The 72,089-nt window shown below is 41.0% G+C and overlaps 2 protein-coding genes and 1 long non-coding RNA gene across 8 annotated transcripts in view; 1 reads left to right on the top strand and 2 right to left on the bottom strand.

Annotated features, from left to right (window-relative positions):
* Window positions 1-16,119, bottom strand: part of erfl3 (Ets2 repressor factor like 3) — a 41,020-nt gene extending 24,901 nt beyond the window's left edge. Inside the window, exon 1 of the mRNA XM_058392533.1 lies at window positions 15,574-16,119. Coding sequence (XP_058248516.1) covers window positions 15,574-15,595 — 22 coding nt within the window. The 5' untranslated portion in view covers window positions 15,596-16,119. The remainder of the gene's footprint in view (window positions 1-15,573) is intronic.
* A 12,657-nt stretch (window positions 16,120-28,776) lies between these two features.
* Window positions 28,777-68,384, bottom strand: pou2f2a (POU class 2 homeobox 2a). Of its 6 annotated transcripts, none has more exons than XM_058401200.1 (17): window positions 67,035-68,384; window positions 38,568-38,636; window positions 38,440-38,474; window positions 38,292-38,351; window positions 36,790-36,900; window positions 35,984-36,343; window positions 35,662-35,767; window positions 35,429-35,520; window positions 35,185-35,325; window positions 34,376-34,517; window positions 33,945-34,093; window positions 33,251-33,442; window positions 32,416-32,464; window positions 32,196-32,331; window positions 31,710-31,772; window positions 31,219-31,292; window positions 28,777-31,030 (listed from the first exon to the last, which is right to left on the bottom strand). In XM_058401200.1, the coding sequence occupies exons 1-17, from the start codon at window positions 67,132-67,134 to the stop codon at window positions 30,729-30,731; spliced, it is 2,181 nt and encodes a 726-aa protein (XP_058257183.1). In that variant the 5' UTR covers window positions 67,135-68,384; the 3' UTR covers window positions 28,777-30,728. The 6 variants fall into 6 exon arrangements, with proteins under 6 accessions (XP_058257183.1, XP_058257200.1, XP_058257191.1 ...); XM_058401217.1 differs by having other exon boundaries at window positions 35,984-36,244; window positions 67,035-68,383; XM_058401208.1 differs by lacking the exon at window positions 67,035-68,384 and adding an exon at window positions 44,118-44,311.
* LOC131360624 (uncharacterized) lies at window positions 33,334-35,989 on the top strand. The gene is made up of 3 exons (XR_009205893.1): window positions 33,334-33,428; window positions 33,955-34,071; window positions 35,222-35,989. It is a non-coding gene; the product is annotated as an uncharacterized LOC131360624 (long non-coding RNA).
* Window positions 68,385-72,089: the final 3,705 nt, after the last annotated feature.

The raw sequence follows: 72,089 nt of genomic DNA, 5'->3' as shown, positions 1-72,089 counted from the left end.
GAGCCCAAATAAATCCCCCACAGAGTTTCGTCTGAAGTTTCGTGGGAGTGTGCGTCCAGGCGAGCTGCTCTCTTTTCAATTAAGGCATTCAGATACCTAGATTCCCCTTCAAAGCAGAGAAATCTGATCAGCTGTTAACTGGAAAACCAATAACCTATGGTATGAACACACACAGACAGTGTGCGTGAGTGAGAGAGAGAGATTGTGAGTATATGTGTGTGTGTGAGAGAGAGAGATTGTGAGTATATGTGTGTGTGAGAGAGAGAGAGATTGTGAGTATGTGTGTGTGTGTGTGAGAGAGAGAGAGAGAGAGAGAGATTGTGTGTGTGTGTGTGTGTGTGTGAGAGAGAGAGAGAGAGAGAGAGAGAGAGAGAGATTGTGTGTGTGTGTGTGTGAGTGAGAGAGATAGAGATTGATCTGAGTGAACTTTCGACACTCTTGCATGCTGCCTGCGAACATGATTACGTAACAGGGTAAAGAGGGAACAGTGCTTAATACACACATGCACGTGCACACACACACACACACACACACACACACACACACAGAGCACAGAGCACAGAGCAGCGAGGAGAGATAATACAAGCTAAACCGCCAACACGCAAGCACATGTCATGCATTCAAACGCAGACAGACAGAGGGCCTAGACACTATGGTATAGAATTGCACAACAGGCCAGGGATTCCCCGCCACTCAGGACCTTTCCATCGTGACCACAGGAACTACTCCTGTCTGTTTCGGACATGCGTACTCATTTCTTCTAACTGAAACTAGAGCTGGTAAAGAAAAACAAAACGTAAAATCAGACAAATCAATGCTGCCTACAACAGAGGCATTTTCTAACATAGCTGTGATAACGAGCAGAAACATGGGTCTGTATTATTATCTCATTAATATTTCTCACTTTATTAGCTATTTTTATGGAGATTCCTATACAGTAATATTAAGAGACTAAAAAGTTCACAATATCAGTTATGTTTTTTTTTTTCTGATGCTATTGTTTGCTTTTAATCCCAGCGCTGCTGAAAGCTCAAAGCTGATTGGTCAGCAGCAGTTGGGCCGTGGTCCGACTCGCAGGTTTCCATCTAATGGACTGGTGCTAATACATTATAGTTTCTATAGTAACAGGGATTTCTACAGCAAATGTGCTGCATAATATCAGACGAATATTTAACATCCTGTTATTCAAAAAACAAAACTTATCACCAATATTTTTCGCAAAGGACACGTTTGTTTGTTTGTTTGTTTGTTAGTTAAGGAGTCTCCAGTGTCAGCCAGGGCCAGAGGACAAGCTGCAAGCGTCTCTCAGTGACATGACGAGCTGCGTTGTTGCTGAATTGATTGTTTATTGCTGCTGTAATGAAACTGCATTTCACTGGCCCTGTGCTTGTACTCTGCACAATGACAATAAAGCTGAATCTAATCTGATCTAATCTAATCTACTGTAAGCGACAACGGGAAGCGGCGTGTTTTATGGACATCCGCAACATTTAAAGAAACCTTAGATAAATTGTTATTGCTGGCAAATAGCTGTGTGTAAGAGGAATAAAACACTTTAAAGCATGCTGATATAGGGAAATGTGCACAGTGACAGTAACACTAAACCGTTGTTGATTATTTTCCTGTAATAGCATCCCGGCCTGATTTAGTCCTTATAGTAGGTCACTTTATTAGGGCTTTATCTCTTACCTGAGACACTTAAAAGCAAGATAGTTTAACAACAATCTCTTAAAACACACACACACAGGCACCCACATAGTCATTTATGAAAGTACTGCTTACACACACACACACACACACACACACACACACACGGCTACAGCCGAGCAGCTAAAATACACCCTGTCAGTCCACAGTGCTGCTCCACTTCCCCACCACTCCTGGCCTCACACACACACACACACACACAACCCTGTAGGTGCTACACAATCCACTCAATCAGCACGGTGCAGATAAGCTGCCTGTATCCACTTAACTTGTTTTGGTCTGTATGATCCACCTGGTAGCCTCGGTTTCACTCCGATATAAGCGGCAGAATTCCGTTTCGGATGAAATAACATCATGATGAGAAAAGAACAGTAAGAGAATGCAGGCAAAAGTACAATCACAATAAACAATGTCACAAAATTGCTTTATGAAGAGATTCACGGATGTTGTAATGAACCTCTTCATCTTCAGGAACAACAAGGGATCGTTCACTCAGTAGCTGCGTTATCCTGGTCAGAGGATTGTCCTGTGCACAAGCCGGGAATACTCCCTGGATGAGACACGAGGACATCTCAGGGCATCATGCAGGCATACACACACACACACACATACACCTGGGGACAATTCAGCATAGTCCATCTAGTCCACCTACCAGCTTGATTTTTGGGGAAACTGGAGAAAAAACCTCCATGTTAAAAATATAACTGCATCAACAATATTCCTGAGATTTCCAAACTGTGGCATGCCTGCTTTAAGATAAATACCCTGAAGATAGACAACCTGAAAGGTTGGTGCAAACTTGTGATGGAGAAGATGTGAAAAGTAAAAAGGAAGCTTAAATAAGAAGCAGAACGACTAGAAACTACCCGTGTGATGCTATTTACCTTCAAAATGGACAAAGGGGGTTTTATTTTAATTCATTAACTGAATAAATTAAAAGAACGTCCTTAAAATCCAGGAGCTATGAGATGGGAATTCCATGATTTGTTGCGAGTGTAAAAGGTAGGACTAGCCTGACTACCTGTGAGAGTTCCTGTAGTTAACACAAGCTCCAACTACAGCGTCAGTCAGGCTAGTGTGGGCCTCCGCTCAGTCTCTACTCGATCATAAGCCTTAATCCCCTTAAACAACAATCACTCTGTTACGTAGGCAAGTCCTGAGCCGCCTCATGCGGCCCATGTGTGTGTCTGTGAGCGAGCAAGAGAGAGAGAGAGAGAGAGAGAGAGAGAGAGAGAGAGAGCGCGTCTGCATGTGTGCTGTGTAAACGGTCTAACCATGTCTGCGGCTATAAATGGCCCGGTTAAACCAATTATGAGCCGAGAGCGCTGGCTGGAGCGCGCATGTGCACACACACGTATGTACAAATCATCCAGAAGTGTGATGCCTCGTTTAGTCCAGATTTACACTGGTACATCCCTGACCCGAGAGAGAGAGAGACAGAGAGAGGGAGAGAGACGAGGTCACTGGGCTATGATAAGACGTTCGCTTCGGAATGATAAAAACGCCCTTGAAGTCTTCGGAGCTCCCAGCAGTGAGTGAACATTAACATTTAATGCCTTTGCTTTTCTCTAAATACAGCTGTTCCTTTTTCCAATCCATTATCTATTATTCACCACCGCGTACATTTGCGCTTCTTTCAGAGTGCCGAGCATCTCAGACGTCTGCTTTTATAAACCCGAGAGGTCAAATACTTGCCAGCGTCAACACGCACAACCTGGGAGAGTGAGACGATGAGTGCTGATTATTCAGCGTGTTTTCAAACACCCGTCGTATTCGATCGTTTTGAACACGTTCTTAAAAAACAGGCGAGCGAGAGAGGGAGGGAGGGAGGGAGGGAGGGAGTGCGTAATGGAAGAGGAGACGTCGCTTGGGTATTTCGGCGTGGACTGGCGACAGATCATGAGATGGTGTGTGCGCAGAAATGGAGGTGGGAGTGTGTGTGCATGCTCAGGGTTAAAGAGACGAGGGCAGAATCGATGTTTAAAAGGATTTGCTCCACAGGGACTCCCATCAGCGCGTGCGTGCACACACACACACACACACACACACTCTTTTGGTCTTTCGCTGCTGTGCTTCTGCAACTTGACACATAAAGGTTCTGTACAATAAGATGGGTCGTGTCCAGCGCAAGGGTCACTGATGTTAGCTGGAGGCTGTTTAGACTCCAACTACGAATGATGATCCTGTTGTAACGGCTAGCATCTTCCACATCTCTCTAGAACTTCTTAAAGTTCAATTTCAAACAGGTTTGCCACTTGGAGACCATGGAGGTGGCTTTGGCTTGCTGTCGCTGTGGTCAGTTTTGCGCTCGGGTCTCCGTCATTGAACATTTGATTGGCTTTGGCAGAAAGGAATTTATGTTAAAAGACAGAGGAATTCAGAAATTGCTCTGATGCTGATGCTTAAAATCTCCTGGTTACACAACTGCACTTGACCATACTGTCAGTAATAAAAGAAAAAATAAAATAAAAATCCCACGGTCCAGTGTCACCCAGATGAGGTTCCCTTTGTCTGGTTCCTCTCGAGGTTTCTTTTTCACATCCTCTCACCTCTGGCTTATAAATAAAAAAAAAATTGTATAAATATAAATTAAAAATTCAATTTTCTAAATTTGTATATTCCCGTAAAGGACACAATGTCCTTCGTAAAATCGCTATACAGGTGACATTGAACTGAATGAATATTTGCTGGAATGACTCTAAGGTCCTGACATCTACTGCTTAACGTAAAGCTGAGAGCTAGGGGATGCCGGAGGAACCGACTGCATTCAACACTGCAATAGAAGTTTTAGCAGAATACGTGATGCATTAAAAACTTCATCCATCTCTAGCATCTGTGTAACGTCTCATTTTACTAGGAAGTATAAACGTGGCCATCCTTTACCTTTCACCAGGTTTGATTTGTGATGTAGAAAGGAGCTGAGAAAGTTGGTAAAAGTCCGCACTCATAACATGTTTAGAGTCTGGACATCAAACCGAGTTGTGATCGACGCAATCGAGCATCCGAGTGTGAGATTTACCAACGGAGCCGCGTCTTCTTTTCCAAAATGTCGTCATTACAGGGAGAAACAACACCCGCGCGAAGCATGAGACGTACAGCAGACTCCAGACACCAACACGTTCTCTACCGTGATGTTCAGAAAGAAAATCAGGGAAATGTTGTAACACTGTGACAGATTACTTTTTACCCTCGGTCTCCTACACTGTCTTTGTGTGGCAATGAAAATTCCACAAAAAAAAGTGTTAGGAACATGGTGGGACATGCGCTCTGAGAAGCCTGGAGATAGGTAAAGAGCAGCAACACTGAAGAACATGAAAGGAAGACATATGAAAGAGTAGCAGTAGCTGATAACCGTCTGCTTATTAAATTAGCGCTGCTGCTTGCTGTCACTTATCACAGTGGACTATAAACACTATATTAACACTATATTAACACACCTCACCTTAACGTTCCTGCACTTCATATAACACAACAGAATATATCACACACGCAACCTGAACACCTTCTAACATCACACACTGACTGACTGAGAGACAGACTGAGAAAGAGAGACAGATTGAGAGACAGAGACAGACTGAGAGAGAGACAGAGACAAACAGAGAGAGACAGATTGAAACAGAGACAAACTGAGACAGAGAGACAGATTGAAAGACAGAGACAAACAGACAGAGACAGATTGGTACTCAGAGAGAAGGACAGACAGAGAGAGAGAGACAGGCTGAGACAGAGACAGGTTGACACTCTGAGACAGACAGAGAGAGAGAAAGACTGAGAAAGAGGCAGACTGAGACAGAGACAGAAAGAAAAAGACATGGACACGGAGACAGCGACAGACTTAGACTGGAAGAGAGAGTCGGAGGACTGAGAGGAACTGAGAAAAAACTGAGAAAGAGAAAGGAAGAGAAAGACTGTCTGACAGACAGAGAGAGAGAGAGAGAGAGAGAGAGAGAGAGAGAGAATGCTTTCAAGTTTTAAACATGAAAGAAGGTCAGAGAGAGCACATAGACAGAAAGATACTGAGACAGACAGCAAGCATGAGAGAGAGACGGACAGACAGCGTGAGAGAGAGAGACAGACAGACAGAGACAGACAGACAGACTGCTCAAGTTGTAAACGTGTTCTCACATTCCTGACTTGAGGAGGGAAAGGGTAAAAAGTAGGATGGGGGAGTGGGGGGGGGGGAGGGAGAGAGAGAGAGAGAGAGAGAGAGAGAGAGAGAGAGAGAGAGAGAGAGAGAGAGAGAGAGAGAGAGAGGAGGGAGGGGGTTAAGATGGCGCCAGACAACATTTGAATTCCCGGCAGTCGACCACACACACACACACACACACACACTTTTTCCTTCGGTGGTATCTGTTACGGCGAGAGAACAGAAGAGTGTATGGTGACTTCCCCTTCAGAGATATTATTAGAATAATGTTCTCATATCCTCACACACACCCTCCACCATCCCAAATGTGCCCTACACACACACACCCCTAACACACACACATTCCCAGATAAAAACAGACTGCAAATATGCCAAGAGTGTCGGCGCATAAAAGCTTGTGGAGAGCGAGTGACAGAGGAACAGCAGTAGAGTGTGTGTGTGTGTGTGTGTGTGTGTGTGAGTGAGAGAGAGAGAGAGAGAGAAAGAAAGAGCGAGAGAGAGTGTGTGTGTTATACTCTTGCAGGAGCAGAATGTCTCTTTAACACACTTAGTACATCTGATCGCGCCGTCTGTGTGTGTGTGTGTGGCACAAGAGGCCTTTCCTGGCCTCACTCTGTCCGCTTGTGAGGAGTGTGGTGCCCTGAGAAACAGCCATGCTTTAACACACTGCAGGTGTTTCACTCGTGAGTAAACCTCATGACAATAAACACACACATACACACACACACCTCTACTGCACACTGAATTTCCTTACACTCACGGTCCCTGAGCCCAGACAAGAGACCCCAAACATGGAAAACACCAGCACACACTGAACAAGCAAAAACTCCAACAAGGTTATGTCTGTGTGTGTGTGTGTGTGTGTGTGTGTGTGTGTGTGTGTGTGTCTGTGTGCCCCCGGAGACGCCAGCTTTTCCATGAGAGAACTGTAATGTGCGAGGCGCTCCATGTGTGTGGAAAAAGTGTGCGAGTTATGTGTGCTTATGTGCACAAAGCTTTTCCTGGAACAAGTAATGCAGCACAGGCTGGAGTGATTTAAGCGCTGAACAGGAATGTGGGAGGGCCACGCTTCGTACCAAAACAGATCACGGTGTGTGTGTGTGTGTGTGTGTGTGTGCGTGTCTGTGAGAGCACACGTGTGCGTTTTCCATGTTTGATGAACCAGAAAATGTCCAATTCATTACTGGATGTCAATACCACCACAACAGCACTTATTCCTGAAGTTCAACATCTTGTATAAATGAAAAGAAAATAAGCAGGAACACACTTCGGGAGGTGCTTTTCACAGGAAAAACCCACAACATCCACTCCAGAGTCGATTATTTTCCTATAAGAACATTGTGTTTTATTCCTCTTACACAACGGCAACGTTTTCACTGATGATTTCTGAAGAAACTCGCACGTTGCACTGTTCTAACCATAACAGTTATGTTTAAGGTTGTGGACTGTGTGAGAAGCCGTTCCTCCACCGGTCTGGGTTTTTTTTTTTTTTTGTCTCTCTTGAAGCGAAAGAGTCGAAACATGCAGCTAGCAAAGAAACTGGAGAGCGTGAACTCATCTGCGCTGAAGACTTTCCTGTGGAGGAAAACCGTCACACAGCGCCGAGACTCCTTCTAGAAATGTTAAATAAACGTCACCATATCGACGTTTGCGTTTTCCTCTGTTAAATAGCTGCAACTTCTTTATCTTTTTATTATCCTTAGCTAACAAATCCATGTGAAGGTGCAGGAATGCTAATATTACAGCAAGCACGTTGATATAAACCTGTTCTTTGAAATACATTTACAATTTCTGGCATTTGGCAGACGCCCTTATCCAGAGAGACTTACAATTTTATCTCATTTTATACAACTGAGAAATTGAGGGTTAATGGCCTTGCTCAGGAGCCCAGCATTGACAGCTTGGGATTCAAGCTCACAACCTTCTGATCAGTAGTCCCGACACCTTAAACACTAAGCTACCACATCCCCAAGACTCTAGTCAGAGCTGCTACTTAGAAAGTTCAGCACCTTTTGATCCAATCAGAATCGAGTATCCAACAGTGTCATGGTCAGCATCCTTGCTGTTTATATAAATGTAACGTATTTATATTAGCAGCCTATCTATAATATCTATAAAGCCCTTAAAAAAAGTCACTACAAGCTACAGAGGCAGCAAAGGTCCCTCAAATCAGACACTGGTTTACACACACACACACACACACACACACACACACACACACACACACACTAGAAGCTGCCAGATTTTCTTCTGTTGATAATTACTTTGCAGTTTCCAAAGAGTGAGAAAGTCAGAGTGCACTAAAGCAGCTGTGCTGGGGTGCTGGTGCGAGTGAAGCCGTTTGCCTGTGCCACATTTGTACCCAGGAAAAGCAGGACGTTTCCTGCGCAGCCCAACAAGGTTACATTCTGTCATTTCACACTGTCTGGAATTTCTGACTGCCAAAAAGAAATAAAGAAAGATTGAAAGGACTGACTTCAGCAAGAATAATCTTGTTTAAATACATTATCTGCATTATGAATTCACGTTTAATTCAGAAAGAAAGAAAGAAAGTCAGAAAAGAAAGAAAGGCAGAAAAAAAGAAAAAGAAAGGCAGAAAAAAAAGAAAGGCAGAAAAAAAGAAAGGCAGAAAGGAAGGAAGGAAGGAAGGCAGAAAGGAAGGAAGAAAGAAAGAAAGAAAGAAAGAAAGAAAGGCAGAAAGGAAGGAAGAAAGAAAGAAAGAAAGGCAGAAAGAAAGGCAGAAAGAAAGAAAGAAAGAAAGAAAGAAAGAAAGAAAGAAAGAAAGAAAGAAAGAAAGAAAGAAAGAAAGAAAGAAAGAAAGAAAGAAAGAAAGAAAGAAAGAAAGAAAGAAAGAAAGAAAGAAAGAAAGAAAGAAAGAAAGAAAGAAAGAAAGGCAGAAAGAAAGAAAGAAAGGCAGAAAGAAAGAAAGGCAGAAAGAAAGAAAGGCAGAAAGAAAGAAAGAAAGAAAGGCAGAAAGGCAGAAAGGCAGAAAGAAAGAAAGAAAGGCAGAAAGGCAGAAAGAAAGAAAGAAAGAAAGAAAGAAAGAAAGAAAGAGGGAGGGAGAAAGAAAGAAAGAAAGAAAGAAAGAAAGAAAGAAAGAAAGAAAGAAAGAAAGAAAGAAAGAAAGAAAGAAAGAAAGAAAGAAAGAAAGAAAGAAAGAAAGAAAGAAAGAAAGGCAGAAAGAAAGAAAGAAAGAAAGAAAGAAAGAAAGAAAGAAAGGCAGAAAGAAAGAAAGAAAGAAAGAAAGAAAGAAAGAAAGAAAGAAAGAAAGAAAGAAAAAGGGAGAAAGGCAGAAAGAAAGAAAGAAAGGAAGGCAGAAAGAAAGGCAGGCAGAAAGAAAGAAAGGCAGAAAGAAAGAAAGAAAGAAAGAAAGAAAGAAAAAGGGAGAAAGGCAGAAAGAAAGAAAGAAAGGCAGAAAGAAAGGCAGAAAGAAAGGCAGAAAGAAAGAAAGAAAGAAAGAAAGGCAGAAAGAAAGAAAGGCAGAAAGAAAGAAAGAAAGAAAGGCAGAAAGGCAGAAAGAAAGGCAGAAAGAAAGGCAGAAAGGCAGAAAGAAAGGCAGAAAGGCAGAAAGAAAGGCAGAAAGAAAGAAAGAAAGAAAGAAAGAAAGAAAGAAAGAAAGAAAGGCAGAAAGAAAGGCAGAAAGAAAGGCAGAAAAAAAGAAAGAAAGAAAGGCAGAAAGAAAGAAAGAAAGAAAGGCAGAAAGAAAGAAAGAAAGAAAGAAAGAAAGAAAGAAAGAAAGAAAGAAAGAAAGAAAGAAAGAAAGTCTTTTCAGCAGGGTTCTCCACTTCAGAGATCTCTACAATAAAACTGAGTTATTTATATCTCAGTGTTATAGCAGTGTTACACTTCTCATTGTGATGCTGTATTCACCTGGCATTCTGTGCAGTGTAATAACACTGTTATTAATAACATAGTAATGCACCTACTCTTACAGCCATGTGTCTATAACATAATAACACAGTAAAACACACGGTCCACAACTTTACTATCAAACTAGCTAGCAAAAGCCTGAACAAAGCTTTCTGTTCATTCCATTATTTCACCATTCTAAGTTGAAAATCAGAACTTTAAGTATTATTATTAGTATTATTATTATTATTATTTTTAGCATAGCAGGATGACTGACGAGTCTGAACCTGAGGTCAGGCTACACTAGCTAATTTTAGAGGAGCTGAGTAGCTAATATCTGCTAGCTGGGCTAAAGCTTGTGATGTTCAGGACCATAACTCACTGTCAGCTTAAAATAAATAAACCTTTAATAAGTCTTTTGTTATGATTTTTTGACTTGACATGTAGTATTTATTAAACTGAATTAAAAGTTAAAAGAACAAATGGCAGTGGTGGCTTTTACTGAGCTATCAGGCTACTGCTACATACAGAAATACAGAACATTAGGAATACTGTAAATATTCAGTTTAATGGTACCGCTTTATTATTAATTGTATTAACCGGTCAATTTCGCTGCTGTTGTTTTATATCAGGGTCAGTTCAATCAGACAGGACTGGCACTTTCAAATACTGAATGCTAAACATTTTAGAGGTTCAGAGTTTTACTTTTAGGTGTTGATTTATTCAGGGTTCGACAGAGCATGCGGGGTTTTTTTTTTTTTTTTTTTTTTTACAGTTTTAAAAAAGCAAGCAAAAAATTTGGACTTAGCAGGACACGTGCCAGAGTTTGACCTGTGCCCGCCTACAGCCCTGATGTATGTATTTGCTAAACAAAAGCCTATATTGATTAAAGCCCTTTGGCATGGAGGACAGTGCTCTGCTCTACCTCTCTGCCTCTCTCTCTCTCTCCGCTTCACGGATGAAAGGTCAGAATTCTTCCTCAGCGCCACATACGGCAGACACTCCTCACACATGCTAGCTGAGGAAGATTACACATTGTACGCTCTCATCGGAAATGAATGAGGCTGAGTCGTAGCATTAACTCTTCTGTCTATGAAGGAAAAAAAAACCACGAGTGCTAGTGCCACTGTTACAACTTTAAATTGGCTTTCGATGGTAAAGTGTATAAGAAGGCGCGCCATCACCTTGATATTTAATCACATGTTGAGTGAAAACAAAGATGCTGGCTAGACAAAAACACCGAACAGTCAAAGACCTACTTTCACTTTCTCTGGTTTGCGTTCTCAGAACTACTATAGCGTAAACACTTCTCAAATATGTACGGATACCGAAACTGGGCTACAAGCGTGTGAGGTTTATTTATCTATTGCACTGTTAGCTAGTTGACTAGATATAAATGATTTGAGAGCAGCTAGCTCATTACTGACACTGGAACTGTTCATCTGCATCATTAACAAAACTTACTATTTCAGAGCTGTATGTCTATTAAGTCCACTATATTTACAAATGACGCACTTGCAACTTCGACGGGAGCTCGATACGCTTAAAAACCTGTGCAGTCTGAAGTGAAATGTGCTGAACAAACAGTAACGCTCAGACAGAAATCTTCAGAATGTCCGGGGGGGGGAGAAAAGCAAACTCCTTGGGAAGGTTATGTGGAGATAGGTTGGCTTCCCACCAGCCAGACGTTTCCCCCGTGTCTTCTGCTAGGATTCAGACAGCAGCGAGAGTGTTCATCATCATTGCTCGGACAGAGGGGCGGGATGTAGATGAATTTGTGGTAATGACATCACAAGCGTAAATAATTCAAAATGTGTTTCCCATAGGAGAGAAGAATATAGTGCGAAACTTTACCATTGCTTACTTCAGTACACAGAAGTACACAAAAGTTTTCAAATGTTTAACTTCAAGCCTTTCTGACAAATATGATATGCCCTTTAGTGTTAGAATATTTTTTTTTATTTTTTACAAACAAGCTAATGTGAAAACGTGGCAAAGATAACATCAACACAAATGGTATTACTTTCAATAAGAAAATATGGGGGAAAATAATTACGATGCTGGGTCGTATGATTGTTCTACACTATATACAAAGTTAAACAGCTGCTACAGGAGGTGAAGTCACACTGCCATAAGATGTGTAGAGATGAGAGAGAAGAGATGGGGGGGAGGGAGGGAGACTGGCATCAGGCTCTCGCTGGACGTCCAGCACGTGACTGGTGTGTATGTGTGTGTTAGAATGTAGTGTGAGGGGTCAGCGAGTCAGGGTCATAACAACACACACACACAAGCATGTGTGCGAGTCCCCACTATGTCCACACAAAAAGGGTCTCTGTGTTTCCTGACAATCCATAAATGACACCAACACATGGATGAGCTCCCAGTCCACACTGCCGTAATGGATGCCCCCACCACCACACACACACACACACACACACACACACACACACAACCCTGGTACTGTGCATACACACGCCCCCTATTGTTCTCGCTAGGGAAAAGTCAGCAAAACACTACTTGGCCACAGGGAACATCCTACCCATGTGAGATTGAATAGCGGCGCCGTGTTCACCAAAACCCCTATGAGCCGAGTGTGATGTAACGTACCACATTATGGCTGAACACTGGCGATGGGATGGTTGTGAAATCCCATCAGTGGCACAGAACCACCGTTAGGCCCTTGGGCAATGCTACCCTTCAACTGTTCACCTATTTGCCTGGACTGGATTAACTTCATCAATGTTCAGTCGGATAAAAAAAGTTGTGTGTGTGTGCCACTGACACAATGGGACTTCGTGGTCACAAAAGAACAGCATGACGGGACATCTTTTTTTTTTTTTTTTTGAAAAGACTTGGATGAAAAAAGGCAGTGTGCAAATAAAGATCACACACACAGCTTGTTGAAAGGGTACATCAGCATGTAAACAGAGTGAGAGGTGAGTGCTGATAGTGAACTGGTTCCATCCAGAGCAACAGCTACACAACACGCTATACACTAAAGCTTGAGCTTATTGGACTCCAAATCCTTCTGGACCAAATGAATACATGCATACAGTGCATACTTTGCACGAAAGCCCTGTAAGTAGGAAAGTAGAACCAAAAGCAATCTGTCAAACACGGCTTAACTATAATTCTCTGCATACATCGGATAGTGTGTGTCTGTGTGTATGTAAACATCCGGAGTCAACATCCATTAGGCTAAACATCTATTACTCATTAACAATGGCAGTAATTAGCAGGACAGGTTTTTATAAAATGGCGTACACAACTGGTGATCGTTTTAAGCCGAAGGTCATTTTCGGACTGGATTTAAGGCCCAAAATAATTTTCTTTTTAACTAATTAGTAACTTCTCGTTACAGAAAAACACCATCAGCGGGTAAAACAGGACAATTATCCCTAACAAGCAGCGCTGGCTATAACGTCTGCATTTAAGTCCTCATCCTGGAGTTATGAAACCATGAGGCTGTCTAGTCAAAGTGTAATTAGTGCATAAAAACAGCGTGGATATTAAAGAGCCCATCAGAGCAGAAGGAAAGTGTTAAATGTGTGTCTCTTATTGACCGTGATTCATGTGGTAAAGGCTTTTGATGAAGCAGATAGTGTTTTTGTTACACACACGCAGCTTATCAGGATGTACAACCCTGAAAATAACAAATTGTCTCAGCCACCTGTTGCCATGGAAAACTCGTGCTTTCAGAGAAAACCCTTTCACCGCAAAAAAAAAGACGTTCGACCTATATCGCTGTGGGTGTGTGAACCTACAGGTAGGAGCGTGCACTAAAGCAGTACTCAAAATCTGATAATGAGAGCAGCCACATCCTCTTCTCAGTACTGTATCACTCACACACTCACACAGAGCACTTAAACTTCCTGTGGAACTATTGGGGTCACGATGCGGCCCGCGGCGCCAGAGATCGACAAAACCACAATGCACTCGTAGTAGCTGGTGGTGAGTGACTGCGCCGGTTAAACATAAACATAACACCATGACATCTACAGATTAATCAGCTTTACTTAACATTTTCGGCTTGGTAAGCTGTTTCCAGACAAAAAAAAAACAAACACACAACACGTCACCTCGACTCGAGCGAAGCAAGTCCATGATGAAGTTATTCACCTTTAAATGTCACTCAATGAAAGGTGTTATGAGAATGGAAACAGATTTATTAATTGCTTAAGCACTTTAAAACTATATTAGCTCACATTTATTTAGCACGTCTTTGTATAAATGAGCTGCAGTGAGGTTCATAATAAAAGGCCAACATGGAGAAAGAAGTGGGTAAACAAACCAGGCTACCGGCTGGATAGTGATGTCTGTGTGTGTGTGTGTGTGTGTGTGTGTGTGTGTGTGTGTGTTGATGGAGACCAAATGTGCCCAAATGGATAGAAATAATTGATGGGTTGGACCTTGTGGGGACATTTTGGCCTGTATTCATAGCATTATTTAGCTTCATGAATGTGTGTGTCAGTAAAATGCCCTCGCAAGGATATAAAGACCATGTGTGTGTGTTTGGGGGGGGGGAGTCTGGGGGGGTAAAGAGTTGTTATAAAGGTCACAGTCAGATAAACTTCTGACGTCTCAACCCGAAAAAAAGTGGCGAGTTTGGTGCCTTCGTGGCGCAAAAGCACGTAACAAATGTGAAGAGGGGTACAAAGGCTGACTCCCAAATGGCTCCCAGTAGTGCACTAAGTAGCCTGTAGGATTCATTATCTCACACGGTTATGCGGTGTATTTACGTAGGACGGTATCTGGAATGCGGCCTCGGATTCCTAAACATCCCACAAAAGCGTCTTGATGGATAGCAACAAGCTAATTTCGAAGAAAAGAAGAGAAAAAAAAAACCACACACATTCACGCTAACTTGCCCCAACTTGAGCCACAACAATCTCACAGGCTAACTACATTTCGAAAAGACGCAGAAAAGCACGTTTGAAAAGAAAAACAAGCACAAGTTAACCACGAAACGTGTCGAGTAAATGTGGAAAACGATGATAATTGAAGTTTAAGGAAAGTGGGGACAGCGCGTGGCTCTCGGCTCGTGAAACGGTTAACGGCTGGAGCCCATTTGAATGCGTTTTAATTCAAAGCTCGCGCTCGTTTCATGCGCATTAAATGTTCTTTATAAAGAACTTCATCGCTGCCATAACTGTATTTATTTCCACCGAAAACCCTGCGGAGGAGGTGGGGAAAAGTACCTGGTAATTTAATCGCTACCCGCGTATGCGTGCGCAAAGTTATGGCGGTTCAACAGGTAGGCTCAACTCTGAGCCGTGATGAAGGCATGCATCTCCGCAGCGCTTCTCACCAGAGCACGAGACCAATCCGGATCTGAACTAGCTTAGTTTATCACCAACAGCGCTCATCTGTAAATATATAACCTGTAGTCAATTCAACCTGCGCTGTGCATCAGGGTGTTTTTTAAAAAATAAAAAAAAAATACAGGGCTACATCTTAGATTGATAAAGTCAATAAAGTAGAGCGCCTGCCATTTTATGGTTCAACGAGTTGACAACAGCACACACAGTTGTACGGCGGCTGTAGCTGGCTGTACTGAGTACTGAGCATGCCAGCACAGGTCCTGATTAAAGCGCTGACAATATTCGACAAATCCAACAAAAACAAAACGAAACAAGGAAAAGGCAGGGAAACGTTATTAAAAGTCCACTTCGAGCACTGAGAGGTGCTGTCCCGGGTTTGTTATTGTTACTGAAAACGAGTGTAAGTTGCAGTGCTGGTCTGATCACACGACCTCTTCTCACTGAACTGCAACCACTAAAGTATGCGAATGTGAAATCTCTGACCGTGAACAATCAGCACAGACTGACTGACTGACTGATGAAGAAACGGTGGGTTTAAAAACAACTTACCCGTTTCACCGGGAGTTTTCATGTTGTCTTTCAGCGTGCAAGCCGAGTCCCGTTCGGCAGAGGGCGAGAGTCGGCCTCACTCACGAGCCAAAAAAACAACGAGAAAGAAACTAAAGTTTCAGTAAAATGTGCAGGCTCGGGCTCGGTGGCGCTCACTTGGTTCAGTCTCTCAGAACCGGAAGCCGCAGCACACAAGACTTTTTGGAGAGTGTGAAGTGGGTCCACAAAACTCTATGGTGGGGCGAGGTGAAGCGGAGTTTCCCGTCCCGAAGAAGCGATCAATACCGTCCCGCCGAGAGAGGAAAACACAGCGCACCGGCTCCGGGGTTAGTGTAGCGCTCGGTCACGCGAGTCGGCGTTTCTTCGAACATTTTCTTTTTGTAACAGCCAGTTCGTCTCCAAAAAGGTCGCCACCGACTCGCAGTAATTTAGTCAGCTTCCCACTCCCTCTTTCACACTGACTTTTTTTTTTTTCTTCTTCTTCTTCCTCCTCCCACCACACACACACTCTATCTGTCCTCCCCCATTCCTCCTCCTCCTCTCTCTCTCTCTCTCACTCTCTCCGTCTCTGGTGTCGTGTTTCTCCGCCCGCCCACACCAAAGAGGAGGAGGGGGAGGAGGAGGGGGAAGGGGGCGGGGTCACGCTCAAAGTCCTCGCCCGAGTCACACCTCCTTCGAGCGTGAGCAGGACGGACGCAGCGTCGCCGACGTACGCGTCGTCGCTATGGTGACCGTCAGCCACCGTTCGTCCGTGATGACGTTATCACATCCGCGTCCTACGGCTCCGTCTCTGAATAGACGACGTGCCAGAGCAGCGTCGTTACGTCGGCGACGTCAAGCAACAAGTGCTGTTGTTTTTTTGTTTTAATTTATTTTATTTTATTAGCAATTAGGCGTATGGTGCTTTCAGCTCGCGCTGATTGTGAACACAGATGAACACATGCATATTATCACACTTGGACCAGAGCTCGTGCACTATTCAAACCCAATCCTGGAAATGATGTTAGATTACAAAGAACATACTAGGCCTGAGATTTGAGGTTTTGATTCATCTTTCTGATAAAATCTCAAAGTGTGTACAAGAACAAGCAGACTGAACCCACAGCAATTGAACCAGAAATCCTTTAACACTGTAACAAATGATTGCCACAAGTGTCTTAATTAAACTTAGCCATTCTCAGGATAAACAGCGTATCTAAAATGCTCTCACACCCATCACTTCCTTTAGGCTAGACGTAGCTCAACGGACAAATTATGGCAGCAAATATACGACAAGAAGAGAATAAGAATACTTAATGTGAGTGATTTATATCATGAAAAACACAGGAGTGCTCTAAACTCCTGGCAGAGCTACAAAGCAACTAGAGCCGAACAGAAGCTGATTTTAGGCACTGAGATGAAAACACTTTTGGCCTTAGGGAGGAAATGAAAATAAACACATAACCCTCTTACTTAATACTGTATAATGGTGTTAAGGACAAGTGTGTGGTAAGCATCTGTGTGATTCCTGTGTGATCATTTAAATGTGACCTGTTTGCTCAAGCATACACATCCTGTTTAAGTGCCAATAACTACAACCATGACAGTCTCTCTCTCTCTTACACTCTCGTCACACTTGGGAAATGTAGCTCATCCCCTCTTGCACACGTAGATGGCCTTTTCACCTCAAATATAGTTGCCAATGATTGGAAATCTACTCAGTCACAAATACCTCATTCCCAATTACCCTCAACCTTACATATTAATTAATACAAATGTTTTTTTGTTTTTTTTTTAAAAGGCGAGGATTGTATTGTTTCACCTTCACAAGTGTTCACAAGCTTTCAGCCTTGGCCACATTTCTAGAGTTTTATAACCTATCGTATTTTTAAATCCATGACATCTTCCATGTTCGGGTTTCCTTTTTGATTTTGTCCTTACTTGAAAATTGTTAAAGTTGTTTACATCGCAGATTAACATGCTATAATGTCTCCTTTCGGTTAGCAGACAATAATATGCTACACTTGTACTTACACTAATACAATGACATAAAATTACATTCATTCCATTAATGACCTATAGCTTAGAAATCTGCTTAGCTTATAAACGGCCTTCCAAATAGACTTTTAAGACCAGGTGCTGCCTTACTGAATGTTTTTTTTATGCAGTAAAATTCAGAAATTCACAACCCCTCTATTCTCACCGGGCCTTTTAAAAGCAATTTTTGATTTTTACAACTTATTAACATTGTCTTAAATTTTTTAAGAACATGTTTTCTTCCTTCTTGCTATTATAGTTGTTACAGCCATTAACAGAATACAAATTGCTATATAACAATAATTATTCTTATTAAGACCTACAGAGTGTGAATTTATCTCACTAGAAGAATACATTTATGAGGGGAAGCTGCTGTTTGCACCTTTATTGTCTTGTTCTTGTTGTTATTTATGACAGTGAGTGCGGAAAAGCGCCGACAATTCAGTTCAAGAGAGGAAACAGATGAGAAGCAACAGAAAAATGCAGTGCATGTGTGTAGGAAAATGGCTTTGCCCTCTTCTCTCCAGGGAAAAGAAAGGAGCAGATACTGTGATCGGCACTTTCCCACGTTCATATAGGCCGTAAACATTATCTGCTCTAGCTCAGACCAGTTCTTTCCTTTCTGATTTTCCGCATTTTTTTCTCTCCTCTATTATTCCTTTGACTAGCACTTGTGCTGACTCTCTACATTTTTTTTTTTATCTCTCTCTGTCTTTGTACCGGAGGGCCTTCAGCAGCGGAAGTGTGGACAGTGAGTTTGAGGCGAATGGATATGGGAGGAAGAAAAGAGTACTATGTGCAGTGCAGTAAAGTGAAGAGAAGAATGGACGAGGTGCATGCAAACAAGTAGTAATTGAAAAGCCTAGGAATAATGACTCAATCTTCCCATTCAGACATCATGGTCCTTTTTTTCTCTCATGTTTAAAATACACAGCACACCATGCTCACCTATGACCAGTGTATTTTTCCTCTGTTAGTTCCTTCATTTCTCCATGTCTCTCATTGCTCCCCTACTCATTGTTTATTGTTCATTTTCTGCTATGTACATCACCGCTTACTTTCTTTCTATACAGTATACTGTATACATTCACACACTTTGTTCTGGACATCAGGCTTTTGTGTTTCCTCAGCACATATATGAACTGGTGTTGACGTCAACGTGGGACTCGGTTAATTGTTTTGGCCCTGATGACCTTATGAAGACCAGGAATCATCACCCGTGATGTTGAGTAAAAATGTATTTTGAATGAGATCTATTGTAAGGAAACCGCTTGTGCAATTGAGGGTTAAGAGTCTCACTGAAGGGCTCAGTAGAGACAGTTTGGCATGGCTGGGTTTGAGCTTACAGCTTAATACAGATGTGTAATACAGTAATCGAGCTGCCACAACCCCCTGCGATTACAGCTGCAATTGTGCAACCTTTAGTTTTTCGGAAATGACAGATGACACATAACTGGTTCATGGGGATGGCTTTGGTGAAGCCGATTTGAGTAACTTCGCTATACATAATGCTCTCTGTAGTTTAAGTGTCCCACCCAAAAGATGACAAACACTTGGTCCGTTTGCCTACACACAGGTTGACGGATTCATGTGTGATTATGGGCAGTGAGTAACCACTTGAGACTTAAAAGACTGCCAAACAATAGGAATGGTATAATGACCTGGTGCCATGACTGTTTGTATATTATGTGTAATATATTTCCTGGAATTCACATTTAGCTTTTAAACAATGCACAAAATTTGACATTTAACGTGTGGCAACAGTCCAGGGGAAGCCTGTGGCATTTTGATAGGGAAATGCATACACTCGGAGTTTTAATTAAACACACACAGGGGCAGTGGTGGCTCAAGTGGTTAAGGCTCTGGGTCGTTGACCGGAAGATCAGGGGTTCAAGCCCCAGCACCGCCAAGTTGCCACTGTTGGGCCCTTGAGCAAGGCCCTTAACCCTCTCTGCTCCAGGGGCGCTGTATCATGGCTGACCCTGCGCTCTGACCCCAACCTCCAAGGGTGGGATATGCGAAGAAAGAATTTCACTGTGCTGTAATGTATATGTGACAAATAAAGGCTGTTTCATTTCATGAAAACACGAGTGATATCATTTTTTAGTGTAAGGTGTATGAGCAGTTCAAATCAGTTTAGATTACAGACTGTTGAATGGGGTGTCAGGTTCACACCGCTTCATAGTGTACCATTGACCATGTCCTGGTCAATATCTGCCAATCCCAGACACACTGTATCTGAGGTAGAAGTACACCCTGTCTATTGTAGAGCACCATGCACAAGAATTCACACCGAGTGGCAATTTATAGTAGCCAATCAAACTACTGCTATGTTTTGGCATGAGAGGAAACCAGGGAACCCAGAGGAAACTCTCATGGACACAAGAGAACAGGCATAAATAGTCATGACTCAGTAGGACCTGACTATTAGGAGACATTATAAAAACATTAAAAGCTGTACTTCTGTATTGAAGCAAGTTCTCATATCTGCGCTGTGATGAAGAGAAGTGGTTTATGTGTGAATGTAGCACTGAGAGTCAGTCCGCAGACATAAAAAAAACCTTAGATTCCCTTGTTTTCTAGCAGAATTTCTAAACACTTCTGTTTAATTCTGCTGCCTCTTATAGTCTTAAAGTTTCATTATGTGAAGCAGAGCCACATCCAGTGCATCAAGTTTCAACAGGGCCAGTGGAATCTGGGCAATGCAGAGGGAAATGGGCATCGAGGGTGTGTGTGAGCGTGTGTGTGAGTGTGTGTCAGTGGCCTCTTTGTCATCAAAGAACCTGTTTATTTTCAAGCTTGGTGCTCCAACTGTCAGGGGCTGCATAATACCCCACCATGTCTGAGTCTCACTCCTTTCACCCACCCGTCTCTGTCTCTTTCTCTTTTTCTCTGTCTCTTTCTGGCTTTCCCCCTCATGCCCACATAGCCCTTCCCATAAGGGTCATGCCTCATAGTTTCATCTTCAACTAATGTTCTTTGTGTCGTGGTTTCACCTGCTTCCCAGTGTAACACAGAACTGACAATCCCTTCTCTCTCTCCCTCTTTCCCTACCTCTCTCTCTCAGCTGGTTTTCACACATGAGTAATAGGATTACCACATACAGCTCTGAAAAGGACAGAGGCTAGAGAGGAGGAAAAACAGAAGAGGAGGAGGAGGAGGTATAGAGCACAAGGGAGGAAGTGAACGGAGGCGTCAGTCGTGGGGTAATGAAGGGAGCAATTAGAGAGCGACACAGAGTTTGCGGAGCACGCAGAAGGTCAGAATAGAATAGATCAGGGACAATGTGAGTATCATTAAAACCCCTGTCTGACAGAGTCTATAATATTCCAAGAGCGAGAGAGCATGAGGTACTGTCTGGCTGTGTGACAGTCGCTATATTAAGCACAGCATGTGTTGACAGTGTGTCCAGTATCTTGCTAAGGAACAAACTCTTCCTATTGGCACAGATCACTATTTCCCATTATAGTCTCTCTCTCTCCCTCTCTCTCTCTCTCACTGACCGGGCTGTCCACCCCTTCACTCCCAGGCATTCGCTGTAGACAGATTTGGACTTGGCTCTGCCATGGCTGCCCCAAACCGAGGAGCCAATCAGAGGCCAGATTTAAGTTCTATGCCCTCCCTCAACCTCAACCCTCCCTCAGAGTCGCTGTGGTAAATACTTCTCTCTGGCACTGAGGAGATGGCATCCGCTTGCCCCTAGTTACCCCCTTAATGAAAGATCACATATCCTACCACACAAGCACTTGAACGCACACTGCAGGGTGTTGCGCTACTTCATGGACATTTACTGAGTCACATCTCACTCACAGGACTCATTATGAAACATTTATTAAAATTATGCTTGGAAATTGTGATGTGTCCATGTCTAATTCTCTCTCTCTCTCTTCATTACATTTATGGTGCTCTAGAAACCTTAAGGGACAGGATTTTCTAGTTTCTGTTGATTTTATGGAATTGAAAAATGATGGCCATGAGAAAAGAAACAGTGAGATATTTACACTTAAATGTACCAGAAAGTCTGTGTGTGTCTGCGTGTTTGTGAGTGTATAGTGTGTGTCGGTGTGTGCAGGATGTGATGTGTAGCGGGGTGTGCGTGTGCCGTGGGCACTGTAGTAGTCTAATGACTCATCTATTGATATGCCCTCTTCAGACGCCCCCGTTGTTTTTGAGTGTTCGTAGACAGAGCAGAATGAGTCTATGCTTCCATATGCTCATGAACGAAGCTGTTCTAATTCACTGCCTAACAGGCCTAATATGCAAAGCTAAGGTGTACAGCGTCTGGGTCGCACATACGTTTGCAGCACATACACATTCATAAGTACACCTTTGCCTTCTGGGCTGAAGGATTGACCACCTGTCAGCGAAAAGGAGACAACACTGACAGTGGCAGATTGTGAGTGGGAGCAAAAATGACTGACGAATCCTCTGACCAATCTGTACACAGCTCTCAGCGTGATACTGAATGATTATCTTGAGCAAACGTACAGAAACTGCATAGCCCACGCAGGGAGTTGTTATCAGCCGAGTGTTTTTAATAGGACTTTTGCATGTGAGAGCGAAAGAAGACAACTGAAAAGTTCACTGTGGCTACACCAGATTCTTGTCTATACTTTCTGTAAATAAATGTAATCTGTAAATGCCACGATAAAGCCTTTAAAGCCATGGCCCTCAGAACAATTCTGATCTAGGATTAGGCTCGAGTAGACGGAGATATCGGGTGTCACAATGTAGCACTTTCCTTGATGTTTAGTTTTACTCTATGCATCTATTATCATCCAGGCACACTTTTACTATGATATTTCATGGTAACTATAGTAACTAAGGTATGTGCTTAAGCTTAAGTAACAATGACGTTGATCAAAGAAAAAAGGTTCAGTCTCGAACCAGCTCTCACAACCCAGAGCCTCATTACATACACTATATGTATGTGTAATGCCAAAACTGTGTGCACAGCATGTTCTTGTTGAATATTCCATTCCAATTTTAGTCCCTTTTTGCTGTTAGAATAATTTCCATTTATTTGGGAAGGCTTTCTACAAGATTGTGCCCATTCAGGCAGAAGAGCATTCGTGAGATCAGGAGCTGATGTCAGGTGCAGAGGCCAAGAATGCAGTCAAGCTGTTCCATGAGGTTGAGGTTGAAGTCAGGGCTCCACGCCAAAGCTATTCTTCATAGGCCTGGCTTTGTGCACAGAGCCATTGTCATGCTGGAACAGGTTTGGGTTCCTTAGTTCCTGTGAAGAGAAACTGCGAAGCTACATCACACAAAGATGTTCAGTTCAATTGTGTGCTTTAAACTTGGTGACAGCTCGGGGAGGAACCGCATATGGGTGTTCTCAGTAAGATGCATACACCAATTGTGTTTTTTACTGTGTTTTAATTCTTCGTTTATATTTATCTCTCAGGTTAGAGAGCCTCTGGTCTGACTACAAGTCATATCTATAATCAGTGAACAAGTGGTCCAAACTGTGTAGCTCAGATTGGCCTTGATAGTCCAGAAAGGTTACTGTGTGAGTCTGCTTGGTAAAAATGTATGTGTGAAGGATCTGAGTGAACACCGACTGCTCCAGTCCAGATGTCCCATGAGTCACATGGGCAAAAGTGAAGGTGGAAAATCATGGAGGCTGAGAAACAGAAAGGGAATGAAGGAGAAAAATGATGACTAATTTGGCTTCTGATACCTTGGAGCTGTTTGCTTTTTTAACAAGATAATCATCTGTTGCACTAAATGTGCAGGGCTTAGCAGATGCTCCCATCTACTGGTTAGATATAATAACTGCACTTGTAATAACTCCCTGTGTGAGAAAAACAGGAGGTTAATGAGTCACTGGGGAGAAAAACATTCACAACTCACTGGGGGAAAAGATTTGTTATAGATTTTCTATACATTTTCAGGCTTAATATATTATATAAACACCACATTGCTGCCACGTTAATATAGCACGTGATATATGATTCAGTATGGATTATGTATATAAATAAATAAAATATAAAAATAACATAAGTCTAATTAACCAAGGTGAATCCGAGTGGTCTTTTTCATCCTGTTTGGTTATTTAAAGTGGGGGAAAAAGTGAAAGTTTTAATCCTACAAACACTTAGCTAGTCAACCTGGCTAGCATCATCTGTAAACAGTTGGCTAGTCAAGTTAGCTTGTCAAAAATAAGACAATGAGCATGCTGTTACCAATTTGTTGGATTTAAAATAGTAATTAAAAACAAAAGGAGATACTTTTAGCATATTCTGAGTGAGACTAGTTAGCTAACAAGATGCTAGCTAAGCACTCGATCGTTGCTGGTGATTTTTGACACATAACACATAATAGATTAGCAATAACTAGATTTACTTTAGTATGTGTCTTTATTCATACAGCACGGTTATACACTTAATTCTTAACACAATAAAGACACATATAACGATAAACAATAAAAAACAATATGAGATATGAACAAAATGGAACCAGGTAAAGCAATATCTAGTAAAAGCAGGATTGAAAGCTCATTGCTGATTGTGTTGACATGACCAGTTGTGATTCTATTGTTTGTATTATTGTGTGTGCACTGTAATTATCGCATGGTTTCCATGAACATTATTTGTATTTAACTGACCCCAGGGACTCATGACATGCATGAGAATTAGTTAGCTGCTAACATTATCCGATCATTAGAGATATAAGTAGGTAAATATTATGTATCAGAGTGTCCATCTGAAGCATAAAGTCCACTTAATATCTTTGCACGCAGTTGCTTGTAGTCAAGCATGTCTGGCACGCAAATTCAGGTTTGGAGGTTCGAGTCCTACCTCTGCCCTGTGTGTGCGGCATTTGTATATTCTCTCCATCTTTTGGAGGTTTCCTCTGGATACTCTGGTTTCCTCCAGATTGTCCATAGTGTGTGCATGGGTGTGTGATTGTGATCAATAGGTTGGCACCCCATCCATAGTGTCCCCTGCCTTGTGCCCAGAGCCACCCCTACTCCAGGTTCTCTGTGACACAGTTTAGTCTGTACTTTAAACAATGCTTATGTTACTAACAGTCAGTAAGGTGCTGGCGATTTGCTTAGTGCACCTTTAATTAGGTTCGCTTGAAACAGTGTGACAGGATGTATTTTAAAAAACAGACACAAATTCCATTCGTAGTATTCTACCATTTTTATTTGGATGAGCGAGACACTTTCAGTTACAAAAATGACTTAAAATGAACAACACTGTACAATGAACAAGCAAGTTATTTTCATCTTTTTTTTTTTTTGGTTTCAGAGATAAATACACTAAAAGGCTAACCTGTCACCAAAGGGAAGAGAGGAAAGAAAGGGGACAGGGAAGAAAAGGACTATTCACATCAAAGGAAAAGATAGTAGGGGCCACACACATCACATATGTGCTTACACACACATATACACACACACACACGCACGCTCTCATGCACACACACATGCACACAAACCTATCAAAATAAAAATAGGTACTGTATATGTTTAAGGTACACACACACACGCAAATACATACACAAATGCATGTACTTTTACACACACACCCTCACACATACACACACACACACTCTCACACACACACAAAAGGGACAGATCAGCATCATAAAAGTAATCACAGACAAATCATGAACATAAACTATTTTATCATCATCATAATCATCGTCACCATAACCTTCATGAGAAGCAAAAGTTTTCCCCAATAACAAATAATTAAAAAATATAAATTTTTATCAAAATCATCATTTACGATGATTTGCTTTGGATTGCTGAGGCCATCATTCCCGAAACTGGAGTTGCTAGGTGAACAGACAGAGAAGGAGGTGGGGGGGGGGGGGAGAAAATAAAACAGAAAAGCTGCAGAAGATGCATTAGTGGAGATCTTTGGTTTCACTAGAAGAGTTTAAGATATTTGCTCTTTTATTGTTATTCCTTTGGACTGAAGCTGTATCTTAAATCAAACACAAAGAATAAAGAAACGAGAGAAGGGTAGTTGTCTTGCTTTCTTTTTCTCTGCCTTGCTGTAATATTTTTGACTAAGGAACATCAGAAAATATGACAAAAGCAATAACTGGCTTGCACTGAAGCAGCCATTGCGCCGTTCTGCACTTAACTCATCAGTAATATGTTAAAGATTTGTTTTGGGAAGTGTGCACGAATGATGTGTCGGGTCTCCCGGTGAAGTGTTTGCTTTGGTATCGTTCTCTGGTGTTTCACTTCGCTTGGAGACGGCGAGACACCTTACGCACGCTCCCTTAGAGCACAGAGTTCAGTTCAGACTGAAACGCTTCTAAGCTCTGGATGACAGCAAGCATGAGAAAAAGAAAACAAGTGTAAAAGAGTGCCGGAGAGAAATGCTGGTCCTGATTACACCTGCAATTAACATGAGCCTAAAATGCTGTCATGGAAATCAGACTAACAAGCTCCTGAGGTGGATAAGCTTCTCGTTGCATTGCATATACTAATCTCTCGGTACTGAAGCCATTGTGTGTTATAATTCAGTGCTCACTTGATGTAAACAGGAACCAAATTCATTTGCTCTCGAACTCTTCTGACATTAAAAAGTCACCTAGCAACAACAGTCTCAGCCTCTACCCAGTCGCCAGGCCTCGGCACCTCTCACAGCCGACAGACAGGATCTCCAGCCAATGGGCTTTCGGTGTATGTTCTAGTGAATCAGCCAATCCCCATGCACTCGAGCGCAGCCCTAACAACAGTAATAAGCCGACGTCAGGCTACGATCGTGAGCTGGAAAGGTGCAGTAGGCTTGCTGACTGTAGAAGTGGCTTTAAGGGCTGAAGAAAGGCAGAGGAGTTGAGCTGAGGTCAAAAGGGCAGGGAGAATGTACCCCCAAGGTCTTCTTGATGGTCCTGTTTCAGTTCTCACTGTTGTTCACTCATTTCGAACAGACCGCTGATTCAAAAGCTGAAAAGAGGGCTGCAATTGACTCATCTCTGATTTTTCTCTCGTTATGTCCTTACGACTGCTCGAGTGTCACTCTGAGTCATGATTTCCAGCTGGGAAATCATGCAAGACGTTTCTGTGTAAGTGATGTATAATGACTAGGTCTTGTGTCCTTGTCCTTCCAAACATGGCTTCACTAATTTTTTTACAGCTGTGCTGTTGTACATGAGCTACAGAGGGACGAGAATGTAATGTAAGAATCATGGTCAGAGTCATTTACATATGTTATTGGGTTTTAGACAGAATTCAATCATGATGTACCATGCAAGGCTATATCATTAAATTCAGATTAAGTCATTTTGGTAGAAATCAATCAATTGAACTTAAACCTGCTTCAATGTTATCACCTAAATGCTTCGAACACAGTGTGCTTGATGTCCTTTGTTTGCTGTATTCACTTTCCTGATTAAAGAGCAACAGTTCTTGGAAGCAGACTCAGACTTTTGGATCTCATCCTGAAAAACACTGACGTGTGTGCACTATTGCTTGCAGACTTTGGTGAATAAACCCTTCTCCGAGAAGCTTACGCATGCAGCACGAGACCACTGTGACCCTCAGACCTCGCTCTGCCCCATGACCTCTTTCAGCTCGCCCAAAAGCAGCCCCGTTTGTACACGCTACGAACAGATGCATCGTTCTGCTTAACGCATTCGTTAGTTTGGTTTATCGTCAAAGAGAGTGAGGTATTTGAGGAACTATCTCTCTTCTCAACCTGATCAGACACAGACAACGAGAAAGAAAGCGGAAAGAAGGAAGTTGAGCAGAGAGCTAGAGAGAGAAAGATGGAGACACAGCATCAATATGATTCTGCTTAGCTACATTTCTTTCCTAGTCTTCCACGGCCCTGACCGTGTCTGCACACAATCCCTCTTTGCACTTTTTTCCTCTTTTATCCAATTCCCTCCATCTTTCCTCTCTTCCAGTTTTTTTTTTGGTTTTGTAGCTGTTTAAAGCTTTCGGCTCAAGGCTCCGAGCAGCACTGCGTTCAACGTCGATCATCATCCTCATCCTAATCATCATCATCCTCATCATCATCATCACAGCAATGCAGTCAACAAACGATTACGTGGTGAGACTCTCAGTAAGCACAAAGATTCACAGCAATAGAAAAAATCCGATCTAACAAAGTTCTAACATTTTAGATGAGCACTCGTGCTGATTTCCTGTAGTTGATGGCTACATAAGATCTAGACATAAAAAAAAAAAAATAAATAAAAATACTTCACATTCTTATACAGTAGATATAATGCGTATACACTGGGATTATTCGATGCTATAAGACTAGAAGTTCCCGTATCATGACACTACTATCTAAACCGAGCTTGTAAATAAGGTCACTGTGACGTTGTGCTAAAGTCGGGTCAGCGTCTAGCACAGTGCTGCTCTTCACCCTGATAGGTTATCCCTACACAGACTCCGCCCATAAAGGAGGAGCGGAGGGTTAAGGGGACGAGCTACCGTCCCTGCGTTTGGTCATTAGTCGATAAGGACCAATGGTTGCATTCTTTTATGGATTTGGTTTTGAAAAGGTTGCCTTGGCGAAGTAGAATTACATTTTGACACAATCTGATGCCTCAAACATAGCAATAAAAATGCCTTTGGGATAGATAAATAAATACATAAATAAATAAATAAATAAATAAATACATAAAAAATAAATTAAAATTCATAGATAATCAGAACAATCACAAAAGAAGTGTGAGGTGGAAAAAAAATAAGAAAGAAAGTCTAGAAGATAAACAGAAATAGTTTGGTCGAAAATCAAGTCTGCAACGTTTTTTTTTTTTTAACCTTTTTCTATACATCAGCAATAAGTAAGCATTGTAACATAGATCATTTACTACAAAATCTATAGAAGCACTAAGTGATCCATTCCATCTAAACGGTCATATGGGGGCAACAGGGTTAATTCGATCCCCTTTCAGAAGCTCTGATCACCTCCACGCCTGCATTCTTCCAGCACTGCGTGGTGCCGATCTTTTGGTGTATACACGCGTATCTGATATCTGATTTAAGAGTTAAAGCTTTGGCTTGTTATGTTCTTGGGTGTCTGTGTGTATTTGCGTTCACCTTCATCCTAGTTGATCTGTTTAGATGAATGTTCACAGTATTTCTCCAACCACCTGATGGAGTCTCTAGCACGACTAGGAACAAGGAAGGGACATAAAAAAGAACAATTCTAGAATAATTCAATACGTTTATCCCCACCCCCAAACCCCTCCCACTATCCCCCACCAAAAAAAAAAAAACCATAGCACGCAAAAACCAAAGGAACAGCAGCTACACACGTAGAAGAGAAAAATTCCCACAAACCAGACAGACAGAAAGAAATAAAAGAGCCAAAGGAAGAAAAAGAACATCCTTCCCAAACCCAAAAGAAACCAGCCACATCTCTTTAACTTCAGTGAGGTCATCAAAGCTCCCGTCCCAAGGACCAGGAAGGGTTCGAGTGACAGGAGGAAGAAAAGCGTGGAACCATCTGTACTCATCCATGAATCCATCTATCCATCCATCCATCCATGTTGTAATCATCTACCCCTGACATCATCCCTGACTTTCTCTCACACATGGATGGAGGGATAAAAAGAGATCTTCTCATTTTTTTTTCTTGTCTCCTCTTCCTCAACTCCTTCCATTTTTGGCTTGGAAACTTTTTTGGTTTGCTTCTGTGAATCTCTGGAATTATGGTTGGCTGAAAAGTTTTTTTTTTTTTTTTTGTTCACTTCGTACATGAAGTGCCAGGGATAATGGAAACGCCCGTTCCTCAAAAGTTCCCCCAGCGTTGTGATGTCCACTCTGTGAAGTATATATATGTGTGTGTGTGTGTGTGTGTGTGTGTAAATGTATGTGTGTGTATGTAAGAATGTGTGTGTGTGTGTATGGGAGGTGGGAGTGCATCTGAGGGAAGGGAGTTTCCGCTCTCCGTCTGCATCGCAGTGAGAGACCCATGACGAGTCACTTTGGTATCCAACAAGGAGCAAGTATGAAGGAGGTGAAAAATGGGGATAATGGATTCAAAGTGTTTTTTTTTAATGGAGATAAGACAGAATGAACATGTGAATGTGAGACACAGTGACTTAAAACATGCAGAAACACCAGCTGACCTTGTATTAAATACATCTGAATTTCATGACATTCCCCAACACGTGTGATAGACATGAAGCTGAAATGATGACATGACAGTGATGATGGTTAAACAACGAAACGAAACAAAAACAAAAGCCTACTCACATATGGATATTTCTGAATGGTAAACAGAAACTAAAGCTAGACAGAAGAAAACCTGATAAAGAGGTAGAAAGAGGGAGAAATTTGTACATATCTAGACTTCTAGTCAAAAAACATTGACACTTCTGAGCTTTGCTCATTCACTGTTGCACAGCAATACACAGCTAATACTTAGAGATTCACCTCTTCGCTAATTAATAAACAGTAACGAATTAAAAAAAACACATAGACAGACAGAATGAGAGAATGTCGGATGAAATGATGGAGTGGGAGGTTGCTGGATCGTTGGTGTGGGTCTGGTGCTGGACGCTGGACTATTTACAGGTCCACGGGATAAAGCTTTTCCTTCCGTATTTTTGGTTTTGGTTATTTTTTGGTATATGGGTTTTTGGTATGGTTGTCTTTTTTTTGTCACTGTGAGTCTTTTAAAGTTCACCTCTATCATTTTTTTTTTTTTTTTTTGGTTTAAAGTTCTCCAGACTGGTCAGAGCTGAAGTCTGACTGCCATTCTGCAACAAATAAAAGTTTTGCTATTTTTGGCTCATTAATAATCAGCTCTTTCCTCTGGTTCCTGCAGTTCTTAAACCAATGTCTATTGTCCTTTCTTTTATTTCTTTACACTCTCCAGAGAAACAGAGAGAGAGAGAGAGAGAAAATAAAACAACAACGGCGGAGTAGTGGCTGCGCTCAGTCGACCACTAGATCTCCATGTGAATTTTTGGTTTACATGTAAATCTCTCCTCTTCGCTCCGTCTCGTCTTCACCTCTGTCTCTTCATCTCTCCCCTCTTCCACTTTGTGTATTTTTGGCATCAGGAGAGCGGGAGAGAGCAAGAGAGAAAGAATGAAAGACCAAAAAAAAAAGACGAAGGACGAAAGAGAGACAGAGATGCTTTGGTTGTGATGGGAGGTTTCAGTTCCTCCTCCAGGTCCTGTGATTGGTTTCCTGGAAGTGTCACTCAATCTTGGCCGCTCCCCAGATCGTGTGGGCTGTGTAGCAAGTCGCTGGAAGAGCAGGAAGAGTCAGGGCTTGAGCAGGGGGAGGGACTCATGCCATCCGGGAATAGAGGCCTGCCGGATTTGGAAACGATCGAGTTGCCCAATCCCAGAGCTGTGCCTGCTGCCATGGGCAGCAGTGAAGGGTGGTTAAGGAAGAGGGAAGAAGGGAGTCCTGACCTTTGTCCTCCAGAACCACCAATCAGCACCTTGCTGCCACCTTCAAGACTGGAAATGGTGGTTTGACCACCACTGGCTGCCAGAGCTGAGAGAAGTAAGAGGCAGATGAATCATATATAAATATAGGAACCATAGCAATCCTTCTCACAAACTAGCAAGAGGACAATGAGATTTAAGAGAAGAGCATGGAAACACCACAACAGTAAGCAAAAGCACGTCACAGCACCGCACACTGACATGACACGATTTCATCAAGCCTGCTTTTCCACAAACCTTGAATTGTGGCGATTGGGTTGCTGCCACGCAGGGCTTGGTTCATTCCTGTGTTAACTCCAATCACCGTATTCCTGAGTCAGTCGTGTGCACAAATACACAAGCGTGCAAACACACACACACACACAAAGACAAACAGCAGGGAGAAAGAAGAAGAGGAAAGGAAATATATAGTAAAACATCAAGAAGCATAAGAGAGGGCACGCACTGAAAAACAGGGCATGTTATCTGAAGTGGGAAAATAGCATTATTAGGCACAAATTGCAAATTAGGCACAAGATAATTAGTTACAAGCGGATTTAGCTTCTTTGGATTAGAAGGAAATGACATTAAATATCATTTATTCTATAAACAGTGTGATAAATAAAGCGGTTAGGTGTATGTACTTGAGACTCAGTTGCTTTCATCTTGAATGTTTAAGTAATGTGTGTGTGTGTGTGTGTGTATGTGTGTGTTTGTGTACACAGATTTTTTTTTTTTATTGTATTCACCTCAGATTTGCAGCAAAATCGGTGATGTAGTTAGAAACGTCACCGTTCTTGTTACGCCACGAACTGTGGACAGGAAAGCCATATATACACACACACATACACACACAGACATTAACTATCATTACTAGCTAACAAACAGTACAGCTTGTGGAATTACATTACACTGTTCATGTGTGTGGGTGTGTGTGTGTGTGAGACACTAAATATTAGATTGCACATGTATATGTATACAGAATTAGTCATGTTTTCTGGGTGGGAGGGAAGACATTCTCTCTCTTTCTGGTCAATCACAGTGATGTTGACCAATCATGGGTGTCTATGGGAGTTCATTTATGTGGAAGAGGACTGATAGCTCTTTCATCGATGGGCATTTTCACACCTGGCTTATTTGGAGCGTGCGTTTTGGTACTTTTATATATAATAATATAATATAATATACTAGAGCATTAGTGTGTGTGTTTATGTGTGTGTGCCTGTGTGTCTCACCCTGTGTTCAGATTTAATGTGTGAGTGGCAGGAACAGGGCTGGCGTCGCTGCGAGGAGACGGAGTCACAGGTGAAGGGGTGGAGCTTGAAGAGGGACCAGTGGGGGTCAAAGGACAAACTGAGGACATGGTGGTTGCTGACGAAGTGACGAAAACAAAGAAGACTTTAACACCCTACAGTAATAATTGAAATGTTATCTAACATTTAAAGAGATTCTTACCTGCTGTGCTGAGACTGGTAACGGGTTGGGAAGGTCCCTGACCTTGGATCTGTGAAGAAACCGAAGAGAAGGAGAGAGAGAGAGAGAGAGAGAGAGAGAGAGAGAGAGAGGAGGAAAAAAGGAGACAGGGAGTATATCACTAGTGTGTCATGTCTTTACTTTGAGAATCACTGTCTAGATGTCCTCTTTAGGGACATGGTCTATACCACTTCATTAGGTACATGTACCTTATGGTTAGAGATACTGTAGTTCTTCATGTCAGGATTTATTTGCTAGTCTTTCATTAATGGCTGGTTTATTTCATTATTTTTATACCTGTAAACCAACAGCAATATAAGGGTGATTTTTGGAACTGCTTTGGAATATGAATATTGACAAAATTCCCAGCTTAATAGACTTCTAAAAAGCAAGTCATTTTAAAAGAGGCCTGATCTAAGTGGCTCAAAAATACTAGCAATCATCTGAATCCTGTTTATAACCATTGGCTGAAAAATACACTGATTACAATTCACAATTGACTGTTTAAATGATAGCAGTCTATAAAGTTCTATTAACCTATTAGTACCTAATAAAGTGCCTTCTGAGTACGTATAAGTACTGAACACTTCATGGAGAGATATCAGCTGCAAAACGTGATTGGTTATTGTTATGGTTTCGGCAGACTAAGATCTGTTAAAGGCAAGCGATGAAAAATGGATTAGGCCATGTTCGGGATTTTATGGGAGAACGTCTTGTCTGAAGAAGGCTGGTAAAGTTTGTGCATGCAGGAGAAACAATCACAGGGCCTTGTGCATTGGGGTGAGCGTGTGGGTGTGAGGATCAGGCCGGGTCGTACCATGTGCGGGCTGTAGCAGGGGGGTTTGTGTGTGGCAGGCTGGGGTTGGCTGGGCAGGGGAGGGGTGGCGCTGGAGGGGTTAATACGTTTCTCTTTCTGTCGGCGGTTGCAGAACCAGACGCGGATCACCTCCTTCTCCATGTTGAGCTGCTCAGCGATGAGTAGAATCTCCTCTGAGGTAGGCTTCTGGTTCTGAGCACAGAGAGTGACACATCAACATTTAGTGACAAAACTATGACAGTCACACATATATAATATGCCTGAATTAACAACAGTGTTACTAAAAAAGCACAATTACATTGTTTTCATAAGCTAAAATTCAAGATTTTGTCGTTAAAACTGTACAAGTTTGCACTAATAAAAAATAATTAAAAATAAAATTAAAAAGAAAAAAAGGAATGAATTATATATATATAATTCATTAATTTTTTATTTTATTTTTAATTATTTTTATTTAATTATTTTTTATTAGTGCAAACTTGTACAGTTTTAACGACAAAATCTTGAATGTTAGATGCTTGATTTCAACTTTTCTCTGTGAAAGCTGTGAGACTGTAAGAACTGGATGTGCTCCTGTTCATAGCATGTGACACAAGCAATAATTTTGTACATAGCATTAGTTTTATGCTGAGTTAGGTTGATTAGCATTAAAGCATAAGTGAATGTGGATGTAGTCATATGCTCATTGTCTCACCGTGCTGAAGCTGCGTTCCAAAGCCACGCGCACGTTGGTCTCGATGCTGGTGCGTTTCTTGCGGCGGCGGACTGGCAGGCCCTCAAAGCCCAGGGATGGTGAGGACAAAGAGCTGGGACTTGGCAAGGTACTGTCCATTGACATGGTCTCTGCACAAATTAGCAATCACATGATCAGCAATCATCAATAAGCATCTGCAAGAAGTGGTACTTAAAATTAATGTAATAATACACAAGCTTCTAAAATCCTCATGCGTGTAACTATCTAGCTTTATTATTAGTTCCACTGTTGTTACTGAATAAGTTAGAGATTATTTTTATACCTTATACTTTAACCCTGTTATAAAGTAAATGCTTTAAGTTCACAAGAAATTATTGAATTGAACAAAATGTCTCCCGTTTCATGTTTGATGTGTGTGATGGTGCTGTTACCGGCATCAGTGAGCCATTTCTCCAGGAGAGGTTTGAGTTTGCACATGTTCTTAAAGCTGAGATTGAGAGCCTCAAAGCGGGAAATGGTGGTCTGACTGAAGTCGTTTCCATACAGCTTGCCCATAGCCAGTCCCACATCACCCTTCAGACAGAGAGAAGAGAGAGAGAGAGAGAGAGAGAGAGAGAGAGAATGTATACATGTACCCATTACAATACACAATCAAAGTAAAAGCATATATTAATCCTGAAAAAGAAAGCTCTGTATAAGTATATCATTTAATACTACCTCATATATACACTGTATGAACCATGCAAGGTTGGTGGTCATTTAGAAATAGTTGTTTTTAATATCAGTGTTTCTAAACGAATGAATCAACGTTTCTAAATGAATCTTTGAAGTGAACAAATGGTTCTCCTTCACATTCATGTACTGACTCATATTTTCCCCCTCGTGTAAAACATGTGACTGCTTTGAGGTGAGAACATTTGTAGACATGCACAATTTATAACAACAACAAGACAACAGGGTCAATGAACAAATCAGTAAACCAATCTGAATGAATATTTTTGTTAAAAGATTTAAAAGTTTCCAGTCAATAAGTTGCTGCTTGAGCTAGCTGTCTACTACCATCTAGTGTCCAGATACATGAAGTACATTATACTTCTATCCCTCTGCCCTGTTAACCAGCAGGAACTTAGCATTTTCAATAAGGTCACAGTACTAATCATAAATAAATCATGGTAATGATTACTTTGGACTTCATACAGATCTGTTATTTGTATACCAACACGTTGTGAGTTTTTTCTACCTGTGTGAATCCAAGTTTGATTCTTCTCTGTTTAAAGGTGCGGGCAAACTGTTCGAGCTCTTCCAGGTCACTTGGCTCCTCGGCATGAGAGGTCACAGGGTTCACCGTACTGACACTGCTTTCCATGACCTTTTCTCTATGCTAGAGATACACACACACACAAACACTCAGTGAACCCCAATCTCAACATAAGTGTCAGTTTCATGCTCAGTGTCTGTAAACAGGCCTAAAAATCCTGCTTTACCTGTGCTTGAAGACCGAGTGCAGGAGGAGCAGTGAGGAGACCCCCCTGGTTTTGCTGAGGTAGTGGAATCAAATTTGGTGTCGGTAGCAGCCCTGAGAGAGAGAGAGAGAGAGACAGACAGAGAGAGAGAGAGAGAAACACTGTTTTGAAATGTCTGTTTCTAATATGCTCAAGAAAATTGGTATATGTCGGTAAGACTTATATATCTCCAGTGCAGAGAGTGAGGATCCCACCTTGCTGCCCTTGCTGTGCCTGTGGCAAAAGGAACTGTGCAGGCGAGGGCAAAGGATGCCCTGGGACGAGGACCAACTGCTGCAGCTGCAACAGTTGCTGGATGTCCTGAAGAAGATATGGACAATGGATGAGTTCAACTCAATGAGGAATCTGAAGAGAGTCTAGTCTCTGACTGATAATGCTGTTATCAAGATTATAGGTGTGTGCAACTGAGGTGATTTATTTCTATTAGTGGCATGTTAGATGCAGGGAAAGGAGACAGATCAGGAAGCGTGGGTTTGTGATGACTGGGCCTGAGAAGAACAGGGTGACTTTGTGTACCTGGGCAGTGAGCTGGATTGGTTGAGATAGGGTAAGCTGGTGAGGAGGGGGCAGGACAGGAGCTGCACTTTGCTCCTGAGCACTCTTCGATTGGCCCTGCAGCTGGGGCAGAGCTGCCTGCTGATTGGCCTGCTGCTGTTGCTGCTGCTGCGTTTGCTGCTGATTGGCTGCGTGAGCTGCCTGTGACTGCTGCACGGCTGCAGCCAGGAGCTGCGCTTGCTGGAGGAGCAACTGCTGCTGAGCGGGCAAGAGAGCAGTCAGCTGGAGCGAGACGGTAAAGGGCAAGAAGGAAGTCCGGAGCAGAGGAAGAGAGAGTGCAGAGGAAGAGAAAAAGAGAAATCCTTGGGTAAGGAAAAAGAACTGGAAGTGCAAGAAGCGCAAGAAAAAAAAAGCAGACTCAAATTCAACAGCTGTGTACAGAAGGAACTAAAGGTCTGGGGAGCCGAGTGGAAGTGTTTTTAACTTGTCATGCCTTTTGTTTAAAAAATATTATCACACATACAGTAGTATTTCATTATACTACTACTTTACGCTTTATAGGTTACTGTTCTAATGCGTTCCATAAACATTGAAATGTCTCTACATTTATGAGTAAAGAATAATAAAATTGCTTTATGAATGTAAGTGATTAATATTCTATTAGTCTTCTAATTAGGTCTTCTTATAACATACTCATACAACACTTACATACAACTCTGCATAAGGAAGCATGATGGCGGTAGAAAGCTTAGCGTGAAACTGAACAGATATTGCAACCAGAGAGCGAAGGATGTGAGTGTGTGTGTGGGTGTGTGTGTGTGTCTTACTCCTGCCAGCTGGCTTCCTGTCAGCATCAGCTGTGTGTGTGGGAGGGGTGTTTGAGTGGGTGTGGCCTGAACTGAAGCTGGAGACATCTCTCCACACTCCTCCACCTTGGCCTGATAAAAAAAGGGAAACACATATACACCATCTAAAGCACATTCTCTCAGATACACGCAGCGCAAATATCAGTGTGCTTTAACTATTATACATGCTTCAATAAGTGCTCTGTAGTGGTGGTGTGTTTTCAATGGAAACTTGCAAGGCCAATCAATATATCTGGGCTACATACAGCTATTTGCTTTCAGTTCTCCTCAGCCTCAAAGCATCTTATACAAGGGCATATATATACTTACCGCACAAAACACCTAGCGTGGTTCAAAAAAGGGTAATTCACTGAGGTTTAGCTGTTCATTAATTTCATAGGGTCATAAGAGTGAGTCCTTCACTCTGAAATACTGTAGCATGTGGATGTGCAGGCAGAGTGAAAGATTTTAAAGAGGAATATTGTTCTCTGAGGATGCTAATTTTGTTGGATGGATCCATGTCGTTTTTGTACATTTCCAAAAAAAACCCCCAAAGGACCAAAGGAGGACCAAAAGAAATCCTTTTTCATTTGTGTGTAGTGTATGTAGTGTGTGTTTAGTGTGTGTGCCTTTGTGTATAACCCAGTTATAACCCAGTTTTTCGCATGCCACTCCTAATCATTAAAAAATGATAATTAAATACAACAATAGGGATTTGAACATTACAAATAATAACTTAGGTGTGACTTTTATAGCTGAGTGTGTAATTAAACATGGAGCCTTAACATAAATAGCAAAATCAATAAAAAAACCAAATTAAATCCAGAATGGTTTGCGCTCATGGACGCAAGGAAACTGACAAAAGCACAGACAAGAAGACAGCTACTGAAATCTCAAATAGAAATGAATTGTAGTATAGAATTGTTAGAATGCCATAAGGGAAGGGAAGGAGTTAATTTGAGCGGATTTTACCTATTAGATATTGATATCCTAATTATTAACCCATTACTGTTCACTTATTAATCAATGAACACACCAACAATACATCTGCCACGTGCACATCAACCAACACTGCAACCCTACACCCGATTTAGGAAGTGCATCTTAGAATATTTAAATATATATACCTTTAATTAAGCAGTGTGTGTACATACTCATTCATTAAAATTCAGCTTGCTCCACTGATCATGGCACATGATGTTTATACCGTAAGTTGTCTTGACCCAAAAGTTCAGCGTGTCCTGTAGCCATTAGCACTCTGATTTCAGGTTTTGCATACAGTAGCTTTTCTTCCATCTTGATACCATGATTCAGAGTCTTCTTTCTATCTGCCTTTTTTTTTTTATTTTTTTATTTTTAGATATTTTTCTGGAGTTTCAGATTTCAGCTTTTGTCCAAACATATATGACTAAATATCGGTGAACCACCATGCAAATTAGCCCGAGATACACACACGCACACACACACACAAGTGAGTCATTTACCTTGTTGCTGGCACTTAGTGTTGGAGAGAGTGAGAAGGGGCTGATTTTCATTGGTGGAATCTATTGGAAGAAAATAGGTTAGCCAAATGGAAACAGTGTGATCAAAATGGTAGAAGAAAAAAACTGCTGCTTTTAGATAGAGGCCTACCTGATTATTGGAGTCAGAACCGTTCCTCTCTGAATCTGACATGGATGCAGAAGTAGAGGGAGAAAGACATGAAATATCAAATCATACATCTGGCACACACACACACACACACACACACATTATCGCACCTCCTGTATTCTCCATCGGAGAGTCTGCCTCGGGATTTTCGACCTCTATTGGCTTTGACATTCTGATATCTAGAGAAAAAAAGACAAAGCACGTAATTAGATGTTAGAAGTCGAATAAGTTGAGAAAGAGCATTATGGGCATTATGGGTAGATTAAAAAACGACTCGCTGTTCAGAGACGTAGGGGTAGGGGTAGGGTCGCAATGACAGAGAGAGCATAAAAGCAAAGAAAAACTTTCATCCACCGTCACTGTAAAAGGAAGTAATTTGAAAAAAAGGAGAGAGGGAAAAACCATTTAAGTGTCTTGAGGCAAATCAAAGCAAGAGAATGGATCCCCAGTTTCCAGGTTACAACACTCCAGAAACCAGAGCTCATCTCATACTTCTGACTCAAAATTACACACAGTTCTCATAACAGTGAAGAGGGGCAATGTATGGGGAGATATGGGAAAACACAAGTGCATTTCACACACACTTATGAAACACATCAACTCAAGAGGGCAACTCCAGTTTGTGTTCGCACTGAGGCATCAAGAAAATCAAATTCTAAGCCATGGCATTTTGTTTACACAGCATTTCCACTCTGATCTGAAAAGACACGCAATAAAACGACAATAAAGATGTGGTATATATCTATACTGAGCACATACACCTTAATGATCAATCATTTTATGTTATTAAACCACAGTGAACAGTTTTGTTGGGTGTCTTTACATTCTGTGCATAAACGTGCTATAAACAGTGTTAGCTAAGAATTTACACCTTTGCACTTAAAGTAATTTGTCACTTAATGTCTTTTTTTTTTAGATTTGGGCTTGTAAGATTATATAAAGTAGAGCTGGATGTGGAGTCCTATCATGAGCTCTTTATCTGTGGCCAAAAACGTACACTTAAGCTTTATTTATTAATTTACTTATTTGCTTGTTTGTTTGTTTGTTCATTTATTTATGTATGTATTTATTAATTAATTAATTTATTTATTTATTTTTATGTCTAATTACTTGGAAAAGCAGATAACACATATAACATACAGTATGTAGAGAATTCTTTAATTAATTGTAATCACATCACTATCTCTGTAGCTAGAAGAGATAGGACAACGTTCCCCGATTCTCACTAGTAGAAATATCTGTGCAAAAATAACGAATAAATCTAACAGTCTGTGTAACTCTGTGTTCTGTATAATTAAAGCAACACGTCTATCCACAAGAGGAAGTACAATTTTAAAAAGTGCAAACATATATATTTGATGAAGTCTGGGAATAAGACGCCCCCCTAAGATACACATAGTTTCTCATACAGACACACTCACTTCCCTTTTGTGAAATACATGCAAATAAGCCCAACGACTGACTAATTATATCAGCCACCTGCATATTAAACGCTTCCCTACCCCGCTAGCTGTCTTTCACTATCCTTCCACACTTTTCACTCCTGATTCTCACTTGACCCTTGTTTCCATTCTTCAGGGCTGGACAGCGTTCTTAGACATTATACTGAAGTGGAAGTGCAGATAAATGCGTCAAAATCATACTCGTACCAATTAAAAAAGCATCCAGGCAAAAAAAAAGAAGAAAAAGAGACAGTACACAGTTTCCACTTTGAAAAGTACTCACGTATTTATGTGTATAAAGTAAACATCTTTAATTGCTGGCATTACAGTAACGTTATGTTTTCATGCCAAAAGAAACTTGCCATTTATGGTTTTTTTAATAAAATATTTAGTTAGACTTTTGACTCATTTGTGGAAACGTCGCTAGTCTAGCCAAGCATTAGCAAAGAAAATTTAAATGATACATAGCTAGTTAATGTTGGTAAATTAGCTACAAATTATTTATTCTAACTGAGATGGAGTTTATGTTTTCTAGTTTTCTATTAAGTCTTTTCATACCCAAGCATACTAAACTCCAGCTTGTGTAGTGTGAGAGTCTAACTCTGGTGACTGGAATTATCATAATCATTGATAGCTTTCTAGACTTGATCCAAACTCAGTCTTTTTGACTTTTATATATATATATATATATATATATATATATATATATATATATATATATATATATATATATAGTCACTGGCTGGATGAGAGATAAAGAAACCTTCTCAGTTTTGTACCAAGTAGTTTGAGGGTCAAAATAAAAGTAATTAAGAGTACAAGTGTTTCATTTCAACAAGTATAAAAAGTTTACATATATCATACTAAAACTTAAGCACAGAGTTATTCAAAGTAATTATTTTAACCCGGCTCCTCCCTTTAACCTCCCTTTATTTTGACACCTATAAACCAAGTTTCAGCCCACAAGAAATCTAGAGTATATATAATTTTGTCTCTGTACTAATCACTAATCGCCTTTATTATAGTTATCACACCTATAAATAATGCTATGTGGAATTTAATGAGTCTATGAGTGAAACGGTGAACAATAATTTCCAACAAAATGGCAAAATTAGGGCACATATTTAAATAAAATAAATAAAAAGTTTTAGAAGGGTTAGTTTGTACAACTGTCATTTTTGGTCTGTCAAGTGGTCGTGCTTGTAAACAGTTTGTGTAGCACTACTCTGGAAGGAGTGAGAGGTGAAGAGTACACAACAGTGAATGATAAACACAGAACTAAGTTAGAAGACAGAAACAGTAATGGAAAAAGTCATGGTGTATTGAAGCGGATTACTCTAGAGTGTGTTATCAAAGCCATGCAGAAATACTATTTGTACATATTTGAGGTCAGTTCCAAAAATTCAGCTTTATTTATATGTGTGTGTGCTGTTATAGCATATAGCGTATAGCGTATTGTGTACAAGAATATTGTGTACACCATCATACTGCTATATCGCCAAAAATAAAGCCTGTGATGGAGATACAGTAAGACTATTAATGTCAGTGGACAGTTGTCCTTGATATATCTTGCATCATGATGTCCTAATTTTTATTTTTGCAGATAAGGCACTTTTCCATTAAAGCACCATTTTGGAAAAGGGAGGAAGTGCGGCTGAAGGAAATCCCCACCGGTGTCCCCGTCTCCTCAGGCCACACTTGGAGTAAAGGCAGAAGTCCTGACTCTGTTTAGGGTTTAGGGTGAAATTTGGCCAATATTTTAAAATTACGTCAGAAACACATTCTTTTTATAGAAAAGTCTGAATGTGGGAACTATCATGCTGACTCTGTAGATCCCACCAACATCGCAAATTTTACAAATATGCCTCATATCAACGTGTGCAGCAGCCATTTTCACAAAGCATAGTTAGTCGAAAAGGACATATCTGCGTTAGGGGATACGCTTCGACTTAAATGTTATTCTGATCTACACAACTCGTTAATTTACATGTTACTTGGTTAACTAATAATTTGTAAGAGTTTGTCTCGTTGTGTGTTTGTTGATAGTGGGCTAGTTTCATATGAAGTGACAGTGGAGTACATACACGATGGGGTATGTGTATAAGAGCTTGTCTCTCACTTCCCTCTCTATTTCCCCTCAAGCTGGGGGAGCACAATGTGTAAAACCAAACCCTTACTGTCAGAAAAGCTATAATTAATCTAGTGCACACCGCTAAACACACTAATAAACACTCTTAAAAACTTCAAGTAGCGTCTTCATCCTAAATTGTAAAGAAGCGCTCAAACACATTTGCCATTCTACCATTGTGCGGTGTTTCTCACGACTGATGTGTTACTGCAGCTAAACAACGCTACGACTACATGGAACCGTACCTGTGTAAAATAAAAGAAATCTTTTAGTTTTTTTTGTTAATTTGTGAAAGTGCAAATATAGAGATCCAAAAGAGGGAAAAGTACAAATGTCCTGAACCCAATCAAACGTCCTCACAAGGTCAAACCTCACATGTATTGCTATAATGATTGATTCCATTCTACAAATAAAAAAATCATACACCACTCATACACAGTTAGGATTAAATCAGCCCCGTTTCTTATATTATCACTTCATCATAAACCACCTGTATGTGACATTCGGAACATCTGTGTGTGTGTGTGTGTGTGTGTGTGTGTGTGTGAGAAAGAGACAGATAGTTAGATACTTATCACACCTCACTGGAACAAAGATTTGATTGGTGCTTTTAGTCACCATTTCATATCAAAATATTTAGTTATTGTTATTAATATTCTTTCTATTTGTTTTCTTAATTCACTGCATACCAGTGATAATATCATCTGCAAACTTCATCTCCTAATCTCCTAAACTCTACGGACCTACTGACATTTCCACATTTATCTTTCAGCACTTTTTGAATGTCATGTTTGCGTAATCATTCGCACATGCGTGCAGTTATTCAATAACACGCTATATGGTATATAAATATACAATATACTGTATCTCACAAGACATAGTACTGTATGAGTGGGGTCTACTGTCCAGCTTGGACTCAGTGCTGGGGATGTGGACGAACCAAGACAGGGACAGAGGAAACGCTGCGTCCTCCACACACACACACACACACACGTACTCGTACTCGACTCCTTCGTCACACTCACGTAAATGTGTTCCAACACACATCACTCCCACTCCCTCACATGCATACGTTCCAATACTGTAAAAACATACAACCACCAAGCAGGTCATCAGTCACAAACTCGTAGACAAAACTACAGCAGCACTCGCTGCACTTCTATGAAAGACGTGAGGTAGTTCAGTACCCAGTTCAACCAAGTCACACATAAGTAATGGTGTTAACCGGTTCTCTCACCTAGAATCTTCTTTGCATGTGGCTGACATTTTAGCATGCTGTCAGATTTTTTTACACCGAATTGAACAGCTTAGTTTTAGTCACTTTAGTTCTGACTAATTCCATTTATCACTCCATATAAAACAGCGCTCTGATATCCTTTCTCTCATTACAACACTACGTACAGTACAACCTCCAAACTCATCTCTATGTATTGCCAATCTCTTAGACACAAAAGGGGATTTTGGAAGTTTTTTTGGATAATTAAGGATTCCTCAGAGGTCCTACTTGGAATCCCCTGACACACAGAAACACTGTGGTAGGCCTCTACACTGACCCTTGAAGGGTTTCCCCACATTAACAAAACGAAGAGTCTACATTATCAGCAGTGTGCAGTTTACATATATATTCATTCATTCAGACTCAACACACACACTTAAATAACTCGTGAGCAACATGACTGAACATAAACATACACAAGCTCACAACATATAATGTTAGTACATTTATGTAATTGCATATTTATACCCAAAATCTAACCCTGACAAAAGATATATCAGGAACCCTTAACCATCATCCTTGTTAAGAGGATTTATCAAACCCCTTGATATTAAGGGACTAATACCCCAAACATAAGCAATGAAGCAAAAAAAAAAAAAAGTAAAATGTTAAAATGTCAAAAGCAAGGTGTGTTTTACAAACACATTATTAGGCTTATCTACATTGATCTCTCTTTCTCTCTCATTTGCTCTCTAATTATTTAGAAAGCTCCAGCTGGTCAATAAATAGTTTGTCCTTTTCCTACCACATTCGGGTTATAACTGACCCAATAAAAGTCTGACCTGGTAACCACAAGGGAAGCAAAGACACATACCTGGCAACCACAAATGGGAGTAATCCATCGCTGCTATTGGAGCCGTCTTTGTCATACTGATACTTATGTGTGCACTTGTGTCAACTCTCCCTCTCTCTCTCTCTCTCTCTCTCTCTCTCTTTCTCTCTCTCTTTCTTTCTTTCTCTCTCACTCTCTTGTTTTCTCCTTCTCTCTTCCTTTTTACACATTCACACACTGCTCTCTTGGTCTCTCTCGGCCCCTGTCAGTGCGCGGCCAATAAGGAGGAACAAACTGATAACGTAAAGGGGTGAGGAAATTGCTCCCCTCTCCTCCCTCTAACTCTCCTCCCTCCTTCTCTCCTTCACCTCCTCTCTCCACTGTGCCCTCCCACACCTCCACCCCCTGGCTGCCCACTTCCTGTGTCAAATCTCACGCTACTTTAGATACATTCTAATATTTATAAAGTCAATTCCTGGGTTCACTTTTTTACCACTATTTAGATATAACCTCTTCTTAAAGACGGCACTCGGGACAGAGGAAGCGTTACAGACGTACGAGGTGACGAGGCCTCATACGAAAGGGCGCCCGTAGAAGTCAAGTGAAGAGGAAGTAAACAAGTGAAAAACGGTGGGCAGTGTTGGGTTAGGTGAGGAGAAAGAGGGGGCCGAAGGGTTTGAGAGTGGGACGGCCACACTGACGAACAAGATGAAAGGATAAACAGATGAGCAGATACAGGCAAAAGAGGGGGAGCAGTTTTGTCATTGGAAATTGCTGGGGCTGCTGGAAAGAGTCACTCACGAGCCGCGGTGATACACGGTCCTCACACACACACACACATACACACACACACACTTACTCTCACTCACGCACATGACTTACTCTTTCTTACACTGTATCTCTAATATGTATCACTTAGCATATCTAACATGACACCACACACTTAAAACCTCAGTGTAAACAGCAAGAATGAGGATGTGCGTTCCATTTGTAGCTTTGATTTTCCACTCTGTGCCGTGACACACCTCTTGTCACGAGAGTTTGAAGTTCAGAGAATATCACCCGTGGGCAAAATTGTTGCTCATACAGCCACTTAGCCCTCAGCCCACAAAACACTCTTCAGCATAGAGCCTGTTTGAAATAAATATCCTTGTTTATTTAGGTAATTTATTTAATACAGTACTAGCCCACAGGAGAGTAAGCCGTGTCAGGAGAATCCTGTCTAAGAGCTTCATTACAGCTTCATTAAGAAATATCACCACGTGAGGTTGATATGTTTGATTATTATTTAGTTATTCATTACGGAAAATACACAAATTCTGCTACTATTTATTACGCCTGGTTTAGTTCAGTTTAGCTAGGTTTCATTTGGTTTGTGCTCAATATATAAATCATAAAGAATTGGATTGGAATTCTTTCTTGCGGTCAGTGATAAGTACAGTTCAATCCTTAACAGGAATAAAATAGAAATGGAATTAAAGCAAGGTTCCTGCATATTAAGCTTTTAAAAAAATTAAGCTTAAATGGATAAATCCAGTTCAGTAGCCACACCCTTAAGGTCTAGGCGATCTGCTAGTACATCAAAATAACGCCAAATATTTATTTCCAAGCAAGGGTAAATTGTTTAAAATGAAGAGATTTTTCCTTAACGATCTATACATGTGCTGCTCTTTTTTATGACTAGTGTTGCTGAATACATATATTTTGGAAATGAAAGAGCTTTTCTCTAGGGAAACATGAATCATCACAACCATTTTCACAGGTGTGCCATGTAATGATTTATAATTTCCATCAAATCTTAGCTCTGGCAAAGTTCACACGTTTCTGCTTGTTGTTCACATAAGCTGAAGGTGAACTCGATTTAACCCGTGTTTATATCACATCTCCGAACCTTGACACGATCATGAGCAGCTCAGCCGTTATTTCGTTATGAATTAATGATAAACATATGTGTTAGTAAAAGTGCCTTGATATTATGAGGCCTTTTTGCCGTCAGCCGGAAACCTTCTTCAAACTGGTGAGTTGAATGTTTGAGATGTTTTCTGTATAGACTCGTCTTCTGTAAAGATAATGTGTGAAAAACGGGAATTCACATCATCTGCTAAATGAATCTTGTTTATCAATGGCAGTGTGAAAAAACGATCATTTTTCTTGATCAAACGATCAAATTCTCAAATTATGCAGTAAAACAATAAAATGTACGTTTACTTGTCATGAACAGATTTGCCTTGTGAACCTGTTTTTTGTTACTAGAGCCACATCAAATATCAGTGGCAGGCATGTGTCTAATAAAACTAATGTTAATTCAATTATATGCCTAAATGTATTGTCCAGAAAGGTTCTGTAGGTTTCTGGGTCATTTTTAAGGAAATCTGATCTGGAGATGATATATATATATATATGTATGTATGTATATGAAACTGAAAAAGACACTTGGCTTCAAAAGGATATGATGGATTTAGGTCTCCGCCCTGACTTGTCTCGCTTTCATTTGGACTTGATCTTGACTTGGCCTCGACCTCTTTATCACTCGGAGTCATTTTCTTGAACATGGCAATGATGGTCTTGACTACAACCCTCCATCATCCCGTAACCTCTTGAACCAGTTTATGTATTTTACAGTATAAAGTGTTATTAATGCACTCAGGCTCCCTTGAACTCTCACTGGAGTCAGATTAAATTATGGGATTTTGGGATGCTGGGTATCAATTTAGGGACGTCTCAGGGCCTCACACCTGACCACTGCGTGATGGCCTGGGTAAATTCAGTCATATCCGGTACAACCAAGAGACTGATAGGAACTGATAATAACTCTGAATAATGAATCATTTAAATACCTGATTGGTTATTCAAATGAGTATAATTGTTGAAATGATTTATGAGTAATTAATTTATTGTAAAGTTAAAGCTGTTGAAAGTAAGTTCCAGCTTTAACAAAAACGAAAAGCTGTATAGACTAAATATTATTTGTTATAATTTAAACGTATTATTATTGGTATTACAGAGTCTCTCTCTCTCTCTCTCTCTTTATTATAGCAGTCCCTTATGTTCTTGCTGTGTGTCTCTGTGCTGCTTTAATATTCAATAAGTATCCGGATCTGACTCAAGGGTCTCTGGTTTCCTCCCACCTCCCAAAAGCAGGCCAGTAGGTGGATTGTCTATGGTAATTTACCCACAGGTATGAGTGAGTGTGTGAAGTGTGTGAGTGAGTGTGTGTTCTGTGCATATGGTACTCTGTGATGGACTGAATGCTGATCAGAATAAAGGGCTTTCTGAAGATGAAGATGAATGAATTTACAAATGAATGAATGAACGAATGAAAGCATGGAATTATTCAGTTTTTGATCTTTAGATGGTGGTGTTATTGAAGTATATTCAGTATATATAAGTATATATAAGTATATTCATCCTTTAATGAGGACTTAATTAGTCCTAATGAATATTTTATTTATATTTGCTATTAGAGTTCATATTAATCAAAGATTAGAAAACTAAATGATTGTAATGCAAGTTATTTATATAGGACCAGTATATCATTAGAATTTTAATTAAGGTAAAAAAAATTAAATTCAATTAAAAAAACAAACAAAAACCCTAGCAATATCAATATCCAATATGGATTTTTTTTAAATGATATGGTCAGTACAATAAAATGTACTCCAAATGAACTATAATTAAATATAAAATAATGTTAATTAGGAAGATGTATGTGAACAGTGCTGTATGTCTATTATGATGTTTAATGGTGATGTCTGTGATGCCACTTCATGTTGAATGATGATGGAGCGGATGATGAAGGTCTGGTGTTGTGTTGCTGTATTGTGTGATCATCAGATGGGGGCAGCAGTGGATCTCAGATCCACCTGAAAAATCCCAGACTCACTTCTCTTCAGCACTCGGGTTTCAAAATCAGACTTAGCCAAATACTCAATCATACCCTTAGGTTTAATATTTCTAACAGTCACTGTTTCTTGTATATCTCTGTGCTACTTAATCAGGGAATTGTTTATTGCTGTAGCTGTAATGCAGCACCTCCCCCTGATCCTCTATCATTTCCTGTGTCGCCCTTTTGCTTTAGCTTTGTTTTATAATTTCATCGCTAATTTATTATCAGTAAAAAGTCATATATTTAAAAGAAGTCTTCTTTGTAATCGCTTTTCAATGTTTACGCACCTAAAATTTAGCACAGACTATTTTTTTTTGGTCAGATAACATCTATTAGTAAAAATACACCAAATTATTCCAGAATTTAAAGTGTGAAACTTTATTTTTTTAGAATTATTGCAACTATAATTATTTTACTGTTGCTATATTTGTACTTCAAAAATCCTCCTCCGAAAATTTTGAGATTAATTTCCTATTTGTCAGATTCTGTTTTTTGACTATAATAAAAAATCACATTGAGGACCATATAATAATAATAATAATAATAATAATAATAATAATAATAATAATAATAATAATAACGATTATTATTATTGTTGTTGTTATTATTGTTATTATTATTATTATTATTTTAAATGATAAATTATATAGATAGATATATCTATATTATATCTATCACACTTCTTTGTTTGTGTGTGTGTGTGTGTGTGTACGTGTGCGTGTGTGTGAATGTTATTTCGAGTTCATGGTCAGCAGACGGACTCTTTGTCTGGCTGTGTGCTCTTGGGGGGTGGTGAGGTGAAAGATCGTGACCTTAGACGTTAGGCTCGTGGCCACGCAACCCCCGGGTCGAGGAGAGGCGTGGCTGTATATGTCGACATTATTTGAGGTCATTATGTTGCCTTGACAGCAAAAATATCCCTGTTCCTATGGTAACCCCACCCCCTGTGAGGCTACAGGATGCTAGTGGTGAAAGTCTGTGTTGTGTGTTTTGGGTGTGCAGTTTCATATGAAATGATTCAGTGTGCGCTTTGCTCTCTTGTAACTCGCTTTACCCTCTGTTCTCTCTTCTCTTCCTGTCTGCTCCATTTCACCTTTTTTCACCTTCTTCTCTCATCCTCCTTTCCTCACCCTCTTCTGTGTTATTTTTGTCCTATCCTACTCTCTGCTCCTTTCTTCACTCTAGCTTTCTCATTCTCTCCACTGCTCTTCTCCTCTCACCTCTTCTCTTTCTCTCCTTATTTCTCATCCCCTTGCGCTCCCCCGTTTATCTGATCAGCCGTCTGTCTAAGGGGGAGTGAACGGGCCTCAGGAGAGCCATCAATCTTCATGCTGTCGCAGCTCAACATGGCCTCTACGCGTGTGTGTTCGTGTTTGCACGCTGAAGCAGTGGATGTTAACTATTTCTTTCTGCAGATACACCCACGGACACGACATACTCCGGCAGATGCAAATCGCTCTGAGCATACGTAAAGTGTGTGTTTAATTTCCTCAGGCTCATTCTCACTGCCAGCAGATCATCGGCAAGGGCCTCACCTCATTACCGCTCAGTGTCCTCTGTCTTTCTTTAATGCCGAGATCAATGTGCCCTTTATTTCTCATTTTAAGGCCTTATTAACGCTTCCAACCTGCTGGTCAGCACAAGCTGTGACATCACTGGACATTTCTCCGCACTCTGATTGGAACTGAGGTTGCGTTGCTAAGCAACAGTAGCAAAAAGGTCTCTAGTGTGTGTGTGTGTGTGAGTGTGTGTGTGTGTGTGTGTATATGTGTATATATATATATATATATATATATATATATATATATATATATATATATATATATATATATATATATATATATATATATATATACACACACACACACACACACACGCACCTGGTGTGATTTGCTAATAAGTTTGCGGTGTGACTTGGCATGTGCTGGAAAGGTTGTGTGAACGAGTGTGTGCATGCGTAACACAATTTTACCTTATTTTATTTAGTGGAGGGTGTATATGTGTGAGTGTGTGTGGTTGTGAGTGTGTGTGTCAGGGGAATAGGAGGTTATTGTTTCTGACACAGTGGCTCATATTTCTGTATCGATCGATTTCTCTGACTCCCGACACGACAATAATCACACACACTCACACACACTCACACACACACACACACACACTCACACACACGCACGCACGCACGCCGCTACCTCTATTACCACTATTATTACTGCACTGAGAGTTTTGAAAAAAAAAAAAAGAAATACGAATTGAGCAGAGACACAGAATAGAAAAGGAGAAAACAGAAAAATGAAACATGAAGCAAATCAAAAGAACAAAAGAGACGGATGAAAACAGAAAGAAAATGTAACTGGGGGAAAGTAGCAGGGAATAATCCTCACAACGTACCAAGGAGGAGCGACAGAAGTAGATCGTAAAAAATTGTACTTTTGTCTGCTGCACTTTAAAAAACTAAATCAATACCAACACGGACATAGGAAGCCAAAAGAATTCTGAGCAACAAATGAGCAGGAATGGAGTAAAAGAAAGAAATGTGCTACATAACATATGATTATTCAGTTCTATTAACTGTAATGATTTATTCACATGCATTTAGATAACGTCCAGGTAAATGTATGGAGGGAGGGAGAGAGAGAGAGAGAGAGAGAGAGAGATGGGCATCAGGGCACAGTGTTATAACACAATAAAAGAAGAGAATTAAAGGAGAGAGATGAAGGATTCAGCCCATCTTTTTCCAATAAAGGCAAGAATGAGAGATCGCACCAGAGAGAGAGAGAGAGAGAGAGAGAGAGAGAGAGAGAGAGAATGGAAAGAGTCTAGAAAGGTAAAGGTGTTTATGGGAAACTCTCTTTCTCTCTCTCTCTCTCTCTCTCTCTCTCTCACACACACACACACACACACACTGTTGTTTTAGAAAGCTGAAGAAGAAATGTTATTAAGTTTATAGCAGTGCGTCTGAGTGACACATTACTTTGAGCTGTCACTCACAAAAAGAACTATTGTGCATCATTGGAGTAGCGCACACACACACACACACACACACACACACACGTGAAGTGCCGTGTTGAATATAGATCACAATTACACTGATTCACTGATTTCATTCTCCCCCTCTCCAGCCAGCCCCCTCTTCCTCTTCCTCCTCCTCCTCCTCGTCCACCTCCTCCTGCTCCGCATCAATATTCCTCTTCCCCCTTTCCCGCTATCTGTCTTCCCCCTCCATAATCCCTCTCTCCCTCATGCTCCCCCTCTTATTTTATCACCCCATTCCCTCTCTGTCCCCGTTCCTATAAGCCATCTTACTTTTCCTCCTATCCTGTACGCAATCTCTCCATCTTCTGAGTCATGTGTCCATTTCCCTTTTCTTTCCTCACCAGCGTCCTGAGCTCTGTGCTTGCGATAATGACTAAAATAAGACTTTCTTGCTCCATTACTCATTTTCATTCTCCTGGGCACAGGGAAATATCGAACCTCGTGTGCAGGATACACACTGGACAGGCTCGGGTAGAAGAGGAAGAGAGAGGAAAAGGGGAAGAGACAAAGAAAGAAAGGAGAGAGAGAGAGGGAGAGAGGAAAGGAGAGCAGAGAGGGGTAAAGATTGGAGGGGGTAGGGGGAGCACCACTGCGTTGGATGGAGTGGGTATGTGGGGGAAGGGGGGTAGGAAATCGCTCTGGCTAGCGGAACAGCTTTTCACCTCTCCCTCTCTCCCTCTCTCCCTCTCTCTCCACTGCTTTGTATTCTGTGGAGATGACAGGGGAAAGCTTTATTGCTCTGAGTTGGTATCGATCGGGGCCCCGGGCAGGGGGGGAGCGCACGGACGCCCATCACAAGCACTTTCTCAACGACCGCTCCCTAAAAGTACCATAACATACTCTCCTCTCTGCCTCTTTCTTTCTTTCTTTCTTTCTTTCTTTCTTTCTTTCTTTCTTTCTTTCTTTCTTTCTTTCTTTCTTTCTTTGTCTGTCTATCTTTCTTTCCTCCTTTCTTTCTTTAACTTTTGGTTCCTGAAATTCAGATTCTTCACCCGCAGAGGAACAGAGAAAGAGGACAGACTGAGGGGAAAAGGAGACCGAGGCAGAAACTGAAAACCCTCAAAAGCAAAAATATCCGTAACAAAGCAGGCTTTATGAATAAATCTACTACATATCTCTTTCTCCATCTCTCACTCGCGTCTCCTTTCTCTCATGGCTCCATATCAGCTGCCATTTTAAGAGCACATAAAATTGCCCGATGTTCTATCGAGGGAGTGGAAGATGTGCAGACATGACTTAACAAATGTGTTAGGCTGTCATTTTTAATGGAAACATGTAATATGAAGCATAGGCACAAGTGTAGAGTGTATACACACACACACACAATCACAGGCACACATAAAAGAATAACTCATAATGTACTGAGCCTTCTGCACACCACGGCTTTGTGTCTTTGTGTGTGTTTGTGTGTGTGTGTGTGTGTGTGTGTGTATGTCCCAGTGGGACACTCTCCCTTGCTGTCACACCCTGGAGTGAGGCCCTTCCTCCATAATTTCATCTGAGCCTTAACGCAATCACTGATTTTTAAGCTCGAGCAGCAGAACAGATGCACAACTAAGCATCGCCTGAAGCCCACGATCAACCGCTACACACCTACTGTACGTGTTTGTATGCACATGTCGGTACAGTTCAAAGACGTGTAGCATATAAAGTAAATGTATGACTCCTTGGGGGTCCTTATAGGCACACAGACTCAGTTGCCAATTTATAATAATGTATTCATTTCATCAAACACAGACATTAGTACAAAACAGTGACTATAGTGCTATGTAAAACATCACCCTCTCTACCCCATCCACCAATAGAAAAAAACACTATAACTCCATCACTGACCACATTTAGGTGTATTTGGATGGCGGATCATTTAAGGCACCGATTTAACAATGACATTGTGTATTTCTTTCTTTCTTAGACACACCTACCTTTGTATAGTGTACCATATATTTTATACATATATTATACAATTGTTAATTCCAGTCCACTGATTTGACTGGACAAGTCATGATCCAAGAAATCTAATATTTAGTATAATAATACTGAAACATTTTACTGTTTGTATCACTCTGTGTCTGCTATTAAAAAAAAATTCCAGTTCAAGCACTAATTCATTACACTGAAACTCTTACTACACCCACTAGTACTCTGTGCAAGACATAGCAACACACAATGCTCTATCCAGCTGTGGGAATAATTTTATTGCAAAATTAGCAAAATATTCGGCCATATTGGGTCAGAAATGTTAGTATATCAGTGTGTTACATGAATGCTGAAGTTTTAGCTTCGACTTGGAACTTCCAATCTCTCTGACTAAGAAAAACCAAAGCGCACACACCCCCTCACCTGAGAATTCCTATTCAGAAAGTCTGAAATCCAAATTCAGCACATGACATCACATCAGCATGGTGAGCATAGCACTTTAAAATGAATTGTACTGTACGCACTCCTGTCTGCAATTCTATAACACTGTTTTGAGGAGGTGAAGATACATTAGGCACCACAGTTAGCTTGCTAGATTCTTGCTATAACGTTTTCGAAAGCACAGAGATCTACAGTGACGCAACTTCCCGTTAAACTGCTGACTTCCCATTTCTGAGTGAAGTGAAATGCTGCATAAATGTCAGTATACAAATCTGACCCAAAAGTCTTTATGCATAAGGGAAGTGAATGATTTTTAGCAAATTTTCTCCCAAAAATCCCAAAATGTATATTTATATATATATATTTCACCTTTCATTTACTAATGCCTTTTATAAAAGAAAAATCTACTGAACTCATTCTTAGGGCTGGATCAGGAAGCTGTCACACAGTTGCAGTTGACTTAAAGAGGAAAACTGTAAAGCACATCACCCACACACACACAAACTTATTAACAACCTCGAAAAGACTGCAAGTGTGGTGGACCGCGAACATCCAGTGACGAAGACGTGCTGCTGGCACACACGTTCCCCTATGTATGGAGACTCAAGGGAACATGCAGGATTACACACATCACTGCAAGTAAGTGAAGAGAATCTACTTCAACCCGTAAATTCTCCATAAATAGATCTAAGTCACACATAAGAAGAATGACTGTGTTGGACGTGCAGTCCAAGGCCTCAGTTTACATTTTCATGAGCTGTAATGCCTCGGCGTGCATCTCGGCAGCGGCCGTGGAGCGTGGGAGCGGTCGAAGAGCCTAAACCGCAACACGAACGTGCACAATGTTTACACATGTGAGTCGATCCGCTCCCACGCCAATCGATGGAGAGAAGGAGAGAGAGAGAGAGAGCAGGTTATCTTCTGTCATTAAAACTGAGGGAATCCCAGACTGGGGGGGAGGAGGGGGCACGAGTTCATTGACGAAAAAACAGAGAGACTGAGTCAGTGACAGAGAGAGAGAGAGAGAGAGAGAGAGAGAAGCTGGCAACGACCGGGGAGCAGACAATTATCTGTATTGATTAAAGTGAGGCAGCAAAGTGAAGAACTGAGCAAACTATGAGTGGATCAATAGAGAGAGAGAGAGAGAGAGAGAGAGAGGGAGAGAGTTTGTGTGGAGAGAAAGAGTTGGTCAACAGAAAGAGTGAGAAGAAAGAGACAGAAAGAACACAGAGCCCAAAAGGGACATAAGTAATGCGAAGGTCCTGATTTCCTGATGATTATCTTCCTCCAGTACTTTCCCTTTTGTTTTCTGTCTATTTTATGAGTAAAATATGAGTGATTCTTTCTGTCACATTTCTGTTTTACTCAGAATTCATTTATAGCTGAAGTTTGAGAGCAGTTGTTATATTTGGTCAATGTGTATGCAAAACGTGACTGTGTTCGATGGTTTAGGATTGAAACCTAGCTCTGTCACGCTAACAGTAAATGTCTTCGAATGGGTCAAGTATGAGAGAAGCTTGCTCTCAATGAGTTTTATTCAACTTTTAAACACAGGTGCGGAACAGTTTTAAGTGATTTCATTTACGTTACGCTTTCCAAAACGTAGCTTTCGTACACCGCTTCTCACATGATTGTCAATTCCTGAGTGTTCAGATCAGGTGAGTGACGCATAAACACAACTTCTTCTCCAAAAAAACAGTCCGGACGAATGAAACAGACAGAATAAGATTCATCTCTGTGTATGTGTGTGTGTGTGTGTCTAAGAGGAAAAAAAGAATCGACATGATGGAATTCTACAAAATAACTCTTTCACATAAACGTTTATTGGCTGCCCTTAGACTTTCATAGTAAATGAATTTAGACTAAACTGTGCTTTTTTTTGGACAGGGAAATGTGCTACAAAGACATTCTCCGCTCCTCCGGCAAATCGGCCAGACAAAAGCTTCAAAGAGGAATAACGACTTGAGGCCTGTGTCGACGCAGCCTGAAAAATCTGTTTGTCCCTCAACCATTAATCTCCTCTCAGATGAACTTGACCCTCCTACACACACACACACACGCACACACATTTTCCGCTTCAGCCAGGAGTATAGTGCATATCTACGGACGGTAATGCCCGTTGCCAGGTAACCATGACCCTCATGCCAAAAACAGTGAAATCATAACTCTTGTTAAATTGACTGACCACACACAGACAGACAGATAGACAGATAGATAGATAGATAGATAGATAGATAGATAGATAGATAGATAGATAGATAGATAGATAGATAGATAGATAGATAGACAGATAGCATTTTTACTCGATACAGCACTTCAGGAACCATCACACAGAGAAACGCTTGAGCACAGGACATTGTGTTTGTGAGACAATCATCTGATTAGATTCTCAGTGTAAGGCAGCGAGGGTAAACTTGCTGAGATCGCAAGATTATCATACATCAAGATAATCCAGATGTAAAAACATGTAACAGCATGTAACATGTAACTGAAAATGTAACAACAATCACTGGCAAAATATTACATTATATAACTGACGATGACTATGAGGACTAAAGATACCATTCTGGGTCAAATAGAAACACATCTCTCTGGTCTCTCTTTCTCTCTCTCTCTCTCTCTCTCACACACACACACACACACATATATATTTAGTCTCATCCAAACTGATGAATTACCTGTTAAATATGAATCAGATCGACATGGATATGCCAAGGACAGAAGCAGAGAGTCAGTACACATTACACTGCACCAAAGGACTGTTTTCCATATAAAACACTCTACACACTTTACTGAAAAAAATCGATACCTGATCCTGCTGTAAGGTTTCCCCGTCTGTTAAATATGATGACTTTTAATCTTATTCTCTTTCTGTTTTCTTACAAAATAAGGCTTTGATGCTTCAAAAGTTTAATGTCTGAGCGTCTTTACCTTCTCTGACAGGATTCAGAACTCGATCTCATTAGAAATTCCTATCAGTTTAAACAGCAGAGGGTGACGCAGATGTTTTTTTGTTCTATTTCATACCAATCAATTAGGAGAAGATGGTATGAACGCTGTCTCTAACCCTTAACCTTGTTAGATATTCATATCTAGAGTAATCTATGAAGCTAGCACCATAAACGCAGAAAGAATTCCACAGCTAAGCCTAAGTGCCAGCAGGACCACAGCTCTTAACTTAATTGTATTTCTAATTATGGCGTTTGTAGTTGCTGGTCTGCTGTGTGTATCTGCTTAGTGAGTGAATGTGATTTTCCAGCAGGTGTGCCTGGTGCTGGAACAAAAGCCTGGTGTAAATACTTTTTCACACATGGAAAGCAGGAAGGTCAGCTCTTTCTGGCTTTATCTTCAGGCCGCTATCCTCACTGCTGGAGTTTTCACTCACTCCATGTCTTTACCTACAGTTTTCACAGGTACATTGGCACACTGAGCACATCAAACTCCACAGCCGCTCAGGATGGACCGCGTGTCTGTCTCTGGGGCTTGCGAGCAGATTTTTTTGAAACTGTGTCTTTCGCTCAATTGTAGTCTTTTGTTTTCTCCAGGGATGGAGGGCTATACTGTATATGAAAAGTGGAAATAATGTATACTGCACATGGCGACTAGTTCTTGAGCAGCAAAATGCTTCTTGGCCTTAAGGAAAAGTCTGAGGATTTGTTGAAAATGCTGTTTGAGGTAATTTTGCCTTGATAGAATAAACATGCTGTATTTCATTTGATGCAGGAATAGTAGTGTTTGTCTCGTTGATAAGTCGTGATGGAAGAAAAGCTCAACCATTGTGTAGGACTTCAGGAGCTAACAGAAGGTCTGATGCATCTCATAAACGGACAGCATAATTAGAAAATGGCAGTTGTAGCAATCAATCAATCAATCACATTTTTTTTTCATTGTGCAGAAGCACTCAGTGGGAAAAAACGGCACACAGGCCTTCTGGAAGGCTGACATATGCCAGTGACTGGTGTGGACAAGTGCAGCGTAACCTTTTGTCCTCTTTAATTTACTCACATTTTACATACAGCCAATCAGCATGTCTGTCCTGAGATGAACACCAGGGAATACCGTAAAGTGTGTATATAAGGGAAAAATGCAGATTTTGTTGATAGATTGTTGGAGAAATGGGCAAATATTTTAGTTCTAGTTTTTCACTAAAGGAATTTCACAATAGTGGGTCCACAAGCTGGCCATAGGGAATTGTTTTCATTAGTGGATATTCCATCATTTTTAAAACAACAACATGGGTTTGTGTTGAGGCTCTGTAATGGTTTGACTGGAGCTGCATACTATATCTTTATATGAAGGCAAGTACTAATGACTACGGCAGCGTAAGGACAAAGAGATGACCTTAACAAATGAAACTGAAAGGTATGGAGCCCCTGAGAGAGAGAGAGAGAGAGAGAGAGAGAGAGAGAGAGAGAGAGAGAGAGAGAGAGAGAGAGCGAGAACAAGAGAGAGAGAACGAGGGAGGGAGGGAGGGTTCAATGAATGGAGAGAGAGAGAAAGAGAGAATGGCAGGACTCCAAACAGGAGATTAGGAAAAGAAGGTTGGAAAAAGGAAAAGGAGATATTCAGGTGTGTAGTTATGGATGTGTGACCTCACAGGTTCCCTCCCCTAGCCCTTGGGAACGGGCGCCTTGGAAACCGTCGCTAAGGGAACAGACGACTGAGAGAGAGAGAGAGAGAGAGAGAGAGAGAGAGAAGTAGAGAGAGATAGCTGGGGGAGAAAAAAGAATAAGAGAGAATGAGCAAATGCCCAGAAAGAAAAGAGAGGGAGAGTATAAAAAAGAAGATGAAGAAAGGTAGCATGGGAAATAAAGTAAGCAAAATCATAAATCAAACACACTTTCTGCAACGATCAAACACGTCACATCTAATAACAATAACAAATACCGGTCATAAATATTGGATAGCATGGCATTGCAACAAGATGAAAGGTAATATTACATTATTAAAGAGGTATGAGTAACTGTGTGCATGTGAACACTGGATGAACAGAGCATGCACACGCATACACAAAAACAGGTTACTGTGTGGAATAATTAGACGGTCTGCACTTTACTAAATATTCGACATTATAATGATTCCGCTATAGTAGCATGATGGTAAATAAGAGTTTAGGGTATAAATGTTTATGCCATAACAATAAAATAAAACCGAGATAAGCTGTGTTTGTAAATGAGAACGTAAAAAAGAAATTTAATAATCTACTAAAGGCTACGTGTGATATATGCTGCTGAGGCAAAAATTAAGTTTCAAAAAATTCTAGTAACTCCCGTGAAGAAATAATGTAACGCTTATCACATTACACTTAATATCTCTCTCGGAAATGTTACTATGAGCAGATACTATGATATGAAACATGCGATATGTATTCGCCTCATCCTCATAATGTGAATTTTTCAGAGAAACAAAAACCAAAGGGCGTCATTTGGACCGCTCCAGACATTAATCACTCTCACCGACTTGTAACACTGAGGTTAATTTAGTTCTAGCAAAATTAATTCATTTAATATCATTAAACATTTTGCTTCCTAATCGTATGAGTTTGAATGCAAATGAATGCTGATGCCAAAGTTCATGTTGTCATCTAAATCCCACAGATCCACCTGGCCATGAGACAAGCATCTCCTGCTCCATCATTCATGAGCTTTTCTGAATATCAAAAAGTTTGTGCTCTGTATAAACGACTGCATGGAAAAAAGACAAGCTGCTCTAAAAACTAGAAGATAATATAAAGAGAGAGAGAGAGAGAGAGAGAGAGAGAGAGGGAGGGAGAGAGATAATGCTTCTAAAGGTCATTAGAGTTGGTATCTTAAGTCCCTTGTTGCCAGATGTCCTGATGTCCTCTAGAGAGCATAAAGAAGCCATCTTTATAGCTGAAGCCCAGATTTGGCAAGAGTGAACTCAAATCAACACCAAACCTTCTAAATCCTTAAATTCTTTCTTTACTTCAGCTCATACTAAATGACTACGTGACCACAGTATCCACATGGCTGAGCGTCTGGGTGTAAATGTGCGCCCGGATTTTTTTCACAAAACTTTACAACACAATAAATGAATAGTTTAGATGTGTGTATATATTGAAGGACGTTGTATCAGTGGTGGCACTGTGATATTGTGTGTAAATGCTAGACCACCCCCCCCCCCCCCCCCCCGCCTTCGCTAGCGCTCTCTCCACCCCATCTTTAACCTTGGCCCCTGGTGTCACAGCCCGCAGTAATGAAGTCTCCCTCCTTCTCTCTCCCTCCCTCCTCCCCCTTTTGGCCCCGGCTGTTGTCCGTCTTTCCACTCATTCATAGTAAACACTATTGATTTTTGGCTCGGCGAGTAAAAAAGCCATGAATTTTAATGCTGCTATCTGTCCCTCTCTCTGCCTCCATTGGATCCCCCCAACCTTTCTCACTTTCCCTCTATCGCCTTATTCCCGTCTTCCTCCCTCTCTCCAGAGGGAAGTGATCGCGAGACGAGTTCTGCGAGTGTGTGTGTATATAAGATAAACTCAGAGAATGTGCGCATGAATTTGTGGCTGCCATGTGTGTGTGTGTGTGTGTGTGTGTGTGTCAGAGAGAGAAGGATTTCCAGCCAGACTGATCCCTTCTCTCTTATTCAACTTAAACTCTCTCAAAGCTGGGATTATAATACAAATATAATAGGGTTTAACCATTTAAACCACCGCTGCCTCTTTATGACTCGTGCACACGCACACACACACACACACAATCCACTGCCACTCACTTACAGTTCACTCTCTCACTCACCACAGACTGTATTGCTTTCACTCATATTCTCCTCACAGACACACACACACACACATGCAATCTAACTGTGTTGGGCCACATTTGCTTAACTGTATTTTGCACACACACACACACACACTCAGCCATGTGATAAACTGTTGGTGCACTGTAGCCAGTCATGGCCTTAACAGTACACCATCAACCAATAATCTGCACCACATCTTGCCACTGCGTATATACATTTCATTCAGAAGGGCAGATAACGTTTTTATTTATCGTCTTCCGCTCAAAGGCTCCGCTTCTCTTCTCTTGCATCCTCCCTTCTCCAACCTTTGCCTTCCTCCCTACTTCACTCCCTCCCTCTTCCTCTCTCTCTGTATTGATTTTGCTATAAGCAGTGTCAGGGCTATGACAGGCCAGCAGAGAGGAACACAAGCAGAGCTCATTAACGGCCAATGAACACACACACACACACTCACACACACATACACACATACACACACACTCAGACACACTTAGATTTTAGACAGAGAGACTCATAAGAGATGCCTATTAAATACGACAGTGTCTACTACGATGATAATAATCTAATTCTATTAAAACTCACTGAGTGGTCTCAGATGCTATAAAAGAGCTTGCAGTGTTTTAAAGAAACATTTTAAAGTACTGGAACATGATTGAAAACCATTGCAAGGAACCTATGTACAACAATAAAAAGTTTAACATGCTTTAATACTAAAAAAAACCTTCCTTCACTAGAAAATTTTACCTCTATTATGGAAATAAAGGTAGGGTTTACATATATGCATGAAAGTGGAAACTCCTGCTATCGCTAACAGCATATTTGTGCTAAAATTAAATTTAGCTAGCTAGATAGCCAACAGCTAGACATTTGCCCACACAGGTGGGAATTTAGTATCAGAGCTCTAACTATTCAGTAGGCAAACACCACAACATTCAAGGTAGCTAGCTAGACAGGTAGCTTAGCGCACAGGCTTCATGCCTAAAAATGTGCATGGTTCGTGCACAGCTAACGTATTTCTATCTTTTTAAACTTAACAAATTTGATCCAAATTTACTTGGTGAAAACTGTCAGAAAAATGGTTAAAAATCATCCTTTTCAGTTACGGGGTACTTTGAAATTTGACAGCGAGGAACACATCTATACAGACTACTATAATCATTATTGTCATATTCTGCCACGAGATGTCGTTTCTTCGCTTTGACGTCCAGTGATGTCTCTCAGAGTCCCAATTTAGCGTGAAGCCCAGCATCAGCTGTCTGATATAATGGTGGTCTGTGTCTCTTGCGAGTGTACACCGTAAAACGCTCCTTCGCTGAGAGTAAGATGGCCAAGCTAACGTTGTGTGTTAACATCCCTAGCTTTGTCTGGAGTTTCCTTTCCTTTATTATACACCAAAAGTGTCTGGTCTACAGAAGAACCAGACAAAACTGGGGAAGGCCAGCATGCCACTATAAAAATAATAGCCTTTATTTCAAGCTTTAGCGCACTGGAGTAGCTGGGATGTGACACAAATGGTGCGGTTTGAATTATATCACACGTAATTCACAGAAGATGTTTTTAACAAACATGCAAGTAAACAGAATATTAAAAAGAGCTCTAATATCAGATAATTACAGGCCTCTCTCTAGTCAGCCACTCTTTTTTTCTCTCTCGCTCTCTCTCCCTCTTGTTCATATGGCAGCCCCTCCTTCCACTTCCTCCACCTTAATTTGATTGATGATTATTCCCGTCACTCAAGGCAGCATGTGGCCAATTACAAGGAATAAGGCGATGAGAGACCTTTCTAAAAATGCTTCTATAAAAACTATTTTACGGCACAGTGCACCAAATTTATAGCTATTCTCGAGCTTCAATATTGCCCCAACTTCGTTTGCGCCTTTATATTAGACACCAGACACATGGCCATATCTGAGGTTTACGGTGCAGAGGTCCAGCCTAAACGTTCAGATGCATAGAAATAGGGAGGGAGGTGCAAGAACAGCAAGAGCCTCTGATCAGAGGGATTAAAAAAGAGTGGAACAAAAGAACGTGAAAAGAGGAGGGAGGACAGATGTGGAGTACCAAACGGACAGTTTAATGTAGGGGAGAGGTCAAACAGGCCCAGCCCCCCTCCTCTCATTCTCCTATTCTCTCTCTTCCTCTCTCTCTCTCTCTCACACACACACACACAAACTCTAGTAAATAAAGAAATGTTAGAAGAAATGGCTGAAATGGCAGACTCTAAAGTATTGTTTATCAGCATTCTCAAACACGAGGCAAGTGAAGACTGAATGGAAGACACACACACACACACACAAGCACACGGACTGGATTTTAGAGGTGAACATGGAACCCTGCTTATCATAAATCTTAACAGTTTAAATGAAATGGAACGGAGGATTGCTGATTTACGTCTCTACTCAGCTGCCGTGAAGGAGGAACCCAATCAAATAGCTAGGTTTTATTACTCATACCCTTTATCTAAATACATGATGCACACACACACACATTTTCCTTCCCACAAACAAAGACAACAAATGAGACATATGTTTGTATTCATCTACCAAAGCAAGGAAGCATCCTGATCAATCAAAGCGACATCATATGTTTCTGTCAATTCATCCCTCGGCTCCAATATTCTCATCTCTCCATCACCAAAATAACATTCCTGCCTCTCATTCGTATATCCGTCTTCCAGGCACAACCCTAATATCCGAATCCCTCATTCAATATATCAATTTAACCAACAGCCTGTCATTTTTCAGTTGTTTTAAATTCAACAATCTATTCACCAAACATATATATATATATATATATATATATATACCTAGATTTCTATCAACCATCCATCAATCAAAGCAACCGTTTCAACTTCTGTCCGTCTAATCGTCCGTTTAATCCAGATGTCCGTCACATAAGCTGGAATCCAGTGTGGGTTTTTGTGGGATAATAGTGGAATCACGCTGGTACACACGCATGTAAATGTATTCAGGTGAAGCAGCATCGTTCTCATGTGTTTCTCTCGCTGGTTACTCTCATACATCTCAGCTCAACTTCCCAAAAGCATTGTAGCCATCATCTTTATGTTTAGTACGAGTGTTTAAAGTGCCTCCCTCCCTACCATCTTCTCATACATTTCAGTTCTATGGCACTTTTGGGGAATCTTACTCATATTGACTTAGAGCCTGCTGGAAACTTCATTTTCCTTATGCCTTGTTCTTAACTCTTAGAACTAAAAAGAAATAAACGACAACAAATAAAAGCTGGAGTACTACTTTGTAAATCTTAAGCCGGCTTTATTCTGTATTATATTTAGCCTGTTTTTGCTGTAGCAAGTAGAAAAAGTTTTTTTTTTTTTTGGTCACGACTTGAAATCTATCATACAAATGTATCATAAGATGCAGCCATATTAGGGCTTAGAAATAAATCATTGGCACTGTTATTTTTTTAAAATTAAAATCAGAGTGTAAACACTGCTACAATACACACCAATACGCTACAAACCACCATTATAAGAAAAGCATAAGGTCATACACTACAGCTATAATAGCGACAGTAAAAATTCCTTGTTACCTCAAGCTCACTTTAAAGAATGTTTCTCTTTAAAAGACGCCATTTTTGTGAAAGAGTCCTGATCAGGCTAAATGATAAGGTAAGAAGAACGTAAAATTGCAAGTCTCTTGTTAGAGGATCATTGGATAATCTGACATTATACAATTCAGGCGAAATTTTATCGAGATCCTCTTGTTCAATGTGACGAGTAATAATCTTAAAATACCACTGCAACCGGGTTTTAGGTTGAACACCTAAAACCCGACTTAGCGGTTCAGACTGGAGAACAGTTTATGTATTAAGAACATTCCTAAGATTCATAATGCACCTCAGAAAGCTGGTGTACATTCAGTTTGTTGAATTCATTGCCTGAGATCAGTGAAGATACTGTGTGTGTGTGTTTATGAGCACAGGCGAAGGTCATTCCTCACTGGGCGAAACTCAATATCACTCACTGCTGCTAATGAGCCATGAGATTTCATCACTATTAAAACGCCATTAGTGGAGGCCATCTCTCTCATGTGTTCCCTCTCTCCCGCATTCTCTCTTACATTCTCTCTCTCTCTCTCTCTCTCGCTCTCATTTTCATTCTCTCTGAGACTCTCTGAACTGTAAACTAGGACTTAATGTAATTTAGCTCTCTATGTATGACCTAATCTTATTTTCAGAAAGGTGCTTCTCTAATGAAATGCATTACTGATACTTGTAAAAATTTGAACTGCAAGACCAAATGGATTTAATTTAACGCAATACGAAAGAAATACATGATTTTTGTGGCTATTGTATGTTTTATTTTGTCAAGACACTAAAACACTGTGAACTGATAAAACAGTGCAGGAAAGAGGTAGTATGTGCTGTTCATTAATTGCTTAATGAATTTGTTAATAAGGTACCCAGGACGTTTACGGAGAATAATCTGTATGTATTGCACAGACAGACACACTGACAGTGAGAGAGAGAGAGAGAGAGAGAGAGAGAGAGAGAGAGAGAGAGCTCAAAGTAATAAAGCATGCTGTATTGACATCTTTGTTGTGTCTATTGATTTTGAATTATGCTACTAACAAGCCCAAGCTGATATTTTGTCATTGACAATCATCTTAAACCTGGAACTCCCTAGCTGCACTCATACACAGGTTACACACACACACACACGCACAGGCACGCACAGGCTCGCACACACATACACTCCTTGGCATAAATACCCTTTCCCATGTGACTTGGTGCCAACAAACAGTTTTCAGTGAGACTGTTACCCCATACTGCATCAATATTTCCTACTACAGTTATGTGACTGTCAAATCAAGGTCCTTCTAGTAAAGTCTGTCCACTCAGCGGCCATCTTGCAGATGCTCCTGACAGTTATTTCCAGTCACACAAGAGCGGGCTTCTTTCTGCTTGAATGGGAAGAGACCCTTTACCAAAAATGCATTGACATTTTGTTTACACACGGATCACCTTTGACAAAATTTGATATAAATGATGTGTAGTCTGGTTACAATAACACAATTTTTCTGCAGGTCACCCCAGCTGCTGCATATGTATGTTTCTGCATAACCAACGAGATAAAGAGCCTCAATGTAATAATCTAAGGCTATGGATTTTTTTTTTAAAATGTAGTACAGCTGCCATACTGAGCATTATTTAGTTTATTATTTAGCAAACCTCGCTAAATGGTACACCATATAGTGAATAGGCGGACGTACGTGCCATCTGCGCATGCGCATCAGAGAAGAGAAAGGCGCGCGCTTTGCGTCCATGGCGTGCGCGCTCCATAAGTTCAATCGTTCACTTTTCACCTCCAAATACAAAATTAGGTGTGTGTGTGTGATAGATAGGTGGGTGGTGGGTAGGGGGTGTTTCACCATGTCAACACTTTACACTTTACAACCTAACACTTTACACCATGTCATCACCTACTTTCTCTGTCTGTCTCACTCACGAAAAAAAAATCCCATCTATTGTTTTTGTAAGTTCTTCTAAAAAGAAGTTTGTTTTTTTCTCCCAGTAATCAGTCCAAATAAGAAGATGTCCTAAAAGCTGTATTGGATAGGCTAAAGTGGTACATAACAACTTACCGTAATTACCAGAGGTGCAGCATTGTTTTCATTTAGGCCTACTGCTAAGTGCAAGACGTGTAATCACACAAAATAATAATAATAATAATAATAATAATAATAATAATAATAATAATGATCAAAAATTATATATAAAAATAATAATAATAATAAATTAAATTGCACAAGAAAGACAGTAGTATAGCTATCCCAGAATAACATTTCTTGTTTTCAGTACAGACCCTGTAGTGAACCTGTTATTCTGTGAAACAATCAGACAGCAAACTGAACCACATTATAAGTCAGTGTCCAGAAGTGCACAGGCTTCAGTGTCACTCATCAGTGTGTTTCCTCCTGTCTGCTGTCCCGCTGCTTTCTCCCACAGCAAACTGACCAGTGATAATTAACACATACACAGGTGCAGTGGGGATTTTTTAGTGCACAGAGAGCGCTCAGCTCAATCCGGATGTTAAAGGACATCGTCCTCTTTATCCACCATCCCTCCAAACTGGCATCCTGTCCTGCAGTCGACTGGCTGGTTATACACACCAGAAACATCACCCTCCACAAATAAATCCAAAGCAGCACCACCATAATCTCCATGTTCTTACAATGAAAGACCATATTAATTCCGGTAACGCTCCATTAAAACACATCCAGCTTGAATTCTTGCAAAAACAAAAAAGGCATATAGAATTAAAAGCGTGCGTGTCTCATTCGGTCTCCTGTCTTCTCCTGCTCTGCTCGGTCTGCCTCTCTCTATCCTCTCTCTGTGCCGCGATCCGCCGGCCCCGGAATCGATCTCCGCAGGATCGATATCGCGGCATGAATATTCCCGGGCCGGCGCGCGCCAGACTTTAGTCCGGGAGAGACGGAGCCGGAGGCAGAGCGGAGCGAGCAAAGGACACGGAGAGATACAGGGGGGAAAGAAAGACAGAGAACCTTAAACTCGAGGACTGGCTGTCATAGACCTGTCTTATTCATCAGCTCTAATGTAAAGGTTTCATAAGAGATGAAGAAATGAAGTTCTGTTTTTTTTGTATCTCTAGCCAGTGAAAGCCTATTCCTTTTTGCTTATGATTTTTGGGGAAAATGGCTATACTCTATATTCAACCACGACTACAAAATCCTACGATTCCTAGGATACGACATAAAGGCGCGCGCGTGAGGAAGTGAGCAATCTGTTTTTGCACATTGGACACAAAAGGAAAAGACGATCGAGCTCCAAGAACTGGGACAGCAGAGGACATGATTTGGCGTGGACACGGCCCGGTTGCACGCTGTGTATATGTGTGTGTGTGAGAGAGAGAGAGATAGTGAGAGAGTAGGGAACCTTACCGGAGAGCGCGCGCGCAGCCGGCGGAGACTTGAGGCGCCAGGCACGGAGCTCGGAGGCAGTTCTCGGCAAGACGAACGGCAGCGGCAAGGGGACAAACATGATCCTCCTTCGTCTTCAGGCTTTTGTTCTGGACTTTTTTTCTTCCCCTAGTTGCTGGTATTAATATTATTATTATGTTGCTTTGGCGTTATTACAGCACAGTCTGTTTCTAGTCGCCGGTCTCTTCTTCGTAGCTGAGATCGGATGTGTAGCTCTTCACCTCGTGCTCGGTCGTGTTCGGCTTTGGCTGTGTTCGGGATCTCTTTGGCATTGTACACCAAGTTTTATCAGTGATAGTAACTCGGTGTGGCGCTCACTGGCATGCTGACCGATCACGTTTTCATTTTTATTCTGTGTACATTCACTTTTGAACTGTATAATAAGCCTAGAGACAACAGCAGAAGCTGCTCAGACACAAACCCACACACAGGCGGACAGACTAGGCTGTACACTCATATCACTGATATCCTCACTGATGCTACAGCGCTACACCTGCTCAAGCCAAGCTGCGGTTTAGAGCCTAATGTTTTGAAAATCTCTCTGCAAAACTAATTTCTTTTCATGAGGATATTTTCTAAATCCCTTTGTTGAGATCTGACAGTGAATATTACGCGCAGGCTCGCTTCTTTCCCTCCCTCGCTCGTGCCTTTACTTTGGCTATAAAACAGAATAAACGGAGAAATCGGCATTGATTTCTGTTAGGAGAAAAGCGCTCACGTCCTGACACTATAGCAAAAAATAAAACAGTGCTTCTTGGGTTTATTCTGATATTTGGTGCATTTGTTCTTTTGGTTCGTTTATTTGGTCTTTAGCTATGGATCCGCTTTTCTCCAACAGCTACATGCTAAACAATCGCTTCCACATTCACTAAGTCGCACAGCCGGATCTAGTCGAAATTCGTCACATTAAGTGTTTTTGTTGTTGTTTAATCTATTTGTATATAAACGTCAATAATAAGGCAACATAATGTGCTCGCCGGCGCTTCGCCCCTCCCACCACCGGTCTGTCACACTCCGCTAATTAAAACGCAATCAATCGATAAAAATAAATAAATAAAGCAAATAAATAAATAAATAAATCACGAACACTTGGAAATGTTAAAAACTTGTTTCGTCGCTGGATTTGTGTTTTTTGTTTTTGTTTTTGAAGATCACTTGCCTATTTCCCGGTCCGTCCGCCTGCGTGTTTTGTTGTCTGTTCCCGTTATGCGGGAACCCCAATGGCTCACGCGACCAGACTCCCTCCCGAATGCGCGCGCGCTCTGCCTCCGCGCTGCCGCGACGTGGAAACGAGAGCCAAGCCGCTACAACTCACACACATCACCACCTCATCCTCCACCCCCACCCCTCCCTCTACCCCCCTTACTCTCTCTCTCTCTCTCTCTCTCTCTCTCTCTCACCCTCCCATAGTAGCCCTGCTGCTCGTCATTGATTTTGTGGCTTCCTCGTACCTTCAATAAGACAATTGTCACTTCAGTGACATGGGCTACATTTCAAACCTCATATGCAGCATATATGTAATCAGAGGCGAATACAAAGTATGGTGCAGGCCTACTATTATACCACAGGCTACAACAGTAAATTGGAAGTAAAAAAAAAAAGAAAGGACACCTCTCGGGTTTTGATATGTTTTTTTCCTCTACAGCTGGATAATCAAAGCAATGTCCAGTCTTTTTAAATATTTTGAACAAACTGATAACATTCTTATTAATAGCCGGATGTGACCGGATGTACACAGCACATGAGGGTCGTACACAGTGTGAAGTGCCCACGTGAGGTGTCGCAGAATCAGCTCGCGCTCGTTGGGGAGGAGAGGGGGAGAGGCTGGGGTGGGGGGGGCTGCTTCCGAACGCCGATTCGTCACGTGCCGTCAATCGCGACATTACGCAGCACAGCGCACTTACACGGAAGATTATTGTCAATATAGATTTTTTTAAATAGAAAAATCTATAGACTAAACACTGCAGTCGATGGGGCGAAATCGATTGCACCAGGCTGTGCGCCACACAGGCCCGCCGGGGCTGAAAAAAAAGAAAAAAGAGTGAAGCCTTTCACTGTTTACTTTAATGATTAGCTAAAACCCGCTGTGGAGTTTCAAAATGGATGGTAATTGTGGATTGTCCCAACAGGTGCATGTAATAGACCAGCGGTAAGGCATTATTAAGTGTTATCTCGAGAAAGAATAAGGTGCCCTTTAGTAAAGTATCCCATTACCATCTGAGTGCTGAGAAACCTGAAATACCTGGCATGTGTTTCACCTAAACTTTCTCTTCCATTCCCATTACACAGGCATTTACAAGAACATAGTTTTGGATTTGGGAGTGAGGTGGGCGCTGGAAAATTGGAGCCCACTTTACTTCCCTCCTCCTGCCACCTCTGTAGAAAAAAACTCAAAGCACAAGATGTCACCCTCTTTCACCATTTACTTGGGAATTGCTAGCTAGGAAACCACAATGACAGTGCTGACAAGACTCGATTATCCATGATCAAGTGGTGTAAAGTGGGAACGTTTTGAATATTTGGAATAAATTTCCACATTATGACTGTAATAACATTCAGCCGGTAATTGTGTGTTTCCTTAGAACTTGTGATGCCTAGTGTTGATGGATTTTAATCCAATTTTTTGTAAATTTATTTCTATCATACAGATTATGGCAGCTGGGCTGAAAGAGTAGTATAACAAGCTTTTAACTAACTTTCATATGGACAAAAGCAAAAAAAACAGACTTTGAAAGATGTATTTGAAAGTCCCTTCCACATATATGCCACAGTGAAAAGTCTTAAATGAATCAATACTCAAGAAAAAGAAATAGTTTAAACTTTCTGTCCATTGAAAGTTGGACCTTCCTCTCTGTGTTCTTAAAGGGACGAAAATTTCGATCCTGCACATACACTCTTAAAAAAATGGGGTTCCTCAAGGATTCTTTGGATTGAAGTGTCTTACCCCTAAGTGCTTCTACTTGCAACCCTTTCTGAAAGCCCTATTATACGGTTTCACACAGAAGCTTTATGGGTTTCTACAGTTTGATTACAGTTAAATGCCAGGAAAACTCCTATTTTGTGTCTGATCAGAACTGTGTGGCCGTGTCAGATGATTGACAGTGGCGTCTACCTGGCAAGGTAAACCATTAGTGGTGAGACAGGTAAGAATGGCAAAGTGGAGGCTTTCGGTAGTGTGTTTATTTATTTATTTATTTTCAAAAGTTGCAAGTAGAAATGTCACCAGGGTGTATTTTCCCCATGACTCTCACGTCAGGGGGCAAAATGTAAAAGACTGCTTCGCCTGCGCTCGATTGTTGTTACCCTTAATGAATAATGCACTGTGTTGCAAACTTGTGACCTTTTAATACTAACACTAAGTCACAAACGTTCACTATGGAAGATAGAGCTAATATTAAAATGCTCATTACGGAAATAAATGAAAAAGAACATAGTGGTTCATGCAGAAATGGTTATGCCATCAAAGTGTGGTAATTAACAAGGAACTAAAACAAGGGGGGTCCACAGAGTGCATATGCACAGGCCTGAGAATTTTGCACTATGCGTTTGTGCTACACAGGAGTGGAGAAAAAAAACAAAAGGAAAAAGTGACCAGTTGTCCCTCGCATGTCCCCCTTCATGCACAGAGGTAGCAGGCTGTGCGGGCCCTGCCCTCCCTCCCTCCCTCCCTCCCTCGTGCACTCCTCTCAGACAAAAGCAATTATTTCTGGTAGAGTCTGAGTGTGGTTGCGCGCCTCTGAGAAGGGGAGAAGGATAGGAGAAAGGGATAGAGAGAGCGAGAGTGTGAGATTGAAGGAGAGGAAAATAAGACAGTGTCGGCAGGATGTGGAGCTAACACCTCTTCCAACCCGTTCCCTTCCTCCTCGTCACCCCTTCTTCCGATATCCTGGTGTAATACACAAAAAAGCCTACACCCACACAGCCTTGTTTGTTGCAAGATAGGAGATAGGACAGCATATGATCTGGAGCTGAGAAACAGATCAAACACACCAAAGTATGTTTTCAACAAATTATTCATTCCAAAAAAGCTGGCTTCTACCGACAGTGCTGGAGGGAGCTGCTAAAATATAAAACAACCTATTTATTAGAGCACTGTTCTGAGGCTACTTTAATATACAGAACATTGTATCATTAACATGCGAGGCCGGTGTGATTGATGGGTGTAGTCTTAAGTTATTAATGACCGTCATCTTTTGACAGCTGCAGAAATGTGCAAGTTCAGGGAATTGTAAATTACCATAGCAAGAAAAGCACATTATTCAGACACAGACGTATAGCCCAGCAGCTGGTGCTGGATCTGTGATTTATATGAACTATATGAATGAAGCAGCAGGCCATAATGTGTGCGAGAAGAATGGAGTGCTGTATTGTGAGAAGGCATGTTGGCGTGTGTCCGTGTGTGTCATTGTTAAATGGCGGTGACATTTTGACAAAAGAGGGGATGAAATTAAATTCATCAATAACAAGGTGGCCCAATCAATAGCGGCGAAGCGCCTTACTACAACTGTGGCACATTAGAATTGACATCACATCTTTCTCTATTTCCCTCTCCTAGCACAAACACATATACACAAGACACGGGATGTCAAATTGAGGCCGCTGTATATCCCGTGCTCTCTAAAGCAGTGATGGAAGTCTTCTCTCATACACCTCGTTACACCTCATACGTACAACACACACAAAGGCATCTATAATTGTAGTAAAAAATTATTGACCTATGCAATAAACACAGCTGAAAAGATATTCTGTAGATTCTGTATTTTGTTTTGTTCTATAATTAAAATGTTGCCTTTTTCATTGTGGTGTTTATAAAATAAAATAAAAAAAACTCTTAAATAAAGTGAACACACACACATGCACATGCACACGCACTCGCACGTCTATACACATCTCTCACACTTGGCAGTCTTTCTTGCCCCATGACTCACTCTCAGAAGATTTGTGCTCCCAAATGAGCAAAGTAGCAATTCCTAACAAAGCTTTAAGGGATCATTTGCTTCTTAATACTTCCTGCTG

The sequence above is a fragment of the Hemibagrus wyckioides genome, linkage group LG01 (assembly GCF_019097595.1).
Source record: "Hemibagrus wyckioides isolate EC202008001 linkage group LG01, SWU_Hwy_1.0, whole genome shotgun sequence".
NCBI classification, from domain to species: Eukaryota; Metazoa; Chordata; class Actinopteri; order Siluriformes; family Bagridae; genus Hemibagrus; species Hemibagrus wyckioides.
The sequence above is the reverse complement of the archived record's forward strand: the minus strand, read 5'-3'. Positions and strand labels throughout refer to the sequence as shown.

Bases quoted from the DNA above. Each gene is read 5' to 3' on its own strand.
- pou2f2a (XM_058401200.1), bottom strand. From the start codon at position 67,134: ATGTTTGTCCCCTTGCCGCTGCCGTTCGTCTTGCCGAGAACTGCCTCC. The intron at 38,352-38,439 runs GTAGGCCTCTAT...TTCTTCCAATAG, and splicing joins GTTCTGACTCCAATAATCAG to ATTCCACCAATGAAAATCAG. The intron at 31,031-31,218 runs GTTTGTGGAAAA...TACTTCTCTCAG, and splicing joins CCCAATCGCCACAATTCAAG to CTCTGGCAGCCAGTGGTGGT.